At 37.2% G+C, this 72,089-nt stretch overlaps 2 protein-coding genes across 3 annotated transcripts; one reads left to right on the top strand and one right to left on the bottom strand.

The window, feature by feature from the left end:
- Nucleotides 1-46,090: 46,090 nt before the first annotated feature.
- Nucleotides 46,091-50,138, top strand: LOC107822798 (ras-related protein Rab11D-like). Its single transcript, XM_016649360.2, has 2 exons — nt 46,091-46,474; nt 49,537-50,138. Exons 1-2 carry the CDS (start codon nt 46,242-46,244, stop codon nt 49,976-49,978), a joined length of 675 nt encoding a protein of 224 aa, XP_016504846.1. The 5' UTR covers nt 46,091-46,241; the 3' UTR covers nt 49,979-50,138.
- A 917-nt stretch (nt 50,139-51,055) lies between these two features.
- Nucleotides 51,056-60,687, bottom strand: LOC107822797 (uncharacterized). 2 transcript variants are annotated; one of them, XM_075224759.1, is made up of 15 exons: nt 60,419-60,687; nt 59,338-59,426; nt 58,553-58,619; nt 58,322-58,437; nt 57,437-57,503; nt 57,277-57,325; nt 57,066-57,151; nt 56,647-56,909; nt 56,489-56,544; nt 56,020-56,105; nt 55,067-55,159; nt 53,121-53,457; nt 52,348-52,997; nt 51,802-52,036; nt 51,056-51,484 (listed from the first exon to the last, which is right to left on the bottom strand). In XM_075224759.1, the coding sequence occupies exons 1-15, from the start codon at nt 60,617-60,619 to the stop codon at nt 51,237-51,239; spliced, it is 2,643 nt and encodes an 880-aa protein (XP_075080860.1). In that variant the 5' UTR covers nt 60,620-60,687; the 3' UTR covers nt 51,056-51,236. The 2 variants fall into 2 exon arrangements, with proteins under 2 accessions (XP_075080860.1, XP_075080859.1); XM_075224758.1 differs by having other exon boundaries at nt 52,348-53,003; nt 60,419-60,686.
- Nucleotides 60,688-72,089: the final 11,402 nt, after the last annotated feature.

Raw genomic sequence — 72,089 nt, 5'->3', positions numbered from 1 at the left:
AGTTTAACAGTAAAAGCAGTTCAAAGCATGACAGGTAGGAATATCACATACAACTCGGCGAAACAGTCAACAATTACTAAAAGGAACCATAGTAGAAGGTTTATGATCTTTCCTGGTACGAGAAGCATATCCAAAATGCCATGAGGCCTAAGATAAATCACAATATGGGTAGGAAGAATCATGTAAACCTTAGAACACATCATAGAATAAGAGAGAGACACACGACATAAACCTAGGCGTGAATATCATCCAGTCCGCCCGACGATATACATAGGGCACCAGTTGTGCAAGAGCAAGCAAATCCAACATGATATAGAATACACACCCTCACTGGGCTCAAAATAATCCCCAGACCAAATTCCGATCATCCTCAAACATGTAATAAACCTTCCAATAATTCTATAGCAACCTTTCCATAAAACCTATTATTAATCATCCAATCTTATACATTTCTTCACAACTCGCAACTAAGGAATAGTCTGCCAACAAGAACATTCAATCTCTGAGCCTCACGTATACCAAATTTTATACCCAGTATCAACACCGCTACTCAAATAGATGACACAAAATTCATACTCCATCATCTCATGGAGAAATACCCATAAGTCAAAACACGATGCACTTGTTAACAGGCGCTCCAGGGAAGATACATAGTGCCAGCAAAACCTTGGACACCCCAAATTGTTCGAGACATTAAGACCTCCTATCCTTCCCTCCAAAACTAAACCGCAACCTTGTACATGCACTTTTCAAATCCACACGGCGTATCGCCTATAACATGCTAACTCGCAATACTACGAAAATATCATAGCCAACTCTGAACCATAAGCAAATTGAACACCTTATCAACTGGGAATCTTTCATTTGACCCAATCCGGGAAAACACCACCATATGCAATATAGCCCGTATACCTGTAGAAACATCAACTCCGACCATAATCATAACCATGATGAATTCTTCGGAACTCATTAACACATAATCGTGGTATCAGAACCAATCGCCTCTCACATAAATGAGTCACACAGACTGACAACCCGAAAATAACTCAATCTAATACGCCCACCCTGAGGGGACCTCCTGGGAACCCTAAGCCATTTCTTGCATCACCTCAGTATTGACTTGTAGACCTTTCTTGACAAGGAAATACCATGAATCCGATTACTATTCACTGCCACATAGACAAATTCAAAAGTCCCTAAATCTACTCATCTTATTCTGATATTCAATATGCAGCTAATATGCGTTGAGCAACCTATGCTTCACCAGCATGTGCCCATTCAAAGGAATAACCATGAAATCTCTCGGTCTGGAAATTGATACGGCCCATGATCTTACAATCCGATCGTCATTAGCAGCCTCCACCACTTAGCTCGGAGTCATAGAACACCTCAGCAGCAACCCAAAGTAATACATCTCCACAGCATGCCTCGATACTACTATTTAGCTGAATACTTCAAAAACTCACACAATACTGATTATAGAACACCCCGAAGACTCTGACAAGCGCTTACCCATCTTTATAACAGTCTGGCCACCAACCAATCTACCCAAATTTGTGCTCACCAACTAGACATATGAATTCGCCTCCTACCACAAATGAACGACTAGAAGATGTAACACTGTTTCTGCTTCTGAGGATATACAACACATTGTGATGATAATCAAGCATCCATAGCCCATCGTAATCCATCTTCATCAACACCGATCGTTGGCACATAGCGAATACTGAGCACATAACATCATATATGAGTGATCGGGAAGAATCAAAGTCGTAGATTTCAAGCTGAAGAAAAGCCGCACGATAAAAAGGGAAGAAAGGGAAATTTTTCCTAAATGCCCTGTAGCCTCCCGAGGATAGGTATGGACGTCATCATACCGATCTGCAGGACTCTACTATGCACTTGCTCATGACTTGTAGAACCTACGAACCTAGTGCTCTGATACTACCTTGTCATAATCCAAAAACCACTGTCATGATGGCACCTAACTTGACCCGCTAGGTAAGCCAATTAACCAAAAGAATCAAACCAAATAACTTAGAGAAAAAGAGGAAGTTATAATTTATTTGAAATTTCACAAATTTTCCCAAGAACTGGTAGTACAAGTCACGAGCTTCTAAGATTTGGAATTTTAAAAATGATACAAATAAATATACGTTCTGTTTGAAGATTACATAAATATATTAAAAGTGATCTATACTACCAAGGACAAGTGGCACCTATATTCGGAAAACACGAACGTCTTCCAAATCAGCATCCGACATCACGAGCAACTTCGCTCTAAAATCTGCAAGGACGTGCAGAAGTGCAGTATCAGTAGAACCAACCCCATGTACTAGTAAGTATTTTGTCTAACCTCATCGAAGTGGTGACGAGGTTTTGAGTTAAAAGATGCCAATTATTATAACTTGTACGCTAGTTTAACAGTAAAAGCAGTTCAAAGCATGACAGGTAGGAATATAACATACAACTCGGTGAAACAGTCCACAATTACAAAAAGGAACCATAGTAGAAGGTTTATGATCTTTCCTGGTATGAGAAGCATATCCAAAATATCAAGTCGCATGGCACGGTAACACCCTTCGCACTTCTATCTCATCCTCACCATATATAAATAAAGTTATGTAACAATTCAATTAGCACGGCAACATCCTTCGTGCGTTCAAGTCATCTTTCCAAATGATCGTATAACAGAACCAACCATATGATAGAAATACAATAACAGGGATTACAAAGTAGGGAATATGCAAGTAACAACCGTGGACAAGGATATACATGTAGGCAACAATAATGAACACGTGAGTAATAACAACTGGAAAGAAAGGAATGTCATATTTAATTAACTAGCATATTAGAGGCTTAAGTACAATCATAACAGTTAAGACGGGCACACATGATCTTTTCATGTTAACAAGTAAGGGCATGAATGGCTAGCATGGTGAAAGACTTAAACTAAAATGCAACAGAATAGACACATCATGAATATGATTATAAAACCAGGAAAATAGGCACGGTATTCGCAAGTTGAGCAAGTAAGAGACATGGACAGTGCAACAACAATTGAGATAAAGGTCAAGTATAGGACAATAACAACAAGTCATACAAAATACGTAAATACAATAGTAACTGTCACACCTCCTTTTTCGCTCGCGCCCCGCGAAGGGACGCGGAAGGGAGTTTTTTCCAATTAAAGGAAAATCGAAACGGAATTTATTTATTTATTTCAGAGTCGCCACTTGGGAGATTTATGGTGTCCCAAGTCACCGGTTTTAATCCCGAATCGAGGAAAAGAATGACTCTATATTACAGTCCGCAAACCAGAAATCCGGATAAGGAATTCTATTAACCCGGGAGAAGGTGTTAGGCATTCCCGAGTTCCGTGGTTCTAGCACGGTTGCTCAACTGTCGTATTTAGCTTAATTATCTGATTTTATACAATTATGAACTTATGTGCAAACTTTAAACTCTTTACCGCTTTTATTATTATTATTATTATTTTAACAGAGAATTACAACATTGTGAAAAACGTATCTCAAACCACGTCACATCAATGTACCCGTGGTTATCGACACATTTCGACTCTGTTGAGATTTGGATTTGGGTCGCATAAATGTGCACCCGAGTTTAAGAAAGTAAATTGTTAAAGGCGCACCTAAAGCGACTAGCGTATCATTATTTTGGGTAAGGCCGTGAAATTTGCTAAACGGCCGATCCCAAAGTCTATACAATTATTAATCAATTATTAAAGGCCCCGCAACTTGTGCATTTTATTGGGCGAGGCTCATCTCATTTTTTTTAAAAGGATAATCCTAAAGTGACTACATTTTTTCTATTTAAGTTCATCTCTAAAAAAAATAAAAATTCTAATTAATTACATGCTTAAAAAGGTCGCTACTTATTTATCGGATTAAGACAAATGCAAACTGAAAATTGCAATCGAGACAAAGGGAGATTGTTTCATGCCTTATTCTATAATTGAATATTACTAAAATTGAAATTATAAATAGAATACGGAATTTACAAATAATATTACCAAAATAAACTAATTATCCTCTAACTAATTTAGACCCACATTGTTAGATGAATTGAACCGTTGGAATTAATTGTTTACAACTATTTGAAACTGGAATTAACCTTAATCACTAATGCTTATTCGAAAGTTTGTTAAACTTAATTGTTAACTCATCTTGTTTGAACTACTACGATCTTAGCAATTACTACTACGATCCTAACTTAAAATATAGTGGGCCTACTGATTCTACGAAATTATTTGTCATTTTTTATTCTGCCTAATATTTACATATCTCCATTACTAACATGATTAAAAATTCACAAGCTTTGACTCATTTCTATTCCGGTTTGCATGAATTCAGAGTTATACTTTACTAATTAAACTAAATCAAAATAATCTCCAGTAATGACTATCTATCAATTCATGTACCCATAGACATATAGAAAACAGTTCAAACTACTTAGAATAGTTCTACGTACAATCCAATTTTCAGTATAGTTGTACAATATAAATACATGTCTAAGATGAGCATAAACATATACAATATTTCCTAATGTACATTCTAATACATTAATTGAACACACTTTAATAGGAAATCTGTTAAGCCTTTTAATTTAGCATTTTTGCAGTTTGAAGTCATATCAGTAATAATCTCAGAAATGTGTACCTAGAAAGGGACCACAAAGAAAAGGAAGAAAAGGATCAACAGGAGCAGTAGTAACAACACAGCAACAACACAGTAACGGAAACAGAACAACCCAGTAACAGTGTTTAATAAAACCAGCATAATTCCAGCAACACCCCAATGAAACAATAACAAATAACCAACCAAACTCAAGGAACAAACCAAATGAAAGTCCAGAAACACCAACAGTAATCAACGGGCAGAAACAAAGTGAACCTTTTTTAGATTGAAAGACCAGTTAATGTTTAACCCTTAAATTCTGACCCCCCTTTTGGTCTTGAAATGATCCTATTTATAACAAAACTCTGGCCTTGAAAGACTTAAACTAATCCGAAATATTCTCCGCACACTTGCATGCCTTGTTCCTCTCTACTGCATGTTTTGTCTCCCACTATATTAAACAAATACATTAATTCCCACTACCACATATTTTTTCTTTATTTAATTCCCTTATTCCCCACTACTGCATGCTTTGTCCCCCACTATATTAAACAATGTATTAATTCCCACTACCACATGTCTTGTCCCCCACTATGTATTAAACAATGTATTAATTTAATATTATTAGTACTTAGTGGACAGAGCACTCAAATTAATCATTTTTTAAAACTTAAAATCCCAAAAATGCCCCTGAAAATACTGCAATTTACCATTCTACTCTCATCCCTTTCAATCTGTACCAAAACCATATAAGTTATAACCAATTCACCTAATCAATTAATCAAACTACAGCAGCTATAACCAAATCAAGCCTGACAATTGACAACTAATAATCAAAATCTGCATAATAAACTCGCCAAACAAACTCCTAATCGACAACGTTCATGAATTAACCACAAAGTCAGATTCATATCCGAACAAACTCATCAGAACAAACAAGTAAATCCAAATCACTAAACTCGATCATCAGTTGACCACAAACTAAATCAAACAACATCATAACCAAGATGAATGATTCATACTAAATCAAAAACTAAAGACCAACACATAAACACTCGACATTAAATCACTTGATGAAAAACTAACGAACTTCAAACAAAAAATGAACACGAACTATCTCTAATACAAACAAAGACCTGGGTTCGAATTCAAACCATCCTATCGGAACACGAACATAATCATAGAAAGAAGAAAAGGAGCGGAAGATGAATTCACTGAACGAAAACTAAAAGAAAAGAGAACGAAAACCTACTAGTTTGAAGTCCGGGTTCGAACGGAAACCTTGACACGCCTGAACAAACATCACTATTTTCAACCCATTTTTGTTTTTGACGCAGTGACGATTGAGTTCATGGCTGGACGTAGCAGAAGCGATGGTGGTCGCTCATGTGGAGTGGTCGTTGCTGGTTTTTTCGGCGACTGGAGGAAATGACGAAGGAGATGAAACAGCGGCCATGGTTGCTGGAGATGGAGCTCGTTTTGGACTGGAGGTTGATGTGGTCGTTCATGGTGGTTCGTCCATGGCTGGAGTTGAAGACGAAGCAGAAGAAAAAGGCAGCCATGAGAGGGTGGTTTTGAACTGTAGCTCGATGACGAAGAACGACGATGAGGAGGCTGGTTTTGGCAGTGGGGTTGTTTGAGGCGACTGTGGTCGTTCAAGAGATGGTTGTTTGGGACAATGGGGACGTGGTGTTGTTCGTCGTGGGCTGGTGGTAATTTGGAGTAAATGGTGGTGAGGGGGCAGCCATGGTACGTGAGGGGGAGCAGAAGCAGTGAGGACAGCCATGGGATCTATAGAGCTAACGAAGAAGAAGAAGAAGCGAGGGACGATGGGGAGGGCAGCCATGGATGGCAAGGTCGTTTGGAGCTGGAGTTGGAGAGGTAGAAGAAGATGAAGGAGGAAGGGGCAGCCATGGGAGGTCGTTGGTTGCTGCTAGACGTGAAGGGGAAGGGGCAGCCATGGGAGGGGGTCGTTGGAGCTGGAGGGTTGGTTTGGAGAAGGAGAAGAAAAGGGGGCGGGTGTTTTTTTAGGGTTTTGGGGTAATGAAGTATGAAAAATGGGAAGGGGGGGTAACTCGTTTGGTTATGGGGCGGACCGGGTCGGGTTGACCCGGTAGGGGTTTATTTGGTTTGGGCCTGGTTAATTTAAATTAAAAGGTGGCCCAATCCGATTTTCTTCTTATTTCCATTGCTTCTTTTTTTCTTCTTTTATTTTTTCTTAAACTAAAACTAAATTCTAAAAATCCTAAATTATCCTATAGAACTAAATTAATTTATAAAAGTGCTAATTAACTCTTACTAAAATTAACACACAATTAAATAGCAATTACGATAAAATCACACAATTTGGACATTAAATGCTAAAAATGCAACGTACATTATTTTTATGATTTTTTGTTCTTGTAAAACAAACTTAATTTCTCCTAATTGCAAAATTAAATCCTAAATGCAAATGCGACATATTTTTGTATTTTTTTTATTAATTTAACAAATAAACATGCACAGACAAATACAAATAATTATCCAAAAATGCCACAAAAATTCTCAAAATTGCACACAAAGGAAAATTATTTTATTTTGAATTTTTGGGAGTAATTCTCACATAGGGCAAAAATCACGTGCTTACAGCTGCCCCTCTTTGTCCGAAAACACGAAGAGTTTTCGTGCAAAGATAAAGTGAGCAGATACGAGCGATTTTTGCCCATCCGAGTACTCCGTGTGAAGCAATTTTTTGAAAGATTTAACCGAACCTTTGCTTCAAAGGTTTCCTACATATCCCTGGCTAAAAGGGAATCAGGTTAATGTAGTTCGGGAAGTTTTGGTAGCTGGGACTACCATGGGACTGCAATGTTACTGTTGTTGCATGCTGTTATTACTGCTTGCCGACCTCCTTATTACACCATGCTGAAAGAAAATAAGAAGCTAGACTAAACTATAGTCTATGAATTACAAAATCTTATCTAGATCTTCAGTCGTGCTCTTGTGTCTCTTCTTGCTTTGATGTCTCGGTGACTCCTCTGGTATTTCTTTACTTCTGATTTGTCTTGTATTCTCCCTTGACTTCCGATCTTGAACTGCTTATTTCCTTCTCGTGTGCTTCGCATTATTTTCCCATCAAATCTTGAGCTTCCTTCCTCTGCTGGGGATTTTTGTTGTTTCCCGCTGGGGATTTCGGTTGTATTCCTCTGCTTTTTCTTTACTTTTGATTTGTCTTGTATTCTCCCTTAACTGCCAATCTTGAACTGCTTATTTCCTTCTCGTGTGCTTCGCATTATTTTCCCATCAAATCTTGAACTTCCTTCCTCTGCTGGGGATTTTTGTTTTTTCCCGTTGGGGATTTCGATTGTATTCCTCTATTTTTTCTTTACTTCTGGCTCGACTTGTGGTCTTCCTTATGATTTCTGTTGGGTTTTTTTGTTGTAACCCTCTGCTTTACTGACTTCAAACTGAAATTTAAAGACTGAAATGTATTCCTCTGTTATATGGGCGGGCTCCCAACTTCTTCAACAACTTCGAAAAATAAATCGTCATTCTGTTCTTCACGGGGGCTCCTGACCTCAACAACAACTTCGAAAAATAAATCGTCATTCTGTTCTTCAGGGGAGGCTCCTGACCTCAACAACAACTTCGAAAAATAAATCGTCATTCTGTTCTTCAGGCGGGGCTCCTGACTGCTACAAAATAGACAAAACAAAGGAAATTTTCTGCCCCAGTTTGCACTAGGAAATTTGTGAATTGTTAGCAATATTGTAAACCACTTATACTACTGATGCAATGGTGAGAGTAAACTAATGACTAGGCCAGGATGTGCGTCTCCTATGAGTAAAACCCAAAAATTTGACGAGCAAATGCGTTTGCTAAAAACCTGAATGAACCAAACTAGGAAGTGCGTATCCTACGAGTAAAACTTGTATGAACCGAAATCAGGAAGTGTGTCTCCTAGTGGTAAAATCTCAATTTAGGAAGTGCATCTCCTAAAACAAAAATATAACCCGAAAGACCCAGACTACGAAATGCGTCTCCTAGGGGTGAAATATCAATGATTCAAACTAGGAAATGCATCTCCTACGAATGAACTTAAGTGAAATAGACTAGGAAGTGTGTCTCCTAGTGGTAAAATCTCAGTTTAGGAAGTGCATCTCCTAAAACAAAAATATAACCCGAAAGACCCAGATTACGAAGTGCGTATCCTAGGGGTAAAACTTCAATGATTCAAACTAGGAAGTGCGTCTCCTATGAATGAACTTAAATGAACCAGACTAGGAAGTGCGTCTCCTAGGATAAAATCTCAATTTGGGAAGTGCGTCTCCTAAAGCAAAAATATAACTCGAAAGACCCAGACTAGGAAGTGCGTTTCCTGGGGGTGAAACTTCAATGATTCAAACTAGGAAGTGTGTCTCCTATGAATGAAATTAAATGAACCAGACTAGGAAGTGTGTCTCCTAGGAGAAAATCTCAATTTAGGAAGTGTGTCTCCTACGAGTAAAACTATAACCCGAAAGACCTAGACTAGGAAGTGCGTTTCCTAGGGGTGAAACTTCAATGATTCAAACTAGGAAGTGCGTCTCCTATGAATGAACTTAAATGAACCAGACTAGGAAGTGCGTCTCCTAGGAGAAAATCTCAATTTGGGAAGTGCGTCTCCTAAAGCAAAAATATAACCCGAAAGACCCAGACTAGGAAGTGTATTTCCTAGGGGTGAAACTTCAATAATTCAAACTAGAAAGTGCGTCTCCTATGAATGAACTTAAATGAACCAGACTAGGAAGTGCGTCTCCTAGGAGAAAATCTCAATTTAGGAAGTGTGTCTCCTACAACAAAATATAACTTGAAAACCTAGACTAGGAAATGCTTTTCCTAGTGGTGATGTGTGATCTTCTCAATAGCCTTTGCGTAAGCAGAATTGGGGCATTACACCTGAAAATTTCAACCTTCCAAGCTTTTATATGAACATAGCTTCCATCCCTGTTTCAAATAAAGAAAACTTGCGAGTTTAAACATGGTGGTTGGTTGCGATACTCCTGCTGGGGATGTTATCAACCATTTTCCCATCTATGCGTTGTCTGACCATCTTGAACTGGGCTGATACCTTCCGACCTTCTTGACGATTCCTTATTCACAAACCTCTTAACCATTTTCCTAGTCTCATTATCTGACCTCATGTATTTTCATGCCAGCTGATTTCACTTGAAGATCTGTCATGTTCGTTCATTGATTAACCACTTCTTCCCTCGTCTATGTTACTGCAATACCTTTTCCCGGTGCAGACCCAATATCTTCTTTTGCGGTACTGTCCGTGAACTTGCATTTCCCCAACCTTTGAATTTCCTATGAATTTCCCAATTATGTCCATTGCTTTCCGCGTTATTCTTTCTTGATTTTCCGTTGGCCTTGGCTTTATAGCCCTCGATTTCCGCAGGGGATATCCTTCTTGACACCAGTCCATCCTTTTGTCAATCTCATCATCGAATATACCCTCGGTTCAATCCCCCTGGCCCTCTTTTTGTTGCACTGTCCCTGAATTGATATGGACCAATCTTGGGTATTTTGCGCGAACCTCAAAGCACATTGACTATTACCAGCTCATTGCGCTTGTTCTTTCCTGACTTATACCCCTTTGATATACTAGTCAGATCTCGTCTTGCATAATTGGAAAGCTGACGGCAAATTTTGAAACCATTTCTTGCTTGTTCTGACCAAAGAGACTAAAAAAAGAGGAAATGACAAAGGTAGAAGGAACAGAGTAAAAGGCAAAAGAAAGAGATGACTCCTAACAAGAAAACTACGAAGTAAAACCTATCAGATGTGGATACCAACTCTATTAGCCATGACATGCACATGTGGCCTATCCTCTATCGTTAATCGCCTTTCACAATCTTCGTCCGGTGCTTTCCTGTATGATTCTCAATCTTTATTCGACTTGTAGTGCCCGAAGGGTTTTCACTATCAAGCCTCTCTCATTTTGATTTTTTCTCTCAACTTATAGCCGCCTCAAGGTGCCTATGAAGGTTTCCACCGATAAGAATCTCTCTTTTTATTACTTTTCTGCCAGGGATCAGAGCGTTATTCTCGACTTCCATTTGCATGACTTGGCATCTTTCGAATACTGGTCAAAAGGTCTTTCTTTGGACCGTAACGTGGGGTTTTGGATAGGGCTAGAAAGAAAGTGTATTAGCGGCTCAAAATGAATCAATTTTGGTTCAAAATTTACAACCTTCGGAACCAGATTTCTTTACATCAAACACAACTTTTGCCCCGGTTTCTTGCTTGGGGATTTTTTTTTTAATTTTTTGTTACACTATGACCGAGCCGTGAAGCGCCTACGTATCCTCTTTAAGGAATCAGGTCAAACGTAGTTCCCAATTCCTTTTTTGTTTTCCTTTCCACTTATTTATTATTTTCTTTTCTTTTCTTTCTCTTTCTCATTTCTCATTTCTCGTTTTGTTGTTTTGTTGTTTCTGTTGTTTTCTTTTCCTTTTTATTTTTCTTTTTCTTTATCTTTCATACTTGTGTTTTCTAATCTTTGCTACTGATTCCAAACGAGGGGTACGAAAGAAAACCAATAAGTCTCAAAAGGGTTAACGAAGGATAAAGTGTTTAGATAGCAGAATAAAATGTCTTCGTCATTCCAATCTTCAAAACATGCCAAGCGCAAACAACACAATTAAAATATTCGCCACATCTTCTGATTGTACCGGACTTGATAACCATATCCACACATTCGCCTTTTCATTTGTCATTTTTAAAGCACCGTTGGGCTATACTCTCACTTTCGTTACCATGAACGACCCCCTTGTCAATATGGCTAACTTGTTTTTATGGTTTTTCTTTATGTTTTACTTGCCCCAGTTTCACGTGGCTCGGGCTTCAAATGATCTCAAGCTGTTCTTATTTCCCTTAAGTGTCTTGATCATCTCCCAATGGCTTTATAATTAATTCTTAAGATTAGGCCCAAACTGTGCGCGCATGTCATGTCATTAGAATTGGCGTTGAACAAGGACAAAACAAAAGGATAAAAATAACTAAATAAAGAAAATGGTTGGATGTAACAAAAGACCGGAATTTGCATTATATAAGCGGTGAAATGGTTCGTATAACGAAACAAGCAAAACAACTGGGGGTACAACCTAAAACAAACCTAAAACAATCCTAGACAACACTAAACAAACCACTATGACAAAAATGGGAGGATAAGAGGGTTTGACACAAGACAATGCCTGGATTGCAACCGTGCAAATAACCCGAACAACAGAAGTGATAACAAAATGAACCACCAAGACTCCTCTCCGACTAGCCAAGAGATGAAGCGTCTTTCCAATTACCAAGCGTGACATCTTAACCACTGGGTTCCCCATCAATATTGCCAAAACCATTAACAACTTCTATATCATTAACTTCAGTCCGCAAATTCCCAAGAGGATTCGCATGCTCCTTGTCACTGTCATTGATCACAATTACCCCTTCTTGAATCATTCTTTCTATTTCCCTTTTCAAAGAACGACAATCTTCAATGCTATACCCTTGGACAATAGAGTGGTACATGCATCGTACAGTAGGATCAAAGCCTTTTGCATATGGGTCTGGAGTATAGCCGAGGAGCGGCTCAATCAGGCCAGAATGTTTTAACTTTTCAAACAAGCTTGTGTAGGACTCCCCAATTGGCGTGAAACTATTTCTTTGCCTTTGTTCCCCTCCCTGCCCCTGTTTTCTAGGGTCGTTGGGTGCTCGAAAACATTGTAAAGGCAATAATGCATTATGTGGTGCTGGAGCTCGCCATAGGGAGTGACCTGGTGGTTGGACATATGACCGGACATTATTCGGAGGATAATACTGAGGTGGATTATGTGGAGCTCGGGGATAGGTTTGGGCGTGATGGGCGGAAAAGAGTGGCTTTGATGGTGGGTAGTAGGGTTGTGGAAGGCCATATGGCATGTGTGGGTAATTTGTGTGATGGGGTCTGGGCTGGTAGTGAGGGGGGAACCTCCGAATCTGGACCAAGTACCTGCCTCGACTGTTGCGACATCTTCCCTTTTTTCTTTCCGAGCGCACCTCCTGTGCCGCTTTGGATAGCCCGAGTTGTGGCCTCGATTGCCGAATAGCTCATTATCTTGTTGGACCTGAGTCCCTCTTCAACCATACTACCCATTTTTATTACTTCGTTGAAAGATTTACCAACTGACGTCACCAGGTGACCGAAGTAAGTTGGCTCCAAAGTTTGTAAGAAGTAGTCCACCATTTCACCTTCCCTCATTGGTGGATCGACTCTTGCTGCTTGTTCTCTCCAACGGAATCCGAATTCCCTGAAGCTCTCTCCAGGCTTTTTCTCAAGTTTCAACAGTGTGAGACGGTCAGGGACGATCTCAAGGTTATACTGGAAGTGACCTGCAAATGCTTGTGCTAGATCGTCCCAGGTATACCACCTGCTAGGATCCTGCCTCGTGTACCATTCCAGTGCGGACCCGCTTAAACTTTGACCAAAATAAGCTATCAGCAGCTCATCCTTTCCACCTGCCCCTCTCATCTTACTACATAAACCTCGCAAATGTGCCATGGGATCACCATGTCCCTCATATAGATCGAACTTTGGCATCTTAAAACCTGCCGGCAATTGAACATCGGGGAATAGGCACAGATTTTTGTAGGCCACACTGACTTGGTTGCCTAACCCATGGATATTCCTGAAGGATTGCTCCAGGATTTTCACTTTACGAAGCACTTCGTCCTGCTCCGGATTCTTAGCCAGCCTCTCAGTTTCTGCTAGGAGCTGAAGGTGAGGGGTGCAAGTGTATGGCTCGGGTGCTTTGAAGGTGAGTTCAGGAGGATAGTATTGCTTGTCGTGAACCTGAAACACTGGTTCATCGGATGATTTTTGCAATGTGGCGGGTGGAGGTGCCACGAAAACAGGAACAGTTGGTGGAGGAGGGTTTTGTTTGGGTGGTGGAGCTTGGGGATTATAGGAAGTTTCCCCCTGATAGTATTGGGAAATGGGGAAGCTTGTTGATGGACCAGTGGGAGGGTGTTCCGGAGTCCGAGCCGGTGAGAGGGTAGGAGTAGGGGGAAGTATTGGTGATGTTTGTCCCCTAGCCCAGGCTAAGTGCATCCCAGCTATCTCTTGTCTCAACCTGTCTACTTCCTCCTTCATCATTTGCATTTCCGTCTTTTCCTCCTTAACACCTTTGTCCGAACCAGACATACTCTTCAGAATGGGCCCTTTAGATCTTGTATGGTAATGGTAATCCGCCAGAACGTTCTAACGAGCTAACTATTTCGAAATATCTGGTATCAACAACAAACTTGTTAGCGTTAGAGTTTAACACATATTGCAATTTCACGTTGGGGATGCAATGTTCCTAGGCAGTTTAACCATTTCTAATATGTCTTTGCTTCGACCGCATGCGTCATTCCGACTTACTTTGTTTGTGCCTTGTTTAAGTGTTTCCGAAACTTTCTTTATCTCTCTTTTTGTTTTCTTTTTTTTTCCTTTTCCCTTTTTCTTTTTTTTTCTTTTCTCTTTTTCTTTTTAGTGGTGGTCGAATCTTATGTGAATTGCCTACGTATCATGTCCCCGCATGAATCAGACCGGGCGTAGTTCTACCACATAAAAGGTAAACAACAATAAAATCTGTTTGGAATCACTTAAAGACGAACAACAAACTCGAAAGTCAAACGGCCCACATACTCTAATCAAAAGAAATACAAACTCAAGAAAAATAAAATGACAGATTCCTTCCTCTATATGCCGATTTTAACCAAACGGCTGTTTTTGCAAACGTGACCCCTTCCCAATTTCACATGAATTTTGAGGCCGGGAAGATTATTTTATGACACTTCACAAACTTGTCCGTTCTTTTACGAAAATAGCCTTTTGACAACTGAAAGATACTCTAAGGCTATCTCAGCAAGAACGGTTTAAGACACCGCCGAAGCTGGCTCGGCTTAAAAAATCTAAACGGTATTCTTAACCACTAACTCTTTTTCTTATGATTTTTCAAATTAAAATAAAATAAAAGACCGGGTTTTGCCAACGCGGCCTTTCAGCACCTCGGGGACGAAGATTTCTAGGCTGCGTTAGCTAACCGACCAAAATCCTAAAAACATGACCAAAGGTGGCCGTTTATGCAAAGTCAGCCTTCCGGTGTCCTTTTTGGGAACATTCGGCTATTTCTGACAAAAACAGTATCACCCAACACTATGACGAAAAATTAAAATTTTTGACATTTTTTGGCTATTTTTGCAAAAGGGGAGGTTGGACCCAATGAGGGCTGCCTACGTATTACACATCCTGTGAGAATCAAACCGGCGTAGTTCGGGCAATGACAATAAACTAATTCCGACAACAAGACTTGTTTAAATAAATTACACTGAAAAAATATTATTTTTTCACGAAATTTTGGCAAAGTTCGCCGGTAACTCGGAATTATCTCTCTACACTGCTATATTATTTTTTTTCATTTTTTCAATATTCCAGTATTTTCAGAAGCCGGTCAGCATGCAAGTCTGCAGCAAATAAATGCATAAAACAAAAAAGGTGCAGCATGATGGTCTTTTCATTTCAGGTTGCTTGTCCTAGACGGACTCAACCCCTGTGTTGAGTCCCCTAAGTCAAGTGTACATGATGCAAATAAGCGTTCCTACTAGGGATTCGGCATGAGATTGTGTTATACTAGGTTTATCCTGGGTGTTCGTTCTAGACCTGGCTTACCCGAGCGGACAACTCGAGCCGAGGATGGGAACTGCGTGCCGGTAACCAAAAGATCATCCGGTTTTGCAACTCCTCTAAATCTTCGTTCTATTTTGGGATAGGACACGAACAGAAAGAAGTCACGACCAGCGTGCACTCCTCAAGAAAGAGAAGAGAGGGATTTCGTAGCAATTTATATATACAGTTCAGGTAATATCAAAGCAGTAAGAGCAACATTTTGCACATTTATGCTAAAACATGTAATAAAATCAGATAATAAATAAAGCCAAATAATAACAATTATTCTAAGCTCGAATTTTTGAACCCTGAACCAAAGATTCTGGGTTATCGTCCCCAGCAGAGTCGCCAGAGCTGTCACACCTCCTTTTTCGCCCGCGCCCCGCGAAGGGACGCGGAAAGGAGTTTTTTCCAATTAAAGGACAATCGAAACGGAATTTATTTATTTATTTCAGAGTCGCCACTTGGGAGATTTATGGTGTCCCAAGTCACCGGTTTTAATCCCGAATCGAGGAAAAGAATGACTCTGTATTACAGTCCGCAAACCAGAAATCCGGATAAGAAATTCTGTTAACCCAGGAGAAGGTGTTAGGCATTCCCGAGTTCCGTGGTTCTAGCACGGTCGCTCAACTATCGTATTTATCTTAATAAACTAATTTTATACAATTATGAACTTATGTGCAAAGTTTAAACTCTTTACCGCTTTTCTTATTATTATTATTTTAACAGAGAATTACAACAGTGTGAAAAACGTATCTCAAACCACGTCACATCAATGTACCCGTGGTTACCGACACATTTCGACTCTGTTAAGATTTGGATTTGGGTCACATAAATGTGCACCCGTGTTTAAGAAAGTAAATTGTTAAAGGCGCGCCTAAAGCGACTAGCGTATCATTATTTTGGGTAAGGCCGTGAAATTTGCTAAATGGCCGATCCCAAAGTCTATACAATTATTAACCAATTATTAAAGGCCCCGCAACTTGTGCGTTTTATTGGGCAAGGCTCATCTCATTTATTTTAAAAGGATAATCCTAAAGTGACTACATTTTTTCTATTTAAGTTCGTCTCTAAAAAAAAGAAAAATTCTAATTAATTACATGCTTGAAAAGGCCGCTACTTATTTATCGGATTAAGACAAATGCAAACTGAAAATTGCAATCGAGACAAAGGGAGATTGTTTCATGCCTTATTCTATAATTAAATATTACTAAAATTGAAATTATAAATAGAATACGGAATTTACAAATAATATTACCAAAATAAACTAAGTATCCTCTAACTAATTTAGACCCACATTGTTAGATGAATTGAACTGTTGGAATTAATTGTTTACAACTATTTGAAACTGGAATTAACCTTAATCACTAATGCTTATTTGAAAGTTTGTTAAACTTAATTGTTAACTCGTCTTGTTTGAACTCAACTCATGCCTATTGGATTAATGATCTTAGCAATTACTACTACGATCCTAACTTAAAATATAGTGGGCCTACTGATTCTACGAAATTACTGTCCATTTTCTATTCTGCCTAATATTTACATATCTCCATTACTAACATGATTAAAAATTCACAAGCTTTGACTCATTTCTATTCCGGTTTGCATGAATTCAGAGTTATACTTTACTAATTAAACTAAATTAAAATAATCTCCAGTAATGACTATCTATCAATTCATATACCCATAGGCATATAGAAAACAGTTCAAACTACTTAGAATAGTTCTAAGTACAGTCCAATTTTCAGTATAGTTGTACAATGTAAATACATGTCTAAGATGAGCATAAACATATACAATATTTCCTAATGTACATTCTAATACATTAATTGAACACACTTTAATAGGCAATCTGTTAAGCCTTTTAATTCAGCATTTTTGCAGTTTGAAGTCACATCAGTACTAATCTCAGAAATGTGTACCTGGAAAGGGACCACAAGGAAAAGGAAGAAAAGGATCAGCAGGAGCAGTAGCAACAACACAGCAACGGCACAGTAACAGAAACAAAATAGCCCAGTAATAGTGTTTAATAAAACCAGCAGAATTCCAGCAACACCCCAATGAAACAATAACAAATAACCAACCAAACTCAAGGAACAAACCAAATGAAAGTCCAGAAACACCAACAACAATCAACGGGCAGAAACAAAGTGAACCTTTTTTAGATTTAAAGACCAGTTAATGTTTAACCCTTAAATTCTGCCCCCCCCCCCCCTTTTGGTCTTGAAATGATCATATTTATAACAAAACTCTGGCCTTGAAAGACTTAAACTAATCCGAAATATTCTCCCCACACTTGCATGCCTTGTTCCTCACTACTGCATGCTTTGTCTCCCACTATATTAAACAAATACATTAATTCCCACTATCACATGTCTTTTCTTTATTTAATTCCCTTATTCCCCACTACTGCATGTTTTGTCTCCCACTATATTAAATAATGTATTAATTCTCACTACCACATGTCTTATCCCCCACCATGTATTAAATAATGTATTAATTTAATATTATTAGTACTTAGTGGACAGAGCACTCAAATTAATCATTTTTTAAAACTTAAAATCCCGAAAATTCCCCTGAAAATACTGCAATTTACCATTCTACCCTCATCCCTTTCAATCTGTACCAAAACCATATCAGCTATAACCAATTCACCTAATTAATTAATCAAACTACAACAGCTATAACCAAATCAAGCCTGGCAATTGACAACTAATAATCAAAATCTGCATAATAAACTCGCCAAACAAACTCCTTATCGACAACGTTCATGAATTAACCACAAAGTCAGATTCATATCCGAACAAACTCATCAGAACAAACAAGTAAATCCAAATCACTAAACTCGATCATCAGTTGACCACAAACTAAATCAAACAACATCATAACCAAGATGAATGATTCATACTAAATCAAAAACTAAAGACCAACACATAAACACTCGACATTAAATCACTTGATGAAAAACTAACGAACTTCAAACAAAAAATGAACACGAACTATCTCTAATACAAACAATGACTTGGGTTCGAATTCAAACCATCCTATCGGAACACGAACATAATCATAGAAAGAAGAAAAGGAGCGGAAGATGAATTCATTGAACGAAAACTAAAAGAAAAGAGAACGAAAACCTACTAGTTTGAAGTTCGGGTTCGAACGAAAACCTCGACACGCCTGAACAAACATCACTATTTTCAACCCATTTTCATTTTTGACGCAGTGACGATTGAGTTCATGGCTGGACGTAGCAGAAGCGATGGTGGTCGCTCATGTGGAGTGGTCGTTACTGGTTTTTCCGGCGACTGGAGGAAATGACGAAGGAGATGAAGCAGCGGCCATGGTTGCTGGAGATGGAGCTCGTTTTGGACTGGAGGATGACGTGGTCGTTCATGGTGGTTCGTCCATTGCTGGAGTTGAAGACGAAGTAGAAGAAACAGGCATCCATGGGAGGGTGGTTTTGAGCTGGAGCTTGACGACGAAGAACGACGATAAGGAGGTTGGTTTTGGCAGTGGGGTTGTTTGAGGCGACTGTGGTCGTTCAAGAAATGGTTGTTTGGGACAATGGGGAGAGGGTGTTGTTCGTCGTGGGCTGGTGGTCGTTTGGAGTAAATGGTGGTGTAGGGGGAAGCCATGGGACATGAGGGGGAGCAGAAGCAGCGAGGACAGCCATGGGATCTATAGAGCTAACGAAGAAGAAGAAGAAGAAGAAGCGAGGGACGATGGGGAGGGCAGCCATGGATGGCGAGGTCGTTTGGAGCTGGAGTTGGAGAGGTAGAAGAAGATGAAGGAGGAAGGGGCAGCCATGGGAGGTCGTTGGTTGCTGCTAGACGTGAAGGGGAACGGGCAGCCATGGGAGGGGGTCGTTGGAGCTGGAGGGTTGGTTTGGAGAAGGAGAAGAAAAGGGGGCGGGTGTTTTTTTAGGGTTTTGGGGTAATGAAGAATGAAAAATGGGAAGGGGGGGTAACTCGTTTGGTTATGGGGCGGACCGGGTCGGGTTGACCCGGTAGGGGTTTATTTGGTTTGGGCCTGGTTAATTTAAATTAAAAGGTGGCCCAATCCGATTTTCTTCTTATTTCCATTGCTTCTTTTTTTCTTCTTTTATTTTTTCTTAAACTAAAACTAAATTCTAAAAATCCTAAATTATCCTATAGAACTAAATTAATTTATAAAAGTGCTAATTAACTCTTACTAAAATTAACACACAATTAAATAACAATTACGATAAAATCACACAATTTGGACATTAAATGCTAAAAATGCAACGTACATTATTTTTATGATTTTTTATTCTTGTAAAACAAACTTAATTGCTCCTAATTGTAGAATTAAATCCTAAATGCAAATGCGACATATTTTTGTATTTGTTTTTATTAATTTAACAAATAAACATGCACAGACAAATACAAATAATTATCCAAAAGTGCCACGAAAATTCTCAAAATTGCACACAAAGGAAAATTATTTTATTTTGAATTTTTGGGAGTAATTCTCACATAAGGCAAAAATCACGTGCTTATAGTAACAACTCAAGGTAAGGGCACAACGTACACACGGAAAGTAGATATCACATCATAATGCATGCCCCTCGTCCTTAGTTGCACGAAAACACCCTTCGTGCCATGACCTCACCATAACATACAAGCATAACAATACAAATGAAATGGCACGACATCTCCTTTCGTGCTTTTACTCTCAATAATATGGCACGGCATCACCCTTCGTGCTTCTACTCTCAATAATATGGTACGACATCACCCTTCATGCATTAACTCTCACAATATCGGCACGACATCACTCTTCGTGCTTTAGCTGTCAAATCATGGCATGGCATCACCCTTCGTGCATTAACTCTCACAATATCGGCACGGCATCACCCTTCGTGCATTAACACTCACTCACAATATCATGCACGGCATCACCCTTCGTGCTTTACACTCTTCCTCACCCAAACAATAGAAATAATAACATCCCGACAAGGGAATCAACAATAGAAACAATAATATCCCGGCAAGGGATTCAATATTAGAAACAATAACATCTCGACAAGGGAATCAACTATAACCAATCTCGTTTCAATAGTTAACCAATCTCGTTTCAATAGTTAACTTCACAGAATAAGTCTCAACTTGAGTCAATACGCAACAATGGTTCAACAATCCTCAAGAACCATATTATTCCAATACTTCCACAAATCTCATAAATGATCCACAACATAAGTATAGAGTCTAGCATCTCAAGAATATCGTTCATAGTAGTGTAGTAATGATTTCGCATAGAGATGGCCGAATTAGATACATTAATGTATTCTTACAATTTACGTCAAGTTTGATCAAGTTATAACAAACTACGTCTGATATCTACCACTTAATATTATGTTCTTAATATCTAAGAGTCAAGTGAGGCATTTAACAGAACGCCACAAAATTCTACAAAACACAATTATAACATAATCCACCCCCCAAGCATGATTAACCCTGGTACATACATATACGCTTATCACCTCATATATGTATCACCCTGTATGTAGCAAACAATGACAAATAGGAGGAAAAATTACCTCAACAAAACTAGAAAAAATACTTACCTCAATTTGGCTATTCCAACACTCAATTTAGCCTTTTTCCTCTACAAATTCATCTCCGCTCATCTCAATCTAGCCCAAGATGACTTGAATACATCACACAATGCAAAAGAAATAATTTCAATTAATAATGCTATGATTTTTATTCAATTTCTAAAAAGACAACAAAAGTCAAACCCCGGGCCCACCCAGTCAAAACCCTGGTCCAAAGGTAGGTCTTGACTCCTCATATCCCCACGAGTCCAAATATATGTTTTGTTTTCAAATCCGAGTCTTATTCGACTCTTAAATCTCAAATTTTTATTTTTCAAAACTTTGACAAAATCCCCAAATTCTTCCATAGTTTTCCCATGAATTTGATGTTAAATCTTGTATAAAATCATGAAATATAGTTAGAAATTGATTAAAGATACTTACCCAATGATTTGGCATGAACATCCCCTCTAAAAATCGTCTCGCCTCGAAGCTAGGGTTCAAAAATATGAAGAATGAAGCAAAATCCCGGAATTCTCAGAATTAACAGGCTGTAGATGTCGCGTTTGTGATAGGGGGTTTGCAAATGCGACCCTCGCAAATTCGGGAAAACTATCGCAATTGCGAACACGACAGATGCCTGTTAAGGTCACATTTCCGATAAAATCATCGCAAATGCGATGGAAGGACTTTCGTAAATGCGGCAGAGTCCTTCGCAAATGCAAACTCTGCCCAGCAGATCAGACCTCGCAAATGCGATGGCTGCTTCACAATTGCGGTTGTCGCATTTGCGATCAATACATCGCAAATGCGATGATACCAGTACCAGCTATCAAAAAATATATAAATCATTCTGAAACCAGTCTGAAACTCACTCGAGCCCTCGGGGATCCAAATCAAATACATACACAAGTCTAAAAACACAACATGAACTTTCACACGCGCTCAAATCATCAAAATAACTTCTAAAACCATGAATCGGATGCCAAAACGCATGAAACTCAAACTTAAACTTCAAGAACTTCTAGAATCACAACTGAGCATTCGAACCCTATCAAATCAACTCCGAATAGTGCCAAACTTTGCAGACAAGTTCCATATGACAAGACGAACCTACTCAAAGCTTCAAATTGCATATGGCAACCTCGAAACGATGAATGACACCTCAAGTCAAAATCAATGAACTTTAAAACCTCAACTTCCACAACCAATACCGAAACCTACCAAATCACCTCCGATTGATCTCAAATTTCGCACACAAGTCACATTAGCCATTACGAACCTATTGCAGCTTCTGAAATCGGAATCCGACCCTGATATCAAAAAGTCCATTGTCGGTCAAACTTCCCAAAAATCCAACTTTCGCAATTTCGCGCCAAATTCAACTATGGACCTCCAATTCACAATCTGGACACGTTCCTACGTCCAAAATCACCCAACGAAGCTAACGGAACTGATGAAACTCCATTCCGAGGTTAAATGCTAAAAATCCAAACTTGGTCGACTCTTCCAACTTAGAACTTAAATCTTGAAGTTCATTCCTCCAAATTGATTCCGAACAGCCCGAAAACCTATACCGATGATTTACGCAAATCATAATACCTCATGCAAAGATACTCGAGCCCTTAAAACACCGAGCGATGTGTAGATTTCCAAAACGACCAGTCAGTTCGTTACGCTACAACTCATTCCCAAGTAGAGAGTGTGACAAAGGAACAATCAGAGCATGCAACAGTAATGAATGAAACATTAACAATTGCTGAGGAAGACAGAAAATCAAGGAATCCTGCACTGGCTATAACATATGTAGATCCTAAACCATGGTCTAATATCTTTCAGAAGAATCGATCTGCAACAAATGGTATGCCTCTGTCTTATATTCCTCCATAAATCGTCAATGGCCAAATAGTTGTACAATTGGACAAAGATGAGGTTGAATCTGAGATTGAAAAGTGGAAATATGCTCTAATTGTATACATATTGGGTGAGATTCTGGGATATAACACCATGAAACGATATATCAGTGTTAATTGGGCAATGTTAGAGAACCAGACGTGTTTCTCCACGAGGAAGGATATTACATTATCAGATTTCACACAGAGGCTGACATGCAAGAGATCTATTATTCTGGACCTTATTCCATTAATAATAGGCCTATGATTTTAAAACTTTGGACCTCAGATTTTGACTTTAATAAAGAATTTCCCATGGAAATTCCCTTTTGGGTCAAATTCCCAAAATTATCTATGAACTATTGGGGAGCTGATTCTGTGAGTAGAATAGCTTGTGCCATTGGGAATCCTATATTTCCTGATGAATGTACAACTAAGAAAACCAGAGTGTCCTTTTCCAGAATATTGATAGAGATTAATGTGACTAAACCACTACCAATTGAGATCTGTGTTATGGATCCAAAGGGTAGACACTTTCTGTAGGGAGTCTATTATGAGTGGAAACCTGAGTTTTGTGATTAATGTCAAAAGGTTGGCCATACATGTGCTCCTCACAGAGGCACAAACAAGCAGGAACCTAAGCAACAGGTCAATGATGTGCCGTAGAATTTCGGCACAATTGATAGCAATTTCTTAGATTTTAACTTGTCTTTTCTTTTGATGCATTTTTAGTTAAATCTGATCAAGTTTGGTTGTTTTATAATGCATGACCTTGAAGACCCGAAAACATGGAAAAAAAATCAAAAAGTCACAAAAGGATGGATATATTGCAAGTATGCGGTCACATAATTCACATGCGAACCGCATAACTGACATGGTGATCGCAAACAAAGACAGTCTTTTGGCCAAATGAAGAAGAAAATATGTGGTCCATTATGTGGTCGCATAACTCCTATGCGAGCCGCATAATGGTCGCATAACTCCAGTAGAAGAAAGTTCTTAACATGATATGCGATGGAATATGTGGTCGCATAAAGCACATGTGGACTGCATAATTGTTATGCGACTAAAGAAAATTGGAACTCAGCAAGTCTGCGATGGAATGATGAATATGCGAACCGCATAACTGGTCTACGACTATTATGCGATCTCATAAGCTGACTGAAGGGGCTTTTTTGTTCAATTTTGACTACGACTTTTGGTCCACTAAAAAAAGAATAACTAGGGTTTTTATGGGTCATTCAAGTCTGAAACGAGGTCCTACTTAGAGAGCATTGAATACTCCATTTATCTGGAAGGTTGTGAAGAAGGAATCTTGAAATTTTGTAAGCTTTATGGCTTTATTATATACTTTGTTCTTGTGTTTTAGTATGAGTAGCTAGTTTTAAATACTAAGGTTGTGGACCCTAGATGGGTGTAATGTTAATGGGTGTTTAACATTGAATATATATATAATGGTTGGTTGATATTTATTCAATTCTTGTTCTTTATTTATGGTTGGTGGTTACAAACATTAATCTATTCCATTTTACTTTCGTTACTTGGAAAAGTGAGTTAGGGTTTGGTAGAATTGAATATCAAGAACTCAAGACTTTAAATCTTGTTTAATAGAATCGCTTAGGAATAAGTGGGTTCTACTTGGCATAAATTGGTTGTTATTAAATTGCAACTCTTTTATATTTGAAAAAATCACAAAGAGAAAATTCTACTCAACTATTGGAAAATATTGGGTAGTCATTTAGAAATTATTTGCATATCAAACGACCTTCCATTAGAAATATATCATATTAACACCGATAGCATTACATTCCATTGGTGGGGACGCAACCTTGGTTTCCTTAATAAAATTATTTACATTATCATATCACAATTAGTTATCTCATTAATTCTCAACTATATCATTCTCTTGTTACGTTAACAGAATAGAATTACGACCTAAGTCAAGTTCCACACTACTCAAGTAAACTTTTCACACCATATTCCCTGTTGGACTCGACCCCAACCTTGTTGGGTTATTATATTTGGCACTGACCGCCTTAAACTATTTAATTAAAGTGTAATTTGAGCGCATCAAATTTTGGCGCCGGGGAATACGGTTTTGAAATTACTAATTAGTGTGTGCTTTACTTTACATCTTATTCTATTCCATCACACTTTGCTTTTTTTGCTTGGTGTTGATAGAAAAACATGGCTGAATATGAGGAAGAAATGGAAGAAAATCCTTTTACGGACATAGATGAGTACATTGAGGATACAAATGCTATTATACCTCCGGTTGTTAGTGCTGCTACTATCAAGGTGGAACATGGTTTAATCCTAATGCTCAAAGAGGAGGGGTTTTTCAGGAATACCACTGATGATGATCTGACACAATATCTTAGTAACTTCTTGGGTGTGTGTGTGATGCACAAGCAGAACAATGTCTCAGATGATGCCTTAAGGTTGAGGGTGTTCAAGTACTCACTGGCAGGGGAAGCAAGGAAATGGCTTCAAAATATGCCACCAAATTCCATTCATTCTTGGCCTGAACTTGTCTGAGCATTCTTAGCTACATGGTTCCCGCAAAGCAAGAAATTTGAGCTCCGGGATAACATTTTCTTTTTCAATCAACTACCGGGAGAGCATATACATGAGGCATGGGAGAGATTCAAGTTATATTTGATGAGGTCACCTAATCATAGTTTTCCAAAGTCTATCTTGTTGGAGAAATTCTACATGGGTTTAGATGCTATGAACCAATCTATAGCCAAAAATACTGCTGATGGATATTTTATGGATAAGACTTTTGCAAGGATCACACAAATCCTTGACAAAATGGCAAAACATAACCAAGCGTGGCACTCAGAGGACACCACAGGTGGAATTGCATATGTTACTCCCTCTTTGACCAACATGATTAAGGAGAACCAAGAAAGAGATCAAGTAGTTACAGGGCTTGCGACCAATGTCAATGTGTTGACAAAAATATTCATTGAAAGCCAAACGAAGAAGGTAAATGTAGTGGAAGATGTGCAACCCTCATCAAATGAAGATTATGAGGAAGCCAAGTATGTCAACAACTCTTAAGGAGGCTATCAAAGGCAACAATACCAAGGTCAAGGACAACAAAATCAATAGAGGCCTAACCAGCAAGGGCAAGGCAACCAACAGTTGCGAAATGACCAAGGTAGTTCAAATCAAGGGAATTGGAATAACAACAACAACAACTTCTCAAATCGGAGTTCAAACCCTTATATTCCACCAAAGGGGCAATATTCAAATCAAGGTTCCTCAAGTGATTCCAAGTTGGAAAGCATGCTTGAACGGGTATTGCAAAATCAAGAAAGGTCTGACACTTCTATGAGGAATATGACCAAGCTTGTTGGTTCTCATACCGCATCCATTCAAAAATTGGAGACGCAAATGAGGGATCTCTATAGGGAACAAAATCCAAAGCAAAAGGGGACACTTCCAAGTGACACAATTGCGAACCCAAAGGGTAGTGGGAATGGTCCAACTTATCATACCATGGTAATTACTACTCAGAGTGGGAAGGTACTACAAGGAGAGAGTGAACAAGTGGTTGAAGTGGAAGAGTTTGAACAAGATGTTGAGGCACAAGTTGAAGAGCCAATTGTTGTTGAAGCTAAAAAGGTTCCAGAAGAGTTGAAAGTTCAAGAAGTGAACCGGGAAAAGGTGAAGGAAAAGGTAAAAGAGACACCAAAAACTCTACCACCTATTCCTAGACCTCCTCCTTCTTTCCCTCAAAGACTTGCTAGGAAGGTTGATGATAGCAAACTCGAAAAGTTCTATGACATTCTCAAGCAGTTATCGGTGAATATCCCATTTGTGGAAGCATTTCAAAAGATGTTGGGTTTTGCTAAGTATTTGAAAGACTTGATCACCAAGAATGAATTGGTGAGTGTGACTCACCAGGTTAGTTCTATTATTGCAACAACCACCGTTCAAAAGAAAGAAGACCCAGGAGCTTTCACCATTCCATGCACTATTGGGGCACGTGATTTTGCAAGAGCTCTTTGTGATAATGGGGCTAGCATCAACTTAATGCCTCTTGCTATTTACAAGCAAGCTGGGTTAGGTATGCCGAGGCCTACAAGTATGAGGTTGAAAATGGCCGATCGTTCCATAAAGAGATCGGTGGGAATTGTCGATGATGTGCTTGTGAAAGTGGGAGAGTTCCATTTGCCCGCCAATTTCATAATCCTTGATTGTGCAGTTGACAAATAAATCCCTATCATCTTGGGGAGACCAGTTCTTTCCACAGGAAGAGCATTGATGGATTCAGAATGGAATGAGATCAAGTTCTGTGTGAATGATGAAGAGGTCACATTTCAAGCAAGCAAGGGCATGAAATTGCGACATGAATATGAAAGCATCTTGGTGATTGATGTTGTTTATGAGGTGGAAGATGTAGTTGAAATGAAGATGGAAGAACAATGCCTCGGTGAGGCGTTGGCGGCGATTTTGGTAAATTTCGATGGCAAAGATATGGAGGGGTACAGAGAATCAGTAAATGCATTGGAAGGTCTTGGGTACTACACTTACGCTCCAAAGAATCTCTCTCTCAACTTGGAGAATAGAGTCACTCCTCTCGCAAAGCCTTCAATTATTGAGCCACCGCAACTAGAGCTCAAACCACTTCTACTGCACTTGAGGTATAAATTTCTTGGCTTTAATAACACTCTACCGGTAATTATTTCTTCTTTGTTGAATGATGTGTAGGTAGAACAACTATTGAATGTCTTGAAGGAGCATAGGCAAGCTATTGAGTGGACAATTGCGGAAATACGAGGGATTCCTGCCAGAATTTACGAACACAAGATCCAATTGGAGAATGAGAGTAAACCAAGTATAGAGCATCAACGAAGGTTAAACCATTCCATGCATGAGGTGGTAAAGAAAGAAATCATCAAGTAGTTGGATGCCGGGGTAGTCTACCCCATTGCCGATAGTTCTTGGGTAAGTCCGGTGCAATGTGTGCCGAAAAAGGGAGGCATGACCGTGATTGAAAATGATAAAAATGAGCTCATCCCAACAAGAATAGTGACCGGATGGAGTGTTTGTATAGATTACAAGAAGATAAATAGTGCTACGTGCAAGGACCATTTCCCTATGCCTTTTATTGATCAAATGCTTGATCGGCTAGCGAGAAGGTCATTCTACTACTTCTTGGATGGATATTCCGGCTACAACCAAATCAATATTGCATTGGAAGGTCAGGAACAGACAACATTCACTTGTCCATATGGGATATTTGCATTTAGCCGGATGCCATTTGGGCTATCCAACGCTTCGGCTACTTTCCAAAGGTGCATGATGTCAATATTCTCAGACATGGTGGAAATTTCTTAGAGGTGTTCATGGACAATTTCTCTATTGTGGGTGATTCTTTTGAGCATTTTCTAGACAACCTTAGGAAAGTGCTTAAGAGATGTAAAGAAACAAACCTTGTGCTAAATTGGGAGAAATGCCACTTCATGGTGGACGAGGGCATTGTTTTGGGGCACAAAATTTTCAAACAAGGCATAGAGGTTGACCGGGCAAATATCGAGATCATTTCCAAGCTTCCTCCACCTACTTCAGTTAAAGGTGTCCGATGTTTTTTGGGGCATGTCGGCTTCTATAGGCGATTCATCAAGGACTTCTCCAAAATTGCAAATTCCATGTGCAAACTCCTTGAGAAAGATGCAAAGTTCGTATTTGATGAGAAGTGCCTCAAATCCTTTGAGGAATTGAAAAAAAAGCTCACCACGGCACCTATTATTGTCACACCCGATTGGCCTCTTCCATTCGAACTCATGTGTGACGCTAGTGGTGTAGCTATTGGGGCGGTGCTTGGCCAACGTCACAACAAGATTCTTCACTCTGTCTATTATGCAAGCAAGACACTCAATGGTGCTCAAATGAATTATACTATGACTGAGCAAGAACTTCTTGCCATTGTCTATGCTTTTGAAAAATTTCGGGCTTATTTGTTGGGGTCCAAAGTGATAGTGTACACCAACCATGCTGCTTTTTGCTATATTATGGCGAAGAAGGATGCCAAACCAAGATTGATTTGGTGGGTCCTTTTGTTTCAAGAGTTTGAGTTTAAAGTGGAGGATCGAAAAGTGATAGAAAATCAAGTTGTGGATCACCTGTCTAGGCTTGAAGAGGTAGGGAAACAAAAAGAAGATCTTGAAATCAATGATGCTTTTCCAGATGAATACATATTGGCATTTTCCAACACATTTGCTCCTTGGTATGCAGACATCACTAACTTCTTGGTTAGTGACCTTTTTCCCGATGGATTGGAAGCTTATCAAAAGAAACAGTTCTTGCGGGAGTGTAGGCAATACTATTAGGAGGAACCTTTTTTGTTCCGTATTTGTGCCGATAACATCATTCGGTGGTGTGTTCCGGAAGATGAGGTAATGCTAATTCTCAAGGCATGCCATGTTTGATTTGCCGGTTAGGGGTAATCATGGAGGAAATCAGACGGCAGCAAAAGTGCATGAATGTGGCTACTATTCGCCAACGATCTACCAAGATGCAAATAAAATGGTTAAGGCATGTGACCAATTTCAAAGACAAGGGTTAATATCTAAAAGACATGAGATGCCGATGAATTTTGTATTAGAAGTTGAGATCTTTGATGTGTGGGGGATAGACTTTATGGTCCCCTTCGTGAGCTCGTATGGAATGACCTATATCTTGGTGACTGTGGACTACATCTCTAAATGGGTTGAGGCAATCGCCTTACCGAACAATGAAGCAAGGTGTGTGACCGCATTTTTGAAAAAGAACATATTCACATGGTTTAATACTCCAAGGTCCATCCTAAGTGATGGTAGGTCTCATTTTTGCAACAAGGCTTTTGCCGGGCTACTTGAAAAATATGGTGTAAAGCACAAGGTGGCCACACCAAATCATCCTCAGTCGAGTGGTCAAGTTGAAGTTTCAAACAGAGAAATCAAGAACATCCTAGCAAAAACTGTCAATGCAAACAGGACCGACTGGTCAAGGAAGCTAGATGATGTGTTGTGGGCATATCACACAGCATATAAAACCCTCATTGGCACTTCACCGTATAAGTTGGTTTTTGGCAAAGCTTGTCACTTGCCAGTGGAACTTGAACACAAAGCCATGTGGGCTTTGAAGATGCCGAATCTTGACTGGTCTGAGGCTGCTAACCTGAGGATGACACAACTCAATGAGATGGAAAAATTCCGTCTCCATGCCTATGAGAGTGCATCCATGTACAAAGAGAGGATGAAGTTCATCCATGATAAGAAGATCTTGAAGCGGGAGTTCAATTCTAGTGACTTGGTCTTACTCTTCAATTCAAGACTCAAGTTATTTCCGGGTAAACTCAAGTCCAAATGGTCTGGCCTGTTCAAAGTTGTGAGTTTGTCTCCTTATGGTTCTATTGAAATTGAGTCGGAGGATGGGACTCGAACTTTCAAGGTGAATGGACAATGAGTCAAGCATTACCTTGGTACTGTAGGAGAAAGGCATTTAACAAAACGATTTGATTTAAGGGATATTCCAACAGTAGCTCCCACCAAGGAATAGTCCAAAAAGAGTCAATTGCGTCGTGTCACGACGTTAAATCAAGCGCTTCTTGGGAGGCAACCCATATGTGGTAACACTCTTTTATAGTTTTTTTAATTATTTACGTAGATTAGATTGAGCAAGTTGACGTGAGTGCAGGCAAAATATCATGAATAGGGTCTTAATGCTGAAGAAACTAAAGGAAAGAGAGGTCCAGATTGAGCAACAACTATGCGGTTGCATAATGACTATGTGAACCGCATAGTCATCACAAACCAGGCAGAAAGTTTGGCTAATTTCGTTGTCAACTATGTGGTCGTTTTTCATTTATGTGGCCCGCATGTGCACTTTGCGATCGCATTTTGCATCGCATGTTATATCTACGCTGCCCAATCATAAGTCCACCGGATAACACTTATGTGATCGCATATTTGTGTTATGCGATGAACTTATATGCCGCATAACTGCCAGGTATAAACCTAACTCACTCTCTGCACACACTCACGTTTGAAAAAAAACAAGTAAAACAAAGAAAAGAAAAAAAAAGAGAAGAAGAAAACACTGCTAAGGACGAACCAGGGAAAGGATCCAAACAAACTCACCATTTTCTCATTTCCATTGTCGAATCCTCGAGTTTCAGGTATGACTTCTGGTTTCTCTTCTCTTCTTTCCACTCTCATTCTTCTTTCTTGTCATGCCTCTTGTGAATCTAACCTACTTCGAATGCCATGAATATCTGAAGTTGTGTGCTTGTAAATGGTCAAATTGGGTTAAATTGGTAACTGGCATGATAGCATGGTATGGGCTTTTGATTCTATTTGGTGAGTAGTGAATTGAGGAATTGTTTGTGTGTTATTGGAAACCAACCAAAGAGGGGGGGAGTCTAAGTACCCCTCTCTCTCTATCTTGTGAAATTAATCGCAATGGTTTTAGATTTTTGAATGAATGGAAAAAGGAACCCACGTGATTTGGGGGAGGGTATAGTTTTCATGAGGAAGATGACTTCTACATGACGCATAATCGCTTTGCGCTCCGCATAATCATCGCATAGGACCCCTACCTTGCCCTAAGTAGAACAGGGTATGCGATTGCTTTTGCTATCTTAGACTTGTTATGCGATCTGCATATGTGCCGCAGACTAAGGGAGTACTTCGGTCTTTCTAGCCTTCCATTATGCGGTCACTTTGCGATCGCATAACCACTTATGCAGTTGGTTTTTCAATTGCATAACTTCTTATGACTTATGCTTCTGCACATACGCGATGGTTATGCGGTCCGCATACTTAATATGCGACCGCATAACCCATCGCATAGTATTAAAAAATTATTTATTTTATTTTATTTGTTCTTTTTTATTTTGTCTCTGATGACTTTCCCTGCACTATTTCACTCACTCCTATAATGTGATCAACAGGAATGGCACCAAAGAAGTCCAATCCAATGCAATCAACGCTCGGTCATAGACAAAAAAGGGCTGCAATCCTATCCAACAAGCAACACAAGCCAAACGTCAGCGGGCTCAGGCACTCCGCATTAAAATAGAGTACTCCTCCCAGTCTGAAGAGGAGGAGTCATAGAGTGGCCTCAGACCTACTGTTGATCTATAGGCTGAGGCATGAAGGGAGCTGGGGGAGGACCTTAACCTCCGGTTTGGGGTCAAGGGCTCCCTATATTTATACAAAGTAGGGCTTTCAAAGAGGAATATTCTCGAGGAAAAGTAATTGAGCTTAAATGGGCTGTCGGAGCATTACCCTCACATACTCGAAAATATCAAGCAGAGAAAGTGGGAGTTCTTTACTGAGGTCCCAGATGAATACAATGAGACACTTGTGAGGGAGTTTTATGCTTCATATGGTTCCTCAAGGAGTTCTCCACAGAAGCGCAACAGGATCTTTGCAAAGTCTGTCCTAGTGCGAGGGGTTGACATTAGTTGTGGTGATGAGACGATCAATGAACGGTATTTTGCAAATTGGCGGTCAGGCACAGCTGAATATGATGCCAAGGTCGCCAACAAACATAATGAGTGTGCTTGGGTTGCCTCTGTCATAGCAAAGGGGACACCGGCCTAGATTGACCCTAAACACAAAATTTTCAAGGAGGATCTCACAAGGGAGGGTAGTTACTAGCGTAGTTTTGTTACATCTCGTCTGATGTGGTCCAGAAATGAAACTGACATCAACATTTAGAAAGAACTCCTCATTACGTGCATCATGATAGGGATCAATATTGATGTGGGGGAGATAATATTCCAAGAGCTGGGAATCAGAGCCAACCAGAAATAAACCTCACCTCATTTCCCTTGCTTGATCACTGCTTTGTGTCAAGATGCAAGTGAGCCTCCTCTGCCTAATCATGACCAAATGGAGAATGCTACCAAAGACATCGACATTATGAGAATCAGTGACGTAGTAGAAAAGGAAACTGAAACTCAGGCTAACACTCTCATTCCTCTCTAGCCCTTGCTACCTCCACAGCTACTCCACAACCCTCTACTCCACAGGCCCAAGTTCTTTTACCAGCTCTGTCCAAGCTGGGTCTACTTGCTTAGCATGCCAATTCCAAGGTTGACCGGCTTATCAAGGAATTCCAACCTCGTCCGGCAAGCATCGACCCTTATACAATCCTCCATGACTATTCTTCAGCAGCAACATCAGACTTATAAGGATCGCCTCAGGAGCGTTGAAGCGCGTCTTGAGAAGGTTGAGTGGGGTGAGGTTGGAGGTATGCCTCAGCTCCGAAAAGATGTGAATGGCTTGAAAGAAGAGCTACAGAAGATGCAGAGTTTAGAGTTTGATTTGACAGCCTTCCTCCCGAATGATGGAGAGCAGGGTGATGATACTTCCGTCCCAGGAATGGATTTAATTTCACAACCTTGATGACAGACCCAGAGGCACAACATGTTGAGTCCTCCAAGGCTCAAACTCCTCCTGCTCACATTGATGTTCTTTCAGATGAGGAATCTGGAGATATTGAAGAGTCTGATGAGGGGGAGTCAGGAGATGAGGAGACGGATGAAGAAGCACTGGGTGAAGACACTGAGGGTCATCAAGACAAGGGTAAGCAGGTTGTTGTCTCTAGGGCAGAGGATGAAGAGGAAGCAGTTGTGCAAACAACAATTGCACATTCGCTAGCAGATATGGTCGACAAGGCACATTCATCGATCACCCAGCCATCACCGGGCGAGGCTAGCAGTTCCCAGGCCCCAGCTCTAGCCTCATATTAGGTGGAGCTTCCTGCTATACCCTCACAGCAGTTGGAGCCTCTTGCTCCAGCCATGGCAAATACTACTCAGTCCAAGGTCCCACCAGCTGTAGTTTCACTACCAGCAACCGATCCCGCAGATGCCCAGATCCTTCAGCTTCCCCGAGCGCCTAGTGCGCCCCAAGGAGTCCGTGAGCTTTCTTTTTCTTTATATCTTTGGTTGGGGGTGGGGTAGTTATGATAATAATCTTTTATCCATGTTTTGTGGAAATATTTTGTTGTACCCCATGTTTGTATATAAAACTCTTATAGTTTAGCAATGAATTCCCTTTAGTTTTTCTTCGCCGGGTTCTTTTCCAAGGGTGTAATAGTAGAACCACGGTAGTACCATGAAATGTTTTGACTTATTTGGTTTTGATTATGTAGCTTCAAGCATGTGCTAAATGTTGTAAATATATGATACCCTTCCTTCTTTTTTGGAATCTAAAAAGATGTGTTGGTTAGTCATTCTTGTGAATTTGAGGCTCGCTCTTTCAATTTATGCTTATTCAGAATCTTACACATGTTGAGATGAAAGTGTTGAGTTGCCTTGTATCACTTGAGGGCTGAAACTATGTTGAGTTGAACAATTCATGTATTGTGAGTGAGTGAGGATTTGTATGAATAATGCACATGTCTAACTTGTGATGTCTAGAACTTGCCCGGTTGGTTTTTTAGTGCGACTCTCAGGTTAATGATTGGATGTTGAAATGATCTTAGGCTCTCCTTGTGATTACTAGCCAGTTTTGCCTAAATTGACCTCCCCGGTACATTAATTACCCTAGTTACCCCCTTTTGAGCCTTTAACCTTTCATTGGCTACCACATTACAAACCTTTACCCCTTATGTGAACTAATTTCTTCTTTTGAACTCATCCCTCCTTAAACGTGTGAGATTGAGGCTAAAAGCCTAAGTTTGGGGTATCGTTATAAAGTGGAAATTGGCAAGGTTTGCTACCGTGTGTATAAAAAAACAATAACCTCAAAGTTGTGTATATAACGAAATGCAAGCTCCAAAAAAAGAGAAAAAGAGTGGAGTCTAGTAGAACTTGAAGAAATACTTTGAGGTGGTTCTAGGTCGGTAACTCGAGGTAAATAAGGGCTATCTAGTAAAAGAGCATAATGTATGTAGAGTTCAAGGAGGTTATAACCACTACATTCCTAAATATTCATCCAACCCATCCCGAAGAATATTTATCCAACTCTTCCCGAAGCCTACATTATAACTCGTGAAAAGTCCTTAATAATCTACGGTCAATCATTCCTGAGATAGCGGCAAAGTTAAAATAAGGGCAAGCATATGGACTGATACTTGTAGCATGTAGCTTTCGTTCCGAGTGTTAGAGTGTTTTGATTGCATCCCCTGTATATATATGTGAGTGGGGATTTTCTTTGTTGTGAGTGCGCATGAATTGTAAGACTTAGCAAAAGATAGGTTCTTGAAGTAGAACACAAGTTCACTTCACTGTGAATAGCATTTTGTCATTTTGGTCGAGGCTCTAAGGTTACGAATTGATTAGTCGAATGATTGAATGATAAGTTGTTTTCTAGGAAGGGTAAATAAATGGGTTCACATGCTTGTTAGTTGTCAGCCAAACCATCTATAGTCACTACTGTTTTGTGGAATGTCGGAAATAAAAGTAGTATAGAATAAGATAACTTTGTTTTAGTTGCTTGAGGACAAGCAAGAGTTTAAGTTAGGGGTGTTGATGTGTCGTAGAATTTTGGCACAATTGCTACCAATTGCTTAGATTTTAACTTGTCTTTTGATGGATTTTTAGTTAAATCTAATCAAGTTTGGTTGTTTTTTTTTGTAGTGCATGAGCTTGAAGACCCTAAAACATGGAAAAGAAGTCAAAAAGTCACAAAATGATGGATATGTTGCAAGTATGCGGTCGCATAATTCACATGCGGACCGCATAACTGACATGGTGATCGCAAACAGAGACAGTCTTTTGGCCAAATGAAGAAGAAAATATGCAGTCCATTATGCGGTCGCATAACACCTATGTGAGCCGCATAATAGTCACATAACTCCAGTAGAAGAAAGTTCTCAACATAATATGTGATGGAATATGCGGTCGCATAACACACATGTGGACCGCATAACTGTTATGCGACTAAAGCAAGAACTAGAACTCAGCAAGTCTGCAATGGAATGATGAATATGCGGACCGCATAACTAGTTTGCGACCATTATGCGATCGCATAAGCTGACTAAAGGGGCATTTTTGTCCGATTTTGACTACGATTTTTGGTCCACTATAGAGAGAATAACTAGGGTTTTTATGGGTCATTCAAGTCTAAAACAAGGTCCTACTTAGAGAGCATTGAATACTCCATTTATTTGGAAGGTTGTGAAGAAGGAATCTTGCACTTTTGTAAGCCTTATGGCTTTATTAAATACGTTAGTTTTGTGTTTTAGTATGAGTAGTTAGTTTTAAATACTAAGGTTATGGACCCTAGATGGGTGTAATGTTAATGGGTGTTTAACATTGAATATATATATAATGGTTGGTTGATATTTATTCAATTCTTGTTCTTTATTTATGGTTGGTGGTTGCAAACATTAATCTATTCCATTTTACTCTTTCTTTACTTGGAAAAGTGAGTTAGGGTTTGGTAGAATTGAATATCAAGAACTCAAGACTTTAAATCTTGTTTAATAAAATTGCTTAGGAATAAGTGGGTTCTGCTTGGTATAAATTGGCTGTTCTTAAATTGCAACTCTTTTATATTTGAAAAAATCATAAAGGAAAAATTCTACTCAACTATTGGAAAATATTGGGTAGTCATTTAGAAATCATTTGCATATCAAAGAACCTTCCATTAGAAATATATCATATTAATACTGATAGCATCACATTCCATTGACGGGGACGCAACCTTGGTTTCCTTAATCAAATTATTTACATTTTCGTATCATAATTAGTTATCTCGTTAATTCTCAACTATATCATTCTCTTGTTATGTTAACAAAATAGAATTACGACCTAAGTCAAGTTCCACACTACTCAAGTAAACTTTTCACACCATATTCCCTATGGGATTCGACTCCAACCTTATTGGGTTATTATATTTGACACTGACTGCCTTACACTATTGTGAGCACGTGATTTTTGTTTTCGCACGACAATCGCTCAAAAAGAAATAAAAAAAAATATAATTGGCCCTGCTGTACAATTTCGGATTTCTGTGCGGCACCTTGTTGATTTATTTGTGACTTTGGCCCATTTTTATTTATATACTTTATTAAAATGAAATTCAAAAAATATATGTGTCCTGCATAATTCAAACCGTAATCCGGTCGTTAAATAGAAAATCATGAATAGGCATTTTCGTCCGTTGATTTTATTTGGTTTGACTTTACCTGTTTTGAAATATTTTAGTGTGTGTGCAAATAATTGTATTGAGTGTGTATTTAATTTTAATTTGATTTTTTTGGCTTAGTTTTGTTTTTAAAATAAATAAGAAAAAAGGAAATAAATAAAATAAAATAAAAAAAATATATAATAAAAAAAAAAAGACCCCTTCCCTTCCGGACTTGGGCCAATTTTAACAAAATTGGCCCAAACAAACTCAGCCCAAACCCAGGCCTGCCCGGTCCAACACCAGTGGATGCCCAGGGTGTCTAAACGACACCGTTTTAATCCAGTGTGGTCTGGGCCGTTGATCTCAGATTGATCAACGGCCAAGATCATTTCCCCACAACCCACTGAGGAACCCGACCCGTTTCCACCCGGACCAACCCAAACCCCTTACCCTCGAAACGACACCGTTCCACTTAAGCCATCAGATCCAGACCGTAGATCTAAATTGATCTAACGGTCGAGATCCGCCTACTCATTCCATATATAAGCCCTTAACATACCCTACCCCCCCCCCTATCCAATACCCCGACCTCCGTCTTCAACCTCATCCCCCATCGAACCCTAGAGCCGCCCTTGTATCCCCCACCATGAAAACCGGCGGCATGAACGCCGGTGACCTCGCCATGAACACCATAGAACCCCCTCACCACCCTGAACATAGACCTGTTAACCGTTTGGTTCGAATCACCCCCCAGGTCCTCGAATCTTTATTTGAAGATTCGAGTCAAAACTCGATCTACACCAAACAACCCCAGCTTCATACCAGACACTCCCCGGACCTTCCTCGTGACCAAACCATACTTGGTTTGGTCCGAATCTAACCAGGGAAGCACGAATATTAGATCTGAGTTTTGAAACCACAAGGTCCCTCGTCACTGGTTCAAACCGGTTCAAACCAAAGAGTTTAAGGTCTGATGGACTTTAATCAAAGTGTTTCTCATTTGAGAAACACTTCGATTAAAGCCCGTTCAGCCTTAAGAAAGTTGTCCGAGTCCGAGTTTGAGGTTTTGATTTTTCAAGATTTAAGGTGAGTTTCTTTCTCTTCTTTATTTGTTTTGGCCCATTTGATTGTGTTGAAGTCTGTTCATGCTTTGATTTTGTGTCTTTGAATTTTGTCAAATGTGCCCCGTCCATTTGCCTGAACTTCTTGTTTGTTTGAATAAGCCTTTCATTTGATCTGATAATGTATATGAATGTTGTGCAAGTAGCGGATTTTCAAGTTTGGACTGACTAATGACTCCTCGAGTGTATTTCTGCTTAGTCAGTATAATTCGAACCATGTTTAAATGTCTGATTTTGGCTACGATTGTGTATGTTAATGCTAATATAGTCGAGTCGACATGTGTCGTCAATTAGTTTCAACTGTTTGAGCAAAGTTAAATCGATTTGCTTCTATTGAACATTTGCATGAATCAATTAAGAGCCAGTCCACTTATAGCTGTTGATTTGTTTGTGTTTAGATTCTGAATTGGAAGGCATGTGCACTCGTGCACAGCATGTGCACTGGTGCATCTCATGTGCTTTGTGCACAGCCTGTGGCCTGCATAAAAGCCTTTGTTAAGTTTTAAACAATTTGACAGCATATGCTGTCAGATACATTCCACTGCCCATACTTGGCTTTAGTTTAAAGAAGTATTTAAACCTTTTAAAAGTGAAATCTGCCAGGGAATGTTGATGGGGTTTAATACTTAATTAGCTAAAGTTGGAAATGGAAGGCACATGGGAAGGGTACTGTGATTTCTGAAAACAGGCTGTTTAAAAAGAGTAGGATAGAGGCTTATAAAAAGGAGGGACAGACAGACAAAAGGGGGGAGGAGAAAAAAAGGATACCATCTGATAATAGAGGTCAGAGAGAGCATAGATAGAGGAGAGTTGAAGTTCTGGAGATACAGACAGAATTAGAGACAAGATTGAGAGATAGAAATACATACACACACACACAAAAGGATAGACATTGAACCTTAAGAGCTGAATAGGAAAAACACAAACAGAGATAGAGAGAGGTTAAGGGATAGAAGCTATACAACCAACAATCAGAAACCTTCTTCCTCCTATTGTTATTGGGTTTTCAGTTGTTTCAATTTGTTCAAGCCAATTCTGATCCTTTGAAATCTCAGTTGTGTCTATTAGTTGAGTGCTTTCATTGGTCTACTACTATCTAGAGTTCTGATTCTACTCCACTGGGTGTGGCTGTTATTTGGCTATTGCTTTCTATTGGCTATATTTGCATCTCTGCACTCGAGCTGGGTTCTTGCTATATTGCTTTGTCTGCTGCTATTTCTGCCCTGCTGCTACTGATAGTGCTGTGATTGCTGCTGCATTTTGTTGTCATTATATTCTGCTGACTCCCCCTTTCCTTCAATTGTCAAATATTTCCAGGTACACAACCTCTGAAACTTTGTATTGTTGAAAGTTTGAAGTTGAAATAAAGAAAAGAACAGTTGTTCATGTTATAACATTGGTGTTAAAAATAGGTCGAATGTTAGTGAGATTGTATTTTACTGCAAACTGCAAACACTTTGTATAAAACTAGCATACATTCTGCTGAGATGGACTGTTAGATAGCGCTGTTCAATAGCAATAACAATATGATAGACAGCATGTTTGATTTGGGATACGTTCAGTTCAGTATAATACTGTTTGGTTTAGTTACGACTGTATAACATAGAGTCAGGGCAAACACTTGTATGTATTTTTGCCTAGACCACTGAATCGACAAATCTGTGGTATTAGGTCTGGGATAGATGTATCCCAAACAAACTCTCATGCAGTCATATTAAAAGTCTGGCTATGAATGCCAGTTTCGCTTGTCAGTTTATTTGTTCCAATGCCGGTTTGATATCAGGTTTCGGTACAGATTCTTCGTTTCGAAATGATGTAATGATTGTTGAGAAAAACTAATAATCATTTTTGAGTTCAATTAGTAGTAATTTTTCCTAATAAAACAGCCGATTTCTTTTATCAATTTCAAATAGGTTAGAGTGTTAAGAATAGAACTTGGAGGTCGTTAAAACATAACTCAATATATGTTGTTAGTTTGTTTGCAATCTCACTTAGCGAATTAATAAGCATATTCACTTGTTGAAGACAAAGAATGTCGTAGCTTTCACCTCATGAACAATCAATCAGGTAATCAAACAAGTTTAGGTTCGGCAAACATAATAAGGATTCAGTCCGTATTTGTCTAAACCAGCAAAATTCGGCATCATCCTTCCCTTTAAAGATAAATGTAGTAAAAATGTAGTCCTTGTAGGGTACCCTTCTAAAATAATGAGACGAGCCTCGCCGAATCAAAAGGCAAATTGCGGGGCCCTCAATAATTGGTCATAATAAATACTTAGAATTTGGGACGGGCTGTTTAGTGAATTCCACTCCCCTCCCCGAAGACAATAACGCGTTAGATTCTTTAGGCGCGACTTAATCAAATTACATTCCTAAATTCGGGTGCGCATTTATGTGACCCAATTTCAAATCTCAATGGAGTCGAAATGTGTTAACAATTACGGGTGCATTGATTGTGACGTGGTTCGAGATACATTTTCACGACGTTGCAATTCTATAAAAATAAATGATAATAATAAAAGCGGTTAAAACTTAATAAAAGCACATAAGTCACAACATGTATTTAAATCAGATATTTAGTCATTATAACAATTTAAGCGACCGTGCTAGAACCACGGGATTCGAGGGTGCTTAACACCTTCCCTCGGGTCAACAGAATTCCTTACTTAGAATTTCTGGTTCGCAGACTTCATTTGGAAAAGTCGAAAATTTCCTCGATTTGGGATTCAAGATAAACCGATGACTTGGGACACCAAAAGCCAAATCTTTCCCAAGTGGCGACTCTGAATTAAATAAATAATCCCATTTCGAATATTGTCACTTAAATTGAAAAAACTCCACCCGCGCATCCTACCCCTCGGGGCGGGCGCGCAAAAAGGAGGTGTGACAACTATTTAATTAAAATATAATTTGAACGTATCAATCAAGCAGAATGGAAAAATAACGGAACCTAAGAGAGTGACCATGGAATGGAGAACCAAAGGACAGGTTTAGAAAGTTGATACTAGGCCCATAGCACAACATACACCAGTTGAGAAACAGGGTCAGCAAAAAGTAGCAGTTGAGCAACAGGTGTCACACATTGCTTCTCCAAGGAGCAGATCAGCAACTATACAAAGACAAAGCACCAATAGTAGTCCAACTAATGCTCCTATACCCAAAGAATGTCATCGAGGAAGCAAGTGGAAAGTAGCCCTGGATTTAACTTAACAAACTTTCATGTGCTATCTGCAATTAGTGTGAAGAATCCTTTTGATGTACTACTATGTAGAACTGAAGATTTACAGCAATTACTCCTTGACAGGAAAGAGGCCATTTAACATGCTGATTAATTGGCTATTCTAAAATGTGAGGGGAGTTAATAAGAGATATAAGCAGAAGGAGTTGCATAACTACATCAGAAATAAAAATATTAAGTTAGCTGGCTTGATGGAAACTAGAGTGAAAGAGAAAAATTTCAAGAGAGTGATCAAAGTTATTGTACCTGACTGGGATTTGTTTAACAATTACCAATATGCTCAGAATGGTAGGCTGTGGGTGATATGAGATCCAAGGTGGTATAATGTGACTTTAATAAAAGCTGGTGCACAATTCTTACATTGCTAGTTGAAGGATAACTTAGGGAGAATAGACTTCTTAACGACTGTAGTCTATGGATATAATACAATTGAACAAAGGAGATCACTGTGGATAGACATGCATCATCTGTCTGCAAACATAGCCACACCTTGGATAGTATGTGGATATTTTAATGTTGTGTTATATCCTCAAGACAGAGTGATGGGCAACCCTATCACATATGCAGAAACTCATGATTTCTCAGACTGCATTCAAGCTGTACAACTAAATGAATTGATATGGAAAGGAGACTACTATACCTGGTAAAACAAGCAATGTGGAACAGACATAATCAGTAGCAGGATTGATAGAGTCTTTTGGAAATTTTAAATGGATAATGTAATGAGGGCATGTGCAGACTGAATATGATCTACCACAAATATCTGATCATTCACCTACGTTGCTATCAATCTCCACGGTTACTAGGCCTGGTAAAATCCCTTTCTGATTCCTAATGTCTGGGCAGACCATATAATTTTCTACAATTAGTGCAGGAAGTATGGGAACAAAATGTAACAAATTGAAGAATGAAGAGTATTTGGTTGAAACTGAAAGCTTTAAATCCTAGACTCAAGGCTTTAAACAATGAGGAATTCAAAACTATAACTGCTAAAATTGACAGGTCTCGGATGAATCTTCAAGATATTCAGGAGAAAATAGCAACACAGTACAATGACTACCTACTGGACTAAGAGAAAGCTATCCTCCACCAGTTGGAGAAATGGTCTCTTATATAGAAAAGTGTTTTAAAGCAAAAATAAAGAGCTAAGTGGATTAAACTTGGGGATTCAAATACCAAATATTTCTCTGTTGTGTTGAAGAAAAGGAATCAGAAGAAGCAGATTAAAGAACTCATATCTCTAAATGGACAGAATTTAAGTGATGTTGAGAAGATCAAGTATGAAGTCATTGAGTTATACAAATTCCTAATGGGATTTGCTTCCCAAACACTGCCTGCCATCAACAGGGAGATCATGAAGTAAGGGCCTATACTCTCCCAGCAGCAAAGAATTCAATTATGTGCAGAAGTCATAATCAATAGATATATGAAGGATTACAAAATATTGGAGATGATAAGGCACCGGGTATGGATGGTTTCAATGCTTACTTCTTCAAGAAAGCCTGGCAAATTATCAAGGAGGAGGTCTGTGAAGCTGGTAAAGAATTTTTTACCTCTGGTAGAATGCACAAGGCAATAAATTGTACTACTATCACACTGATACCTAAAGTTGATAAACCTGCCACTGTGAAGGATTTCAGACCTATTTATTGTTGCACTCTACTCTACAAACTCATCTCTAAGGTGATAGCAACAAGATTATAGAAGATTATTGCAACTATCATTAGTGCAAATTAGGCAGGTTTCATCCCTGAGAGAAGAATTGTAGATAACATTATTCTTGCACATGAATTGGTCAAGTCTTATACAAGGAAGCACACCTCTGTTAGTTGTATGATTAAGATTGATCTACAAAAGTCCTATGACTCAGTGGAGTGGATCTTTTTGGAATAGTTAATGGATAATTTGGGATTCCCTACATAATTTATTGGGTGGATTGTCGAATGTGTCAAGACAGTCAACTATACCATATTGCTCAATTGAGAGACCATTGTTCCTTTTGATGCAAAGAAAGGACTTAGACAAGGGCATCATATATCCCTGTTCCTATTTGCCATTGTAACGGAGTACCTAAGCAGAAGTTTAAATGGACTGAAGGAAGATAAAGACTTCAAATATCATCCAAAATGTGCTAGGATGGGCATCACACATTTAAGCTTTGTTGATGATCTGCTGCTCTTTGCAAGAGGTGACTTAGCATCAGTGGCTGCCATGCATAGAAGCTTTAATCAATTTTCACAAGCATCAGGTTTGCAAGCTAATATGGTAAAGAGTTCTGTGTATTTGGAGAGATATCTACTGCTGAAAGAAGCAAAATTCTACAACATCTGGGATATGGACAAGGGGGTTCCTTTCAAATACTTAGGCATATCATTATCAACCAAAGAATAGTGGCAAGAATAACTTCATGGACAACTAAGAAACTATCCTATGCAGGAAGAGTGCAGCTAGTACAAAGTGTGATCTTTGGCATCTAAGCATACTGGGATCAGCTACTACCATTACCTGTTAAGGTGCCGAAGATCATTGATGCATACTGCATATATTTAGTCTGCCACCAACACCATCACTAAGAAAAGCCTTGATATCCTGGGACAAGATGTGTTCCCCTAAGTCTTGTGGAGGTCTAAATCTAGTGAACATTCACTTGTGGAATAGAGCAGCTATCGCCAAAGTATGTTGGGATGTGGAAGCTAAGCAAGATAGAATGTGGATTAAATGGACTCATTCATATTACATCAAACACCAGCAATTTTTACAAATACCAGCTCCTAAACAAGCCTACTGGATGATCAGAAAAATCTTCAATGCTAGAGCAGATTGGAGTTAGGTACAGAGGAACAGCCATGAAACTAGTATAATTAGGCACATATATCTGCAGCTACTGGGACAAAGACCTCAGGTGATGTGGAAATGTTTAATATTTCATAACATTGCGAGGCCTAAAGCACAGTTTACCATGTGGATGTTACTACATGGAAGACTTCTCACTACAGATAGACTGTAAAAATGGAAAATGACAGTGGATATGCAATATGCATTATGCCATAATCATGAGGAAAACAAGGAGCATTTGTATGTTAATTGTGAATATACCAAGAAACTATGGAGAAAGATCATGCAATGGATGCGACATGAATATAAAACTATACATTCCTGGGAGCAGCACCTTAACTGGAGTCTACATCATGCTAAAGGCAAGTCCAAAAGAGCAAAGATATTCCGAATGGTATACACAAAAATATCACATGCCATATCGATTGAGAGAAATCTGAGGATCTTTGAGAAAAGAGCTAGAGATTGGAATGCTATTGCACGTAAAGTAGCATACATATGCAACATTAGAGCTACTACTGGCATTCAGAGATTAGTGCATAGTTATATTTTTGTTTGGGTGTATAGATTTGTATTACATAGGTGATAGAGTTGTAATGAGATAGCTAGCTGATGAAGCGATGCTATGGCTTTGTATACCAAAAAAGGTAATTAAATTAATTATTGTTACTTTAAACCACTTAACTTACTGGTAGTTAGTCAAATAAGTATTAAATCACATAAAATCTTGAATCAAATTTAAAGTGTTAAAGATTAGCTTACTTAATTTTGTAGAAAAATCGGAAACTTGTTTACCAGTTGAGAAATAAATCCAAGATTTTAATACCACGAGAATATACATCAAATTATGTAGAAGTGTTATGATAATTGTATAATTTTGTGACAATTTTTAAGTCTAGTAAATATCTATGATTTTTAAATCAAGTCATTAGTTTTTGTTGTTTTCTATTTGATGTTTGATATTTAAGTATACTAAATATTAGAACCGCATCGAAAAGTCTCACTTTCTAGTAAAATCGTTCTTAATGAAGGTGATTTCATTTTCGAAGCTCAAAACATTTAGTGAGCATTTGGACATAAGAATTGTAGAGTCCCAAAGAAAAGGAGAAAAGAATTCAAGTGAAAATGGTATCTAAAAATTAGAGTTGTGTTTGAACATGAATATAATTTTGGACTATTTTTGAATTTTGAGTAATTTGAAGTGAAAATTTTAAAAAATAACTTTTTGGAGTTTTTCAAATTTTCAAATAATTCTAAAATTCATCTTCAAGTGAAAATTAAGAATGCCAAATACTGATTTTAAAAAAAAAAGTAAAAAAAATCAAAATAGTGATTTTTTTATGGCCAAATGGGCCCTTTCTCCCTACTTGTGATGTTGGATTTTGAGGGGAAGTTTTATTTGTGTCTCATACAACTGATACTAGTTGTATGAAACTCATTTTTATTTCACAAATTTGTGGACCCCAATCTTATACTTCTAGGTCCACATAAATTTGGGTCCATAAAACTGTGAGACAAAAAAGTTATCTCATACAACTAGTGTCAGTTGTATGAGACACAAAATAAAATTTTCCGATTTTGAGAGTTAACCAAGTTTTTTGACAATTTTTTTTTATATATTTTTTAGATATTTTAAAATAGTTAATTTTTGTGATTTATAGTATTTTTTAAAAATTTATGTTTAAATTTACGGTCAAAATTAAGAAATTTAACTTTCAACAACCGACCTCCGCTACATAAATTAAGATATAGAGAGTTTTTTTTTTTGATTTCCCACTCGATGTTCGGTATTTATATTGGGACCTGATTAAATCCGAATTCGCGTCGGGAAGTCCCACATTGAGGGTATAATGCTTCCTAACAAAGACACTCCATACTCGAACCCGAAACATCTGGTTAAAGACGAAAGAGTAATTAACACTCTAGTGCAGCAGTTGTTGGCATACATAGAGGGTTATTAAAAACTAAATGGGGTACTAGTCAAATAGTAGTACCTAAAATAATGATAATAATTGCAGATTTCATTCACACGCACCACTACTACAAGTGACAGCAAGATCTAGTTAAGACAACCACAACCAACATTTGTTCCCTCTCTCTCTCCCTTTTGGTCTCTGCTCATCATCTTCTTCCATTTTTCTGCTGATTAAAAAAACAGAATTTTTCAGGCCTAAAGAAATGGCAAGTGGGGGTGGCTATGGTGATGCAAGTCAAAAAATAGACTATGTTTTTAAGGTGGTATTAATAGGTGATTCAGCAGTAGGAAAGTCTCAAATACTGGCCCGTTTTGCTAGGAATGAGTTTAGTCTTGATTCTAAAGCTACTATTGGTGTTGAGTTTCAGACAAGGACTCTTGTTATTCAACATAAGTCTGTTAAAGCTCAGATCTGGGACACTGCTGGTCAAGAAAGGTACTAATAGGATTTTGCTCTTTTAGTTATATAATAGCTGAAAAATTGAATCTTTTTTAGTTCTTCTTGTTTTGTTTTAAGTTTGTTGCTGTGTAGTTATCACTGTTTGCTTTCTCTGCTTTTTCATTGTTTTTGAACTGACTGATTACATAAATGGTAATGTTAAGTAACCACTTTGATGATTGGCCTAATAGTCAATGAAGTGGGTGAGAACCATGAGGTCCCGGGTTCAAATACGAGCGGAGGCAGAAAAAAAAATCACTAGCCTTGGTGGTCTTAAGCCGAGGGTCTATCGGAAATAGCCTCTCTGTTCCTTTGATGTAGGTGTAAGGTCTGCGTACACACTACCCTCTCCATGACTCCACTAGTGGGATTTAACTGGATCCTTGTTGTATCCAAGCCTTCGTGGATAGAGTTACTTGTTGGTGGGAGGTGGGAGGTGGGAGGTATCCCGTGGAATTAGTAGAGTTACTTGTTGCTGGTGGGAGGTGGCAGGTATCCCGTGGAATTAGTAGAGTTACCTGTTGCTGGTGTGAGGTGGTAGGTATCCCGTGGAATTAGTCGAGGTGCGCAAAAGCTTGCGCGGATACCACGGTTATAAAAGAAAAAGTAACAGCTTTGATGGTTAAAAATGAATGAGAAAATGGCTGTCAATGGAAAAAAGTTGTTTTAAGTCCTCCAAATGTAATGCCATATAAAATGCAAGAGAGGGTGTACCTTTTGTGGGATTTTTAAGCAGAGAAGCTTACTGAATTGTGTTTTTGTTGTTATTTAATGCTGTCTTGTTCACTTTGATCTCCCTCTTGTTCTTTTGCTCTGTGTTTGAAGCTGCTGGAATCTTATAAAGAGATTTAGTAAGTAATGCTTTAATTTTAAGTTATTCAGAGCTGTGATGTGCAGACTAGATTTTCATATTTGCTATGTTTTATTATTCATTTGGGTTTGAACTGTACATTCTTGAATTTTGGAGTTTTGAGAATTTCACTTATGTAGATCTCTGTGAAAAGGAAAAGTTTTTAGTAGTCCAACTAGTAAAACAATACTGTGCTAGCTGTATTCTTCATGCTTAAATTTACGATTTTGGTAATTTGGCACGTTAGTCTGGTTCTTGACCTGATGGTCTATCGGAAACAACCTCTTTACCTTCCAAGGGTAGGGGTAAGGTCTGCGTACACACTACCCTCCCCAGACCTCACTTGTGGGATTCAACTGGGTTGTTGTTGTTGGCACGTTAGTCTGGTATGTGGAGAGAGATGTTCATTTGAGATTTGAGACTTGACGCTGACTTTGGATCTTGGATAATGTACAAATTTAGTTTAGAAACTTGAACTTAACTTGATTATTAAAAGAGGTGAATCAGGTCAGATTCAAGCCTCACATATAATAATGTTTTTTGAAGAAACATTGACTCGCAACTTGGTGCACATTTGTATTAAATCTAGTTCTCAGATGCCTTTAAGATACTCCGTCTTTCATTTAATGCTATTCTACAAAACTGTGAAGTGAGCTTTGCTCTTGCTATCAGTTTTATCGACTGTTTAGTCTTTCTAAAATCACCTGAGGAAATGCTTGATATTGGTGAAGTTGTAAATGGAACTCATATTGTGCCACACAGAGATTAGCCCTTTTTATATTAGGGAACTAGTAAATAAACACGTGCATATTTATTCAAAGATTCAGGTTGTTAGTTTTTCTTTTCCTTCTTAACTAGTTATTACAATTTGTTTGCTCCTCCCCCCCCCCCCCTTCTTTTGTATTAAGAGTGGTTTGATAAAACTGTAGTATACCACTACAGACTGTAAAATGTTGCAATATCCCATACAGATGTCTTATCAGAATTGTGCCTCTTACTGTAAGAATGCCCCAATTTGATAGTCACTATCATTGCACCGCAGGGCTGCAATTTCTTCCTAATCAATCAAACAATCATGTATTAGAGGAGAAATTAGTGATGACTATTACTTTGCTTAAGCTGAAATACTGGTTCCTAGAAGTTCGTGTTAATTTTTTTATTACCGAGAAATCCTCGAGTGCAGACTTGTGCATGATTCGAAATTCGGTTGACAATGGGTCTGCCCCTCTATTCTTCTCCATTAAATATCTAGCTTTTGGCTACGGCAGGGTCCGAACCCATGGTGTGCGCCTAACCGGCACATGCACCCTTGCGCTCTTACCACTAAACTAAATCCCTGCGAGCAGCAATTTGTTAAATTATTCGCTTCCAGTTACGTTAGCTCTTGGCTATCAGACGTTTCTTTCTTTCCTTTTATTCTTTGGAGGTAGCGGTGGGGGTTGGTCATGTCCAATTTTCTTTGTCAGCTATTTTATGGTCCTTGATTTAACTAAGACATTCTAAGTATCTCTTTTAGATCAGGTTTTTCTAATGTTCCCTAGTATTGGATAAGGTGCTATGGTAGGGAACCTAATCTCTCTTTTGTAACCTTTGTGTCTGCTTGATGCCTTTTAATGAGTTAACTTACTTCATAGAAAAGCGTGCTATCTTCGAGGGGATCATAAATAACATTTTAGAATACTTCCATGCTAACTTGAATCTTGCCTTAATATGGTACTTTTGGGTTCTCACTTATCATGTGCAAAATATGCTTGCGTTGGACTAGATCTTGTTTTTATTTGGAAGAAAAATCTGAAATTATCGAACTGCCTTAGTATGCAAATGGTGCTTATGCTTCACTGAGCGGAGGGTCTATGGGAAACAGCTTCTCTATCTCCACAAGATTAAGGTGTGCGTACACACTACCCTCCCCAGGCCGCACTATGTGGGATTACACGGCTTTGTTGTTGTTGTTGCCTTAGTATGCAAATACATGCTTTATGACTTACTGGAGTTATGATCGCTGCTAATACTAATTCCTTTTGATCTATTAGTATGATGCTTGGAATTAGCTCTTTCTTAGGCATATAAAATTTAGATGGCCAGAGTTATCCATTTTGCCTCAAGGTTTTGATTGCCTATGATTGCTGTCGGACGGGATATAATAGAAGTTTCAGAGTCTTTAACAACTTTCATGTAACTCAAGTCATTGTTTTGTTGTCATGATCAGATATAGAGCTGTCACGAGTGCGTACTACAGGGGAGCTGTTGGAGCTCTGCTGGTTTACGACATAACAAAACGCCAAACTTTTGATCACATACCCCGCTGGCTTGAAGAGTTGCGTGCGCATGCTGACAAGAACATTGTGATTATGCTGATTGGAAACAAAACCGATCTTGAAGATCAACGAGCTGTTCCAACCGAGGATGCTAAAGAATTCGCGCAGAAAGAGGGATTATTCTTCTTAGAGACTTCTGCAATGGAAGCCACAAATGTCGAGGACGCTTTCTTTACTGTTTTGACAGAGATCTTCAATATTGTGAATAAGAAGAATCTTGCTGCAGGTGATGATCAAGCAAATGGTAATACTGCATCTTTAACTGGAAAGAAAATTCTTGTGCCTGGTCCTGCACAGGTTATCCCAGAAAAGAAAGCTTGTTGTAGATCTTGAAATATTACAATTTGGGATTGTTCTTTCATTTTTTTGGGTGTCAATTTCTTGGGTTTGTTAGATTTCAAAGTCATCTCATATTGATTCTTGAGTCTTTTTTGGTTATATATTTATATTGTTATTTTTTGTAATGTTAATGAAAGGAAATGGTTATTGTGAGTTAATGGAAGGTTACAACAACTAATTACACAAGCTTTTTACTAGTTATATTATATTGACATTAACTTTTGTACATTGAAAGTCTAAAGAATGATTTTTTACGCTATCAGGTCATTTAAAAAGTAATTTATGTAATCACCGAAAAAATAAATTAGAGTTATTGTTTTTGCTTTCCGTCTATTTAGTGGTTCGTGTGATGTTATTATTTCTATGGTTTTTGTTGATGGTACTGATATATTGTTTCTTTTCGTCTTCTTGAGCGGAGGGTCTATCAGAAACAACTTCTCTACCCCTCGGGTAGAGGTAAGGTATGCGTACACACTACTCTACTCAGACCTCACTTGTGGGATTTTACTGGGTCGTCGTTGTCGTATCGGAAAAATAAATTAGAGTGCCTAGCACAGGTGTGAAAATGTTAGTTAAATCTTAATTATATTTTGTGGTTCCTTAGCTTCATGATCAACTTTTTCGCTGGATTTGAACAGTTCAAAAGAATATGAACTAACTTTATTCAAAATAATATTTTCTAATTTTTACATTTTCAAACTATGATCTTAAACTATACCAAACAATTTAATAATTGGTTGTCTCATTTCTCTCGCCTTATTCGAATAATCGCTGGGAACACGTATAAGATCGTCGATATTTTGGCTGTGGTAAGGTTGAAACCATAACGCACTTCTAATTCATATATCACGTGCTACATTTTTACCATTAAATCAAAGCCTTGGAACGGTAATTGTTTGCATTTTTATGGCCCTGTTTCTTTACTTTGTAGTACTATTTCTAATCTTTCCAATGTCGCTTGATTTGTGGACAAAATTCAAAAATCAAAAGAATCCATCGACCCATAAATGTTTGCATTTTATAGCCCTCTTTTTCCCAATATCATATGCTGCTATTTGTACTAACTAGAAATTTGCTGCAGAATATGATACTCAATTCTTCAACATACTGTTAAAGTATACAAATTATCTTCATCTTAAAATTTTTGTTGTAGATATATTGAATAAACTGAAGCAACCTACAAACAAACAATTAAGAAATTCACAATCATGGTACACCTATAACAGTTTCCAAAATTGTTAGTTTTAGTCTCTCATGGTTGTTTTGTGTCTTCTTTAACTTCACCTTCCTCTGCTTCAACTATTTCATCTGCCTCTGCAGTTAATGTCTTGGTTTCCGGCAAGGACGAATCTGTTTCCTCCTCCACACCCATTGACATCCTCTCCAGCAGCTCTTGGCAATCAAGTGCAGTGACCATCACTGAGATATTAGACCTGCCTCTCCAGCATCCTATAGCGATAGTTGATGGATCCGCTTGAGCTTCTGACAGCGTCTTATTGTCTACAAGAAACGATCAACCAAACTTAATCAGAAGCAAAGCAATGAGGATTTTTTGCTAGGAAATGAAGCATCATACATAGACGTTAACATCTGGTTGAAGTTGAAAAAAGAGTATTCGAAGTTGACATTTATAGAGAGTATTTGGAAGTTAAAGTTGTGTCGGACATGAATTTCACAAACAAGTTTTTCAACATTTCACCAGTATTTCAAACACTGAAATTTGGTATTTGCAAAACTGACGGCCAAACTTTAACATGCAAATAATGATTTCAGTATTTGCAAGTAAGGTGACAGCCAAACACTATATCACATCTAACCTTTGTTCAGAACCACGACACAACAACCCATCAACAGCTGTGAGGCTTTTTCACCAAATCCAGCATCAACAAAATCACCAAGTTTAATGCTCTTGTACTGCAAAAGATGCTTGAAGTCCGCAGGAGATGCGTATAATATTTGTTTTGTTAAGTATGGCAGCATTAAAGGCAACGCTTCAGATGATATGCGGAATATACATGGTGCAGATGCACCATCTTTTGATGTTTGGCGCTCCTGCAATAAGGAAAGATTCAAAGCAAAAAGGTCATCTAAAAGGTGCAATAGGAAAGAAGATATGAGAAAAGAAAGACCCTCTCTCTTCTCGCTCCTTAATCTTTATCCTTTTAAGGGAAAAATAAAAATAAAAAAGGGGGACTAGTTTCGGATCGTGACATAATTATTGCTGGTGCAATTTTTACTATTATGACACTAACCCTATGAAGAGAAGTGTCAAGTGTAACAAAATCCCCACGAAGAGAAGTTGTGTCAAATTTGGGAAAAAATCCCACAAAGAGAAATCAAGTGTCAAATTCGGATAGACTTACAAACATCTTGAGCCCAACTGAAGCAATTTTAAGCTGCTGACCAGCTAGAAAATTGAGATGCAGAACTTCCTTCACAGACTTCGACACATAATAAACTCTCTTCACATGGTTCATATCGCTATTCCTAGTAATTAGATGTCCTTCAAATGGAAAAGAATCCTTGATACCATAGAAATCCTTTATCTTACCCACAACTGCCTCCTCTTTGTAGAATATAACCGGGTCAACCCCTCTCCACTTGCCTTGCATTTGTAATTTTCTTTTCCCTCTATTAGTCTCAGGCTCAGCTCTTGTATCAGTAGAAGGTTGAGTTTCGTCTTTCTCTTTTTTCTCCAACGTTTCACTGGGCTCAGCATCCAAAATAGTTTCATCTGTCCCATTACCAGCATCAACTGTAGTCGTCTCTTCGCTACCAACAGAACCCACTGGCTTAACATCCGCAACATTTACATCTTCTTTAACCTCGGTTGTTAAACTTTCAGCTTGAATATCAGCATCATCCATAGTCACATCTTCATTACCAACAGAATCCACTGGCTTAACATCCTCAACATTCTCATCTTCTTTAACCTTAGTTGTTAAACTTTCAGCTTGAATATTACTGGAATTCAACTTCTCCCGCAGAGAGACAGGTTTCTTCTGCTGAAAGGCTGAAGCTGCCAGAAAAGGAAAAATGTACCATAACAGTTACGTAAATACAGAAAGAAATCAAATGATCCAATTTTCTGATTAATGTACTAATGAAACTATGGGTGTTTAAACTTTAAGCTCACCTGGCAAAGGAGAAAGCTTGTGAAATACAGCAATAAAAAAGGCTCCACTATTCTGATCATGCGGCACTATCCTCATACAACGTTCCAGCGGGAGAGTTGAAACTTCCTCATCATCCAAGATTGTAGCTGCAGCTGCAGAATCCTCCAACACCGGCATGTCATTTTCAGAAGTATCATTATTTCCATTATCAGACAATTGAGCTCTAGTTGCATCATCATTTTGCTCAGATGCATCCGCATAGGTTTTGCCAGATGGGAACATCCCGGGAACAACACCACCTCTGCGATTATCCGGAACAGCTTTGTAAGAAGCATACCACATTCCTTTATCTCGAACCTGCACGTACAGATGAACAAACATCAGATAAAATCATGCAGTACAAGCAATGGAATCTGTCTAACGCATAGGGAATTAAAACTCTTTAAAAATTATTTTAATCTTTGTTCATGCTCCTGGCGGCCACGCTACTAAAAGATCAATAGAACTTGTAAATACAGACAAGATCATTAAAAAGCCGTCCAGATGACTAAAAGCAATTCATGTGATCACTTCCTATCATTCTTAAGAGCAGTACAAGAATCATACAGTGGAATACTTGCTTCATCCCAATTTGTTTGCCACTCTTTACTTTTTTTGTCCTTCCAAAAGATTGACATATTTCTATATTTATAAACTAATTAGTAACTTTTACATTTCCACTGTTACATTGACATGACCTGTTCCGGGGTCCACTAGCAAATAGCTCGGTACTAGGATACTTTTGGTATTTTATGCATATTCAGTCAATGTGTCAAACATCTTTGTATTTTTCTTAAACTCCATGCCCAGTCAAACACCGTCAAAAAAATTGGGATGGCAGGGCTATTAAATTTTATATGCCACCCACAGAAGAAAACAATAACACAGAAAGCTGTGCGAAACACTTGGAAAAGGAATGCATTCTCATCCTCGTGAACACAAAATTCCCAATCCTTACGTCCCTCAACATGGTTAAAGCTCCACGCATGCGAACTATTAGAAAGTAGTAGCAAAAGGAAAACTCAGCCTTAACCAAAATCTCATGAACCAATTTCAGTTTCATATCAGAGAAGGGAATATATTCCAACCTTATTATATCAAAGTTGCTGTAATCATACTTATTTCCTCTTGTTCACCACATAGACTATTATGTGAGAACATTTAGGTCGCCCCACCTTCCGATATTGTAACAGCCCAGCCCGCTAGTAATATTGTCCGCTCTGGGCCTAGGCCCTCACGGGTTTAAAACGCGTCACTAGGGTCTAAGGCTTGTTAACTTATATACTCAGCATCTCTCTTGTGCTTTGCCGATGTGGGGCTTTGTCTAAAGTCTGGGGGGTGTTACATACACCCCCTCTTATGGACTCAGCGTCCTCGCTGAGGTTTGCCCCACCGCATGGGATTCGCCTAGACTCAGCACTGAGGTTTGCCCCGCCTAACCGGGATTTGCCTAAACTCAGTTGAACTCTGACCCACCATCGGCATGGCTGACACAAGAGTGGCTCTGATACCATCTGTAACAGCTCAGCCCGCTAGTATTATTGTCCACTCTGGACCTAGGCCCTCACGGGTTTAAAACGTGTCACTAGGGTCTAAGACTTGTTAACTTATATACCCAGTATCTCTCTTGTGTTTTGCCGATGCGGGACTTTGTCTAAAGTCTGAGGTGTTACAGATATAGACTAATAGCATCACGAGCTTGATGCACACAAAATCCCACAATCATGTGACATTAGCTGAAAAAGGAGATCATTCTGTGGATATAGAATGCATCTCCAAACACAACTTTCTCTCCTTTTCTACCTTTTAAGATGGATTATAATGGACAGGACTCTCTGGTTGCACATAAACCTCAATCTGTTATATATAGATCACAAAACATGGAGACAAGACACGAAAATTAAGGATGAGAAAAAAACTACCACACCTTCCATTTTTTAAGACCTGGCCTGCGAACAAGCTGAGGAAGCTCACTGGACACATCAACGAGTTCAACGGACCCCCCACATCTCCGCAAGACCTGCAATATCAAAAGACAGCTTGGGAGGAGCGAAAGCAAGTTTTAAAGTACTTTCAAATTGTACACCAAGCAAAGAATAAACCAAGATTTCAAAGTTGAACCTTATATCGGTCAACAATACCAAGCACTTCTCCTGCCAGTTTAAATTAACTGATATGGACAAGAAAGGGTTATTAAAGGATTGAAGCTGATGCAACAAGACAGATAATCATACTAACGAATCAAACAGAAAGTGTATTTGCTTCATATCAACAGTCCACATGAAAACAATACATGCAATACATGAATTCAAATAACCCGAAGGTGGAATAGGATAGAAATGGAAGGAAGAAAATCCAGCATGGCATCCGACAACGAAAATAGTGCAGCAAATGCAAGGACCTAAAGCTCCATTAGAGGTTCCTTTTTTCTAGGTCTCCCCTAGACCCCTACCACAGTCAACCAAGATCAGTCACTTGATAAATTTTGTATCTTGTGGGAAACCCTTTAGCTCTGCTTAGCCTTACCCCCCTCTAGGGGTATTTTCATGATAGGTTCTATAAGAACTATATTGTATCAGGTTGCCCGTCTTTTGGAATGCTCCATACTCGACTACAGGTCCAATTTTGAGTCTTTTAATCTTGTTAAAAAAAGTGTGCCAGTAGAACATGTAGAGAGCTCCTAGTGTTGAAGAACCTAAATTATTGAACATTGGGATCGAGAAGGGCCTCGATGGACTGATGAAGACATGGATCCTGAGATTTATAGAACAGAGTCTATCTAGCTTGGGATTGAGGCATAGTTGTTAATGTCGAATAAAAAAAGTAATATAAAGCAATGAAATGCTAATTGATATGCCAGCATTCTTCCTAATGAGTTACCTCAGCAACCGCGGCCTCATTCTCAATGGGATTCATCGAGCAAGTTGAATAAACCATCCTTCCACCTACTTTAAGCAAAGACAATCCTGCAATATATGTTTTTAACCAATCACATATCTATGGAAGGTGGCTCAGTAAAGTAAAAAGACATCAAATAGCATTGTATAAGGCTTATACCAGTCCCAAACAAATTGGGGTCGGTCAGTTATATGAATCCTCACATATCATGTTTCTCTATTTAAATTCATTTCAGGCCAACAATATACGAAATAAATGTAAAAGTACTAGAAATAATATCAAACAAAAAGGTATTAGTATTACATACAGAAAACTATTAATTAGTAAAAACTGTGAGAAGAGATTGAGAAATGCACAATGACGTAAACTTGTCTCTGAATAAGTGTAACAAAGAGAGAGAGAGAGAGAGAGAGAGAGAGAGAGAGAGAGAGAGAGAGAGAGAGCAAGGTACCTCGCATTGCTATCTGAATCTGTAGCCCGTGCAGACCATTACCATTTCCAGTATTCCTGTATGATGCAAACATACAGGGAGGGAGAAGGTGGGCATTAGAAACCATCATATGCAGTAAAACGAGAGTGATACGGACTACAATAGTACATAATAACTACCATTTCCTCCATATGTCAGGAGCCTTGCGCAAAGTGCCATCACCACTACATGGAACATCGCACAAGACACGATCAAATTGAAGCTGATTAATATCTAATTCCCTCTTTTGTGTCTCAGAACCATTTGCAAAATTTCTATTTAAATGACAGCTCGGGAAGTTCTGCGCTTCATGGTTTGTGACGATCAAGTTGGCAGTAGACATTCTCTTTGTTTGGTGAATAAGAAGGTTACACCTTTGGACATCAACATCATTTGCTAAGACCTATATATAAGAGTCATTCCAAAAAGAACCAAGACGATGTTATAAAGGTGCAGAGAGTTCACATGAAAGCAAGAAAGATTGGACATTTGAAAAAGGCAAACACAAAAGTGCATAGGAATCCATGACTTGAAAATAGAGCTAAAGAAGGAAGAAGACCATTCCACTAGGTAATGTCCCTGGGTCAGCCAAGTGGTGTATCATCTCAAGCAACTGAAATGTTTTCGAACCGGGAGCTGCACACACTGCATGATTATAGGAATAGTCAAGATACAGAAAGCATTCAGAATGAATATGTGAAATTTTGCATAACCTACCCAAATAGAACATAACATGCAAATATAAGCTAAAATCCATACAAATTACTTACTGTCAAGAGCAAAATGTTCTGGACGGACATCCAAGAACAGGGGAGGAACCTGAATCAAAGCAGTCAGAAGTAAAAGTCAATAAAGGAGATATATCAAACAAATCCGCAATGGGATACTCCAACATGGAAACACAGAGAGATGAAGGTCAACTTGACCAACCATGCTAACGGCCTCCTGTCTTGTAATGTTTCCAATTTCATTTTGTAGCTTCAAGAACTCATGGAACCTGAAAGTTAATAGCCATGACCTCAAATTGTTGAGCAGAAACAATCACAAGTTGTCTTCAATAATAGGTCCAATCGCTTCTTGACTACATACAGATTCTGATGAAATAACGGGATTCATTAATTTCTGATAGTCATCTTAGCTATACAAATTTTCTCCTTAACTTCCTCTCCAAAATAGTTCACACTGTGCACTAAATAAAAGCAAAATGTGCAACTTTATTTTTTTAGATGAAAAAATAATTAAATAAATAAATAAAATTGCAAAATTTATTATTTTGCATGTCATTCTTCTTCAACAATATCTATGAAATAATTAGAAAAATTTATCTCGATTGTAATGTAAGATCCCATATGCGCTGTCAGCAGTGAGTTTTTTTCTTTGGGATAAGTCACAATGAAAAAATTTATACTCCCTCCATCCTACTTTGTTCAATCTCCTTTCTGTTAAAGTCCGCCCCAAAATATTGACCTCTTTACTTTTCTTATAACAGAGAAAATCCCCGAAGGTCATTGGCGCACGATTCAAAACTCAGGGGATGATGGGCTCGCCCCTCAACCCTTCTCCACTTAAATACCAGGCTATTGTCTAAAGCAAGGTTCAAATTTGTGACGCGCGCCTAACCCACACATCACAAACTACACTCTTACTACTAGACCAAAGCCCTGGGAGCAAAGTGTAGCAGTTAGCACCCTGTAACAATCATTTTGAGAAAGCCACCTGCTAATTTTGTCATATACCTTTAAATATTTTGAATTAAAAATTATCAATTGAGTCTACAGAAAGTTATAACACATAAACAGACACTGCATTACTAACCTCTCAAGTATTTGGTTTTTCCTCAACTGGTTGCGTGAAAAATTAGACTGCCAAGCAAGATTCTCTGGGTACCAAGGTAATGGTTTTATTCCCTCGACCTCACTCCCATCTACGCCCTGAATCATAAATAAAAATATAGGAACAGTAAGCGATAGAGTGATTATCCTCTAAAAACTGCATATGTAATGCAGGAGCTCATAATGAAAGGTGAACATAATTCAGCTGATCAACCTCTGCCTGAAGAGTTTTCATAAAATCATTCTCCAACTTGGTCCGAATATCCATATAGCACTGGCTACTGCAACATTAACAAAATGGGAAGTTCAATAGAATTTAATTTTAGCAGAAGTTGATTTGGTCTTAAGAGTTCTAAAAACTTTTGATAGGAGTAGGCTACCACAAACAAGTTCCTTCAATCTCACATACTACTTGGAACTAAGCAGGAGAATTTGCTATATTTAACCCCTTATATTAGAGCAATGCACTTTCTTTTAAAATCAAACTTTAAAATTTCTAAAAGAAGCACCTCAAATAATACTACGAAACAATGAAATTAGGTTATTATAGGTATATGCTAATAGCAGCACATAGCCACTTTGAACAAGGTGCCTTTGTCATGCTCATGCAATTGTGATAAGGGGGTATCCACCGCCAAATTTGGGTCGAACGTAGTAAAAGCCATTGTACCATAAGAAGCACATGAAATGAAGCTTTACATATTGTGCTACTAGCGCTTGTGAAAACTTTGTAAGGGAAATACTCAGAAGTTCACGACTTTAACTGCACTTTTCTGTCAACTTTTGTAACACATAGCACACGTAGCTTATTTTCAACCCAAAAAAAAAGAAGCACAAAAATCTAATCTTGTCCAAATCCAACTAACTTTAAAGCCAGAAAGACAACGATAAGGAAAGAGCAAGCATTCATTAAACTATACTTCAACTAGAGTCATTACAGTTCCATCAAAACAAATATCAAGAAACAATCTAAAACTCAAAGAAAGGATACACATAAACCTGGAGTTGATCCTGAATGCAGCAGGCAAAGGAGTTCTAAGACAGCCAACAAAAGCATCCCACTCGTCAGTTGGTACTATTCCTTGCTCCTACAACAAAAAAAATACTCAAACCCCATTACCCAAATAAACATATAGGCACATACCCACATCCCAAAAACCTAAAAAAGGGAACCCTTTTACCTTATAGTACTCATCAAAGGCAAGAAATATTCAAACCCCATAATCCAACTAAACATTAAGCACATCAATACATCCCAAATACCAAAAAGATAAAAACTTTTTACCTTATAATACTCATCAAAGGCAAGAAATATTCAAACCCCATAATCCATCTAAACATATAAGCACATACCCACATCCCAAATACCAACAACCACAAAAGTATTTGAGCAATATTTTTGTTAATATTAGTAGATGCTATTCGAACCACCCTTTTTCGATCCATATCCGCATTTCGTATAGAAGTTATTATCTCAGCAATAGGGTCCCTAACCATGATGAACTAAAACTATTGGGGCCTCCATATTTGATATTATCAACGTGTTTTTTACTTATTTTTTATTTTTGAATATGATATGAATTATTAAATATATATGTGTGAGAAACAATCTACTAATTAATCTATTTCTTTCAAATACCCCACTAGAAGCGTATCACAATTTCATTATAATACCTCGGGAGCTAATGAAATTATTTTAGTAAAATTTAATTCTCTCAATTCCCAGGCGATTGCACCAAAAGTTCAAGTTCCTTTTGGATTTCCTTCTTGATCAATAGCAACTGCAACAACAACTAGGCCTCAATCCCAAACAAGTTGGGGTCGGCTAATGAATCCTCACTTCTCCATTTAAGCTCAACTCATGCCGTCATCATACCAAACAAAAATAAAGCTGACAAATAAGTTCAATATATATAAATAATAGTAATAATAACAAAAATAATAATATTAGAAGTTCTCTAACAAGGCTAAAAACATATTCCCAATTAGTAGAAATTATGGATCTTTTTGCCTTATGTTTAGCTAAGTCTGCATTGATTCCATTGTGCCACATCCCAACCAAAAAGATAAAACTAATTACCTTATAATACTCGTCAAAGGCAAGATTTTGAGTGGCAAATGGTTCCCAATGGGTTTTATTACTAGGTTGTTGTTCTTTGTTGTTGTCATCATTTGTAGTAGTAACATTGTTGTCTTCATCATGTTTGCTGCGTTTCCAAACATTTTCTCTGTTCTGTCGAAAGTGTTTTCTTTGAGTTCGAGACCTTCCTCTCCCACCCATCTTTAATGGCTGCTGCAAATTCGAATCTTTTTTGCTGTAGGTGGGTAGAAAAGAGGGAAACTGAAGATTTCTTTTCTGGGGTTTATTTAGCTGAATTGAATCAAATTTGGGCCGGCTAATTTACTGGTGTTTAGAACTGTTAAGGCCCATTTGTTTTGGATCCTAAACCCAATTTGTACTTGTGCCAATGTTATCGAGGATGTTTGAGAACGACGGAAGGGGATGATGTCATTTTTATAAAGAATTTTTACATTCATATGCCATATATAAACTATATTACCCTCCATGCTTAACTTTTAATATAATTACTTTTTATATACCTAATTACCATTTATGTACCATTTTAGGATTTTAATGGTATTAATTAGTCTCCTAATTTTACTCAACCTTAATATTCCCACTCCCCCAAGTTTCTCTCTCCAAATCCCCACGATTTCCTCTTCAATCACCCACAATTTCCTCTTCTAAAACCAGCGAAAATTTGTAACCCTTCCACCACTAACAACCATTAAAAAACTTTGAAATTTTGAATTCGAATTTGGGTTTTCAAAAAATATTGTTTGTTTGGATTGAATATTGTTGCAAAGAATTGAGAATTCTCTCTACGTCTCTCCCTATCTCTCAATCCCAAATTTTAGTAATATGAGAGGAAAGGAAAATAGAGCAGCAATTCCACCATTGACAACCATTAAAAAGCTTTGAATTCGAATTTGGATTTTCAAAAATCATTATTTGTTTGGATTGGGTGTTGTTGCAAATAATTAGGAATATGGTTTGGAGTTTATATCTCAATTTTGAAGGGTTTTGGTGAAGATTAGACTTGGTTTTGGCTGAATTTCAGATTGAAACTCGAAGAAAAAGAAGAAGAAGACATGACAAACATTATATTGCAAAAATTATAGAAAATTTGTAGAAAAGATGTATTCTGTTGTTTATTTATTTTTGAGCTTTGTGCTTTTGTATTAAAAGTTTTGATGGTAGCTTGTTATTCCACTTCGTCTGTTTTGGAGCTAACTTGTGTAGAGGAGAAGATGTTTTTTAAGTTATATATATTGCTATACCTTTAAATTCAAGAAAGTATGGTTGTATTGTATTTAAAGAGGCGTAAATTTGTAGAATAGGTTGAATGTGAGGAATGAGTCAAATAAGACTCACAATGACTTGTTTTCGGGGATACAGAATTGAGGAATTGAAATTAGGTTGTGCTTCATCTATTGATCAAGTTGCTATAGTCAAAAGCCAGGCACATGACCATTTATTTAGTTGCTCGAGGATTGTAAAGTAAAGTGAGGCACATGACTAATTTTCTAGTTGCTTGTGGATTTGTAAAGTTACGTGAGTTGAGTGCGGATGCACAAAATGTCTTCTTGACTTTGCAGAACTGAGCATGAGGTGTGGATGCACAATTTACTACCATAAAATTGTATTCTTTTATTCATTTAACTATGACGTATATCAGTATGGATTTTCACAATATCTACAAAATTTTTACATTTATTCTACAATAAAATTACATATCATTTGAAAAATTAATATGAAAATACAGAATTTCAATGTTTCTACAAATTATCTACAAAATTTCTACAAACTGTTCATAACAGAATTTATCTTTATTTTCATGCATGTTCATCTGGAACACTAAAGTTACTTGATATACCAACATCTTCCGTTATAGAGGAATACAACTTATCTACAATTTTTTACAACTTTTACACACTATTTCCACCCAGTTAAATACAACTACAATAACATAAAACTTACATACAAATTTTATACAAAATTTATACAATATCTCTTTTGTATATTTTGTATCTGATTTATACGTAGTAAAAATAAATTTCATACAACTAATTGTATATTATATAACTTATCTACAATTTTCGTACATTATTTCTACTAAGTTTTATGCAACTATAATATAATATCACTTAAATATAATTTTTATACAATGTTGTTCAACTTTCATACAATAGGTAAATGAATAAAAGAAAAATAAATAAACAACAGTCTACAATTTCTGCAATATAATGTATGTCATGTCTTCTTCTTCTTCTTCTTCTTCTTCTTCTTCTTCTTCTTCTTCTTCTTCGTCGTCGTCGTCGTCGTCGTCGAGTTTCAATCTGAAATTCAGCCAAAACCAAGTCTAATCTTCACCAAAACCTCTCAAAATTGAGAAATAAATTCCAAACTATATTCCCAAATATTTTCAACAACACCCAATCCAAACAAATAATGATTTTTGAAAATCCAAATTTGAATTCAAATCTTTTTAATGGCTGTCAATGGTGGAATTGCTGCTCTCTTTTCCTTTGCTTTGTATTACTGAAATTTGGGATTGAGAGATAGAGAGAGACGTAGAGAGAATTCTCAATTCTTTGCAACAACATCCAATCCAAACAAACAAATGTCTTTTAAAAATCCAAATTCGAATTCAAAACTACAAAGCTTTTTAATGGTTGTCAATGATGGAGGGGTTACAGATTTTCGCTGGTTTTAGAAGAGGAAACCGTGGGTGATTGAAGAGGAAATCGTGGGGTGTGGTTTGATACGTGAGTGAGGTGGTCAAGTATCTGGAAGAATATTTAATTCTCCAATATTAACGCCCCTAAATAAGGAAGCCTACAGCTACAATGATTCCTTATTTAATGAATTGTCTATATTTTGTAGAAATACTATTAGCATGCCGGGTAATATGTAAACTATGAACATATTTGGTAATATAGTTTCTTATATGGTATAGGAACGAAAATTTCCCTTTTTATAAACGGGATCTCTATATGAATAGTCGATCGGATTCACTGTTTTTATTTTCTAGTCAATATATAAAAACTACAAACTAATTATACTTCGTTATACATATATGATATTTTGTACTTCAATACCACACAAGAGAGGGATGATTTGTGTGGTGTCCAATTGTTCGCTTAAATTGATTATGGAAGGACCTGATTCTTCTATGTGTTCCAACTACTACTGTTGCGAAATAATAAGTACGGAAATTAAAGAACACAAAGATTTTACGTGGAAAACACCTTGCTCAAAAGGTGAAAAAATCACGACCTACTTTCTAGTAAGATTTTCCCAAACTCTCCACTAAAATCACTGAGCCAAAAATTGCATTTACAAAAACTCTTTTGTAAACCTAGGACTAACTCTAATCCCGTTGTAGCACACAGCCTTAACTGTTGCCACAACTTCAAGTTAACTCTAACTTGAAAACTCTGAGTATCTAATACAATTACTTCTAAATAAAGTTGAAAGGTACAATATGAAAACGCCTACTACAATTGAACTAGAATAAAAGGCAGACACTTGGAACTGGTTCTTCTATCTGGTTCAAGTAGCTTCAGGTTTGCACGCTTGAATCACACACAAATTGCCTTGCTATTTTGCTCTCAATTCACATTTAACTTCTGCTTATGTGCGTTACCTGTAAAAGAGGACAACATTGATATTTATAGAGTTAATAAATAAAGATTGACTAGAATTCTGATGCTACTCTTCCTTGGTGGAAGAGTTCTAGTTGATCTCAACATCTAACTCCATCCTTCTCAAACCGTGTTCTCTTTGAGTAAGGAGTCCTTCTCCTTATCCAATATGCAACATTTTCGATCATGATCAAGATATATTACTTCTTTCAAGTTAAATTCATCTCCTTTATGTGCATCTCACATGCTTAAGTCTATACATATCTGTGCTCCACTAGAATGAACCTGGTTCATGTCTGAGTTCCTTTGTCAATCTTCAAAACTAACCTTTACTTGGACCAACTATATATATATATATATATATTAATCTATTATTTTTAATTTAAGCACTTAGGTGGGCGGCTATTTTGGATTTAGTTGCTCTTATAAAGTAAGGAGGGCCCCAGGTCTTCTAGATTAAATCATGTTGTTGTGGGTCGGATTTATTTTTAATTTTGATATCACTTAATTCCTAGTCTGTCTATATCACACTCATATGGATGCGGTTCTATTCCGAACCCTAGATAAATGCAAATTTATTTGTGCTATGAACTGCCTTTTCTGTATATTACTCAATTCCATGTGGGCTAATATATAATGCCACATCAGCTTCTGGTAGGCGGAACATGGACAAATTCGGCCAAGTTATTTTGTGGTGCTCATAGTTAAGTGACCATATGTAGTCCATGAAATTATTAAGATTCTAATATATCACTATTTCATAAGCTTCCCGATGTAAAGTAAGTTTTCATGAGCAAAAAAATTATCCACATCTACTATTTGTAATATTTCAATAAATACATAAGTAAATATGTGGTTTTACATACATCATTATTACTAACTACTCTACACGTTTTCACCTTATATCATCATTATAATTAATTTAATATAAATATCAAATAAAAATAAGCTTTTATTCTCGTCAGGCATCATTGTTTGAGGAAAAAATCTACTTGAGTACCCATATTTTTTAGGTGTAGGAACTTAAAATATATTTCTGTTAAGAATGTATTTTGGTGCTGCTGTCGCAATCAAGATTAACATTCCAAATGGAGAAGTTTTATTTTGTGTCTTATGCAACTTACACTAGTTGTATGAGGCTCCTTTTTGTCTCATAAATTTGTGGACCCCAATCTTACACTTCTGGGTCTACAGAAATCTGAATCCACAAAACTGTAAGACAAAAAAATTACCTTATATAACTAGTGTAAGAGACACAAAATAAAATTTTTCTTTCCAAATGGGAACAAAGTCTATCCTCCTTCCCCCAGACACTTTTGTGGATGCCAATTATACTTCTCATTTGTTCCCCATTTTCCCAACAATCTGATCCAATTACCAGTCCCCTAGCTAGGGTAAATATCAGTCTTACATAGGCTAAATTTTTAGATTTGTCATTCAATAAGTGGTTACATTTCCACAAAATTCTCCACTGACCATAAGTGATGGACACGTGTGATACATTAGTGTGAAGGATATCGTTAATATAAGTTTAATGCTTTGTTAAGCAATCAAATTCTTGTAGCTATAGTAGCTTAGGTTTTATCCACGTCGGAGTCAGAATTTTTTTAAGTGGGATCAAAATATAAAGAAGTAAACCCACGGAAAAGCTAAGAGGTGTACATATATAGTATATGCACCTAAGATTTTTTTTTTTTACCTAACTATGCAATATAACTTTTCAGATGCAGAGGTGTTGGTTGACAACCCTTGAATACATGTGACTCCGCTACTAGATTTTTCTGGTTTTCAACAGTAGGTAAAATTTATATATGCGTTGATTACTGAGGTTTTCATTCTTTTAGGTATAGTGCGGGGTTCAATATGTAAGAAAATAATAGAATGACAAGTTGACTCAATTATTTCACTCGATATTTGTTTTCTATCAACCTTAAGTATAAGTAACTCTATCCATTATCCACCAAAGCTTAGGCCTACGGAAAGACATCACCTAATAATTATTGTGTGTATATTGTGTGCTGGACCTTAATTTGTTATGGTTTTCGCTTATGTACTTTATTGACCGCTAAGCCCTGCCTTTAAGTACTAACTAAAATCAAATCTTATGTCACCCGTTAATGCGCACCAATTTAGGTAAAATATTCAATACTTGATTATATTATTAGCTGCTAACAAAATAATGACCAAAATTTAAGGAATTATCTGTTTACCTCCCACTCGTTAGAGAAAAATGTCTAATTTTTTCCCTTGATACAATTATTCTCTCAATAATGTTCGTTGATAAAAATGAGAAAGAAATTATGCTACGTACGAAGAATGTTCGAATAATTCTTCCAAATAGAACTCTTGAAATGTAACTTCTTTTTTTTTTGCCGATCTTGTGCTAAAGAATCTTGTACGTAAAAGTAATATTGAAAAATGACATACCTATAAACTATAGTTAGGTTTTTGTCAATTATTTTCCTACATAAGGATGTGTCACAATACACATATTTGTGTAAAATGACATAGAGGGGACCTTGCTATTGTTTGGCTTTTCTCTTCTTAAGCTACATTTCATTGACATAAGGTAACAAGGACCTTACAAATAGCACCAACAATTTGGACCACTACACTAAATTTCTGAATATTCTAAGATTAATTATATATAGTTATACATGTTACATTTGAATTATACATATGATATTATATATTCGTCGACTCTATTTTATTTAACCAGTGATTTATATTGATGGTACTGATTTATTGTCTCTGTTCGTCTTCTTGAGCCGAGAGTCTTTTGGAAACAGTCTCTCTATTCCCTCGGAGTACGGGTAAGGTCTGCGTACTCACTGCCCTCACCAAACCCCACTTGTGACATTACACTGAGTGGTTGTTGTCTTTTTATTTAACCGGTTGGTAGATGATAATTACATGTAAATTATCATAATACGCGAAACTATTCATTTGAAAAAAAAATGACTACCTTCAATAACGCGCGTACTTTAAGACTAATATATATATATATAACATAGTACATGAAGGTAATATGTTGGCACCCTACCCATTTTATCTTTTCCTTAAATACCCTTAATAGTTTATTCCAACACATTTAATAGGGGAGACATTTTGGTCTTTTCACAAAAATATTAGATCCAACACCCATTCTCCATGTTCCTCTCTCCCCGTCTCTCTTTCCTCTGTAATCATGATTCACCTATTGTCGTTTTAATAGGAAAAAGTGGAAGCTTAATTAATTTTATGAGTTAGCTTAGTAAAAAGAAAAACAAAGTTAATTGAACCAATACTACTAAGAAATTCGAATTCTTCAGATCTAAGAAGCTTGAGTTTCAACTGAAATTTCAGTGTGGATACACCTCAAATCAGTTGCCAAAACTATCTTCAATTGTTGGAAACTGTTTTGCAAACTTGAACTCGAAGTTTGGGGATGTATGAACATGTCCTATTATTGTATATTAACCTATACTTCCTTATATGAGGTTCTTGGTGTGTATACTAACTTGATAGTTTGGTTGTTCTATATAGATCTTTTATTGCAGCATCAATATTCATTTTGAAAGCACAAACATATAATTATCCATGTTAGAAAATATATTACGACATGTACAAGCCAACATTAAGGAATATTATTTGGCCGTGTAGTTTATTTATTATAATTACAAAGCACAAACACATAGGGAATTGCTATGTAATGATTTTGAAAGGTTATTTCTCATTTCTAGGGGGCGAAAGTTAAATTTTAGGAAGAAAAAGGCATGCTCGATTATCCTTATATGTTATATATAAGTCATATGAAGGGTCTAAATTTCAAGTAATATGCATGATAAGTATTATTTCCTTCACAACTAACATATGCAAAAACGAATAATCATATGATGATTTCATCATTCAGATTTGTAACGTACATACAAAACATAAGAGAGAGGAAATTTGTATATAACGTAACGGACTAATACGCACATATAACGTTAACTATTTCATTCAAATATTAAACCCCTTTCAAACAAGAAAATCTTAATATACAAACTCCAGGGAAAGTCAAATACAAAACTTGTACATGCAAGACAAGACAAGCAATAATTTTAAGTTTTCTATCAACTGCTATTTACTTGCATGAACCATTGTGGAACCAATCACTTCTACAATAAACGTCAAAAAAGAAGAACAGAATAAGAAAAAATAAATTACGTAAGTAATGAAAAAAAATTGGCGGCGAATAGACTTAAAAGAGACTAAACATCTTTCGTATCTTGTTCGTGTTTGGTGACCTTCGCTGAGGTTTTTGATCTACCTCCAAATTACCTAAATCCATCTTTTTAAATGCCTAATGCCTAAATTATGCCTTAAAAAAAGGATGTCCATAGAATGAATTAACTCCAGGATGACATGACTTTGAGGTTCACTCAAGATTCGGTTCTAGATAAACTAAACCATAAATTAAATATCTTAGTTTATTTCCCTTTTTTATATATAGCAGTATAAAATAAATTTGAGCAATTTTCCCTAAAAATATTTCATTGAATTACTTCCTTATTCTAGTTCCACACACATCGCGCATGTAACGTAATTATACCTGCTACCCATTCTTCTCGTATTGCACATTTTATATTTTTGTATTGTTTTTATTTTCTTAAAAAATTAAGAATGGAATATAACTTCTAGACTACTGACTTGTTATATAAACAGAAAATATACAAAGAATGTATAGAGTGTACGAATTTTCAGACGCATTATGTATAAAATGTTGGATCCTTTACATCTTTAATTTGTTGACCAGTAAGAGCTAGCCTCCACCTTTGTTCTTTAGCCTTGTCAATTGGGTAATGTAGCCGTAAAAGTCCTCAGCTGGCCATGTCCTTAAAGGAATGATTCCTAAATCCTATAAGGTGAGCATTGATGATGAGCAACGTCAAACATAACTCTTCTTGGGGCTAAATTGAAGGAGGATGCAACACCTATATATTGCTATTCAACAAGCACTGGCCTATTCAAAAGAGTTTTTCAGTCCTTAAGACTTTTGTTTCTATCTTCTTCACTCTTTTTGAGTAATCACCCCAATAAAAAGTTTGAGGTCCTATCTTTTCACTCACAAATATGACCAATTATAATGGTCTTGCGAAAATAGAAACGTAAAGATAAAATAGAGGAATAGTAAAAGCCATTTTTAAAATTTCTGATACATTTTATGATACATGTATGTGGATCACGGTAAGTTAACTTTCGAAAGCTGCCATCTTTTTAGATACCTTGGGAAAAAAAAGTTTTAGATACATTCACCATAATAAATTTTTCCATAATTTCAAGATAAATTTTATAGCTTATATTTATGTACATTAATGTTGAAAGAATAATTTAGTAGCTAATGAAAGAGGCGTTTTGCCTAATTAAACTTTCTTTATTTGTTATTTGTATTGAAATGTGTATTTACATTTTTGTACAAAAATATTTTTGAAGTAATGTTTGATTGAAGGGTAGAACCCTCACTCAGATTTTTGATGGGCAAATTAATAAAATAACTTTACCTAAATGTAAAACACTTATAATATAGTATAATATATATATATATATATATATATATATATATATATATATATATATATATATATATATATATATAATCATACAAGTGGAGATAACGTTATCATGAAAGCAGATTATGTAAGAATAAGACCAAATCTCCAAGATTATCTGAAGTTAAAAAGTCATTATTTTTTAATCAAAAGTAGTAACTAGGATATTTGCTTCCTTATCTATTATGCGATGTGGGAGGTGCCCATTTGCACATTTGTTTTTTTTACTTTTGGGGACTATAATCCACTTTCCTTCTCCCTCCTAGTTTCTCCGCTTAAGATTTTAAATCAATGGAGATGAAATACCATTTTATCTTTTAACTTTTTACGATTTATAAATGTAAATTTAGTAAAAACAGATAATATGTGAGATAAATAGATCCTCAAATATGTTAAAAACCGATTGAGAAAGACAATAGATTGAGCATATTTGATTTCCTTCGAGGTACATTCAAGTTTGACAGAATACCAGAGTTATCAAAAATAAATTTAAGTAAAAAAGAAAGATAGAATTATTCGGCATTTGTGTAGGTGAGATGTATTAGTCGAGGTATATGCAAATTTGATAGAACATTCAAAGTTATCAAATATAAATTAAAGTGCAAAAAAGGAAAGAAAATCAGTGAAGACGATATGTGTTGATATATATCACTAGGGGTGTTCATGGTTCGGTTTGAATCAGTTTTCCCTAAAAAGAAACCAAATCAAATAAGTCGGTTTTTCAAATATTGGAACCAAACCAAACCAATTAAGTCGGTTTTAATCGATTCGGTTTTGTCGGTTTTTATGGGTTTTTCTGTTATTTATCATTTTTTTTCTTAAATATGAGACATACACTACCAAACACGTATTCCGACGACTACATTTTCAACATAACACTACCAAACCAATTGCTCTTTGAGAAATCTATCATTTACCAAGATATATTGATGATAATTGAATCAAATAGTGATGAATAATTTAAGTACTCAATTTAAAATCGATTATTTTTAACATGAAATAAATTCTTGTATTTAGCAAAAGAAAACTACCAATCAAACTAGAATGTAAAGACAAACAATTAGATTATTATAATAGCAAAGAACTAGACTAAAGATACAATCGACTAATATGTACCAAATCAAGTATATAAGCTATATATATATATATATATATATATATATATATATATATATATATATATATATATATATATATATGTGTGTGTGTGTGTGTGTGTGTGTGTGTGTGTGTGTGTGATAAAAAATTTAGTAGCTACTTCTATAGTCCGTTTGGTTCGGTTTATTTGGTTATTTTTTTATTAAAATCAAAACCAAACCAAATATGATCAATTTTTAAAATTCAAAACCAAACCTAAAAAGCATTATTTTTTGATCGGTTTGGTTCGGTTTTCGGTTTGGTTCGATTTTTCGGATTTTTATGAACACCCCTATATATCACATATTATCTTGCTCAAAAGTTTATTTATTAATTTTCTAATCCTTTGTTGTGGAAGAGTATCAATATTTCTCTATTAAACTAAACATCAGCATTTAATTTGGCTCAATTTTGCTGTAGGTTTGGTCCTGTATAGCATGTTTTGAATTAGTTTTAAGAGGCAGAAAAATGCCCAAAACGAGCTTTTGCTTGTATCAGCAAAACTAATCTGATTAGTTAAAACAAGTATTAAAACTTTCAGTTACTAATTTTCATTGTTTTTATAAGGTCAGGGACAATGAAATTTCTATTGGTTGGTGAGTATTTCGACAATTGAGAATACAAAGAGAATCTTTTTATTTTTTATTTTTTGTGTCAAAACGAAGAATTGACCATGTGCCTAAATTTCATTTTATCTGTTGTTTTGTTTTGTTTATTTAAAAAAATTATTTAATAGCATTAAGGGATACTTGACTAAATTATTAAATTATTTTTCCTTTAAATTTGAATAAGTTGGGTTCATTTCTTAATTTGGCTGGTTGCTCACAGTTATCAACTCGCTTATTGTGTTCCACGTGAGTGATAACGTGAATATCTGTTTTTTTTAATTATTATTTTTAACTTTTGTGACTTAACTTTAATTACTACTATTGGTTTTTGGTTGTCAACTAGTAACTTTTTTCATTTGATCCTTGGTTTAATAAATCAAATAATTTTGCACAAACAAACTTTGTTACGCCCTTGTTTAGTTCATTCACAATATCCTTAACCATTTCCAAATATTAATCAAACAATTAATCTAGCGTTTAACTTGCGTTGTTCACATTTATTTGGATTTAGATCTAAATTTAATAAAATAATTTTCAGCCTTAAATCACTTTTGATAACTACTTCTATAAGTCCGGCATAGCATTCAATTTGTACTTTGAAAGTCATTATTCCTTTGAGATGAAGGGACTACTTATAACTACCTTCAAAAAAAGAAATTCTCAAATTCAATTTGCTCTTTATAGAGTGTTTCTTTTTACCACCACCACCACCACCAATGATAATAGG

The sequence above is a fragment of the Nicotiana tabacum genome, chromosome 11 (genome assembly GCF_000715075.1).
Source record: "Nicotiana tabacum cultivar K326 chromosome 11, ASM71507v2, whole genome shotgun sequence".
Classification (NCBI taxonomy): Eukaryota; Viridiplantae; Streptophyta; class Magnoliopsida; order Solanales; family Solanaceae; genus Nicotiana; species Nicotiana tabacum.
This window is presented reverse-complemented; position numbering and strand designations above follow the sequence as displayed.

Bases quoted from the DNA above. Each gene is read 5' to 3' on its own strand.
- LOC107822797 (XM_075224758.1), bottom strand. From the start codon at position 60,619: ATGGGTGGGAGAGGAAGGTCTCGAACTCAAAGAAAACACTTTCGACAG. The intron at 55,160-56,019 runs GTAACTCATTAG...TTGATATTGCAG, and splicing joins ATGAGGCCGCGGTTGCTGAG to GTCTTGCGGAGATGTGGGGG. The intron at 53,458-55,066 runs GTGTGGTAGTTT...CTGTACGTGCAG, and splicing joins CAGGTCTTAAAAAATGGAAG to GTTCGAGATAAAGGAATGTG.
- LOC107822798 (XM_016649360.2), top strand. From the start codon at position 46,242: ATGGCAAGTGGGGGTGGCTATGGTGATGCAAGTCAAAAAATAGACTAT. The intron at 46,475-49,536 runs GTACTAATAGGA...TGTCATGATCAG, and splicing joins GACACTGCTGGTCAAGAAAG to ATATAGAGCTGTCACGAGTG.